This window comes from Petromyzon marinus, chromosome 32, assembly GCF_048934315.1.
Source record: "Petromyzon marinus isolate PM22_M1 ecotype Great Lakes invasive population chromosome 32, UKy_Petmar_22M1.pri1.0, whole genome shotgun sequence".
In the NCBI taxonomy this organism is placed as follows: Eukaryota; Metazoa; Chordata; class Hyperoartia; order Petromyzontiformes; family Petromyzontidae; genus Petromyzon; species Petromyzon marinus.
The window spans coordinates 5,192,122-5,264,210 of record NC_133698.1 but is presented as its reverse complement, the minus strand read 5'-3'; the positions used below and the strand labels follow the sequence as shown (position 1 = coordinate 5,264,210).

General features: G+C 43.2%; 1 long non-coding RNA gene across 1 annotated transcript; it reads left to right on the top strand.

The window, feature by feature from the left end:
- The first annotated feature begins 27,623 nt into the window (after positions 1-27,623).
- Positions 27,624-33,949, top strand: LOC142929620 (uncharacterized). Its single transcript, XR_012945807.1, has 2 exons — positions 27,624-27,752; positions 29,714-33,949. It is a non-coding gene; the product is annotated as an uncharacterized LOC142929620 (long non-coding RNA).
- The last annotated feature ends 38,140 nt before the right edge of the window (positions 33,950-72,089 follow it).

Genomic DNA, 72,089 nt, shown 5'->3' with positions numbered 1-72,089 from the left:
CAGTCATTATGTTGGCAACAATTAAATTTAATTAGCCTCCATCCGAGATGCGCATGACATGATCTCAGCCATAAATCAATCGACTTAGTTCTGTTCCTTTTGTTCAGTTTCTGTTTTCCATGTAGCTTTCACTCATTCAGATAGTGGAAATTACACGCGTGTTTGTGTGTGTGTGTGTTTTTTTTTTCCCTCCTAACTACAGTATTTGTATCGCATAATCGCGCTTGATCTGGCATGCATTCGCAAGCGTTCCATAATACGAATTTTTTTTTTTTGTGGCGTGACAATGAATGTGAAGCGTTTTTTTTTTTTTAGGGTTGATCATGAAGTGATTTCTTCATCAGCAAAACAAAATCTCGCCACTACTGCTGCGGAGGCCTTCCCATCGCCATTTCTCACGGTCTCGCGATGCGACAGTTAATCTCGCGCCTCCACACGAGCAGATTTTATCGCTCCATGGTGCACGTCCTCGCAGACCTGTTCCCTTTTTTGGATGCCACTTTGTCATTAGTCTCAACCACTGGTCATAATCCCTTCTAATTTCACGGATTCCTCTTTCAGTCTCTCATTGGCATTCCAATTGTCCACCTTCTTTGTGCAAATTTCAGATTTTGTTCCTTTTTCGTCGTTAGTGTGATCTCTTATCTATCCACATATCAATGCAGCAGCTAGGTACCTAGAAATATCACTACAACTAATTGTTCCCTTTTATTTTATTATTTAGTTTATTAGGCTTTATTTGATTATTTCCCTTCTACGTGACTTTACCGAAAGAACCAAGAAGATAATTGGTTCCTATCTGCATCTGTGCGGAATGATAATTGTTATCCCCTTGGATGTTCAAGTTTTGTATGGGCACTAATGTACCCTAAAACACTCAGAAAATGGCCAAATATCTGAAGTAGCCTTTCTGACTCAGTTGCGACGTTCTACAGTTAAGCGAAGATTATTAATCGATTGCAATGATAATACTTGCACCAACAATATTGCATGTCTAAGTTATTTACCTTTTTAAAAGAGGTATACAACTTTGATTTAAAGCTTTGGTGACTGCAGTGATTCATATTCTTGGTTCTTTCGGTAAAGTCACGTTGAAGGGAAACAATAAGATAATAAAATATATATAAAACAATAAAATTCTCACGATGTATCGACTGCAACACAAGCAGTCATCATCAGGTGTGAAAACCAACGGCAATAAGCACTTTAAAAAAGTGGCGGTTCGAATTTATTTATTTATTTTTAAACGTTAGCGCCACAGATAGCGATTTGACAGTTTGTTTAGATGGACGAGTCCATCTATGTTCGGAAAAGAGGAGGGGGGAGACGAAAAATTAATGTATGCTGTCTGAAAGCCACCGTAAGCGTGAACAATCAATTAAGACCCGAAATGGTTTATCAAATCCTTCCAATGATTGCTAAGCCAGAATCCATCTTCTCGGTTGAAATTGTCTCTGTGTTTGTATATGTGGATAGCCTCATGAACGAATCTCTCATGGTAGCCAGATGGCTTACAAAGAACCTCTGTCTTGGAGAAGTCAATGTCATTTGAGCCTACTGAATTATAACAATGATCTGCCACGGCTGAGGTGTTGGTCCTACCGTGTTTAAGGTCTGCTTTGTGTTCACGAATGCGGTCCGAGGCATGTCGTTTGGTTTCTCCATTGTAACTACTACCACAGAGGCAACTTAGTTTGTAGACACCAGGGTACTGTATGTCCGGAATCACATCTTTTACAGACGGAACCAGATCACGGATTTTATGTAATGTGTTGAAACGGACCTGGATCTTGTGTTGGTTTTCACACCTAATGATGACTGCTTCTGTTGCAGTCGAAACATCGTGAGAATTTTATTGTTTTATATATTTTATTATTTTATTGTTTCCCTTCAACGTGACTTTACCGAAAGAACCAAGAATATGGTATACAACTATCAATCGTTTATTTCAGAATCAGAGATGTCAAAATATTGTTATTGTATTTTAATTTAATTTTACTAATTTTATTTTGTAAACAAATTTTTCCTACAATATTGTAAAAAAAAAAAACCTAGTTTTTACAATCATCGAACTGAATGTAACCATTAGTTAAAAAAGCAAGCCCATCTTTTTTACTAACAGTTTAATTTCGTCTCCAAACTAATTCCAATGCTGTCAGAAGTTCTCGCCAATTGATTCCATGCCTTTGATATTTTCAACACAAGAGACTTGGGCCTCCAGGGGGCAGCCAAGCTATCAGGGTGGGAATGTATGCTCAAAATGAGGTCGCAAAGAAGGCACATTTTCTGCATGACTGCGAATAGCAAATGTGTACCCTTTGCACTTTTTTTGTACAAAATGACGTGAAATAAAATGACTCAATGATAGTTGTGCTTTTCATGTTTTATTATTGTAGATCTGTCAAGGCATATGGTCTCCATCTCGTGTAGCAGTCATTGTGCTGTGCTGTGATCCTGGCGATCCGAGTTCGATTCCCGCTCACGGGCAACACCAGTGATGACTATCTGAACCAGTCCTGCGCCTCGCCTAGGTCGACTCAGCTTCAAATGAGTACCTGATGCGCTGTGTAAAAGCATCGCCGCTGGGGATACAAAGGCAGTCTAGAGTGGCACTGGCCACCCACCCACTCGTGTATCGTGCCGGCCTTCATAGGCACTCACTAACAGCACTTGCCCCAACAGTATGTTAAGGCTATACGGAGGACCTTTGTCTTTGGTCTTTATCTACACCTATTCTGCATGACGACATGAGAGTGCATACGATTTGTCGCAGATGTCACTGCTACTTAACATCGTTTTGGAACAAGTGTATTTTGAACACACTGGGGTGTGATGCAAGTCACTTATCGCACATGAAGCTCTCTGAGACTGTGACGATCGCCTGAGATAATGATGAACACCTGGGACTCTCACATCTGGATGCGGTGTGTGTCGGCAACACCAAAGTTTTTGAGGAATACGGCTCGTATGATAACATCTTATACTAGTTCAACCTGCTGTCTGGTTATTATTCTTTAAAAAAAATGGCACCGTTACAGACACCCTGTACAATAATTACACGAGCCTTCCTGGCAGTAGATAATCATTAGAATCATCTTCCATTTCATTGTGAGATGCAATTTGCGTGAACGGTGCTATTTAAAGCTAACATTTGTACCGATCCACCATCATTAACATCACAACTATGATCAAGTACAGCTGTAATTCTGACGTGTAGTCTTTTCTACGTACAGATGTAATATTTTCAAAGTACGCAAATTAGGAGTTAAAATTATTGAGTTCTTTTGGAGTTTTTTTTTTTCCGGTGAAGTCACGTAGGTAAAAAAAATATATAAAATAAAAATTAAATGAAAAAAACAACAACTAAATTAAATCACGACGTTTCGGGCGCAACATAAGCATCCTACATCAGGTGGGGACAATGTAGCGAAAGCACAACCGCTTAAGTGTGTCTCAGAGGTGGCTGTGACGAGGATAGTTGCGGGGGATGGAGGGAGTTCACCATTGTTATAATTTTCTCATTAATTTTAATATTGACAAAAAATGCCACGCTTATGGATATTATTTTGTGACACAGAACTCTCTGATTTGTCAAACTGCTTTCCTGCTCAGCTGAGCGTTTAGGGCAATACTCATTTCCCGTTTACAGCCCTGAGCCAGCGGTGGATATTCTACAAATATAAATTCCAAAACACAAAACAGAGCAAACAATTGTACGAATGTATATCAGAAGAGTAAAAATTACGGCGTAATTCGATTTTGAAGAGAAATGGCAAGTCAGTTGGAATTTTTTTTTCATGAAACTGCATTTATAATTTTAAGGAAAAATATGAAACGGGTCACATGTTGCTGTCAATCGATTTAAAGCATATTGCATGCTTTCATAAACAGAACTGCAGTCTAATGAAAAAGTATTGAGGAAATTAAAGTAAAATAAATTACAATATTTTCCAGCAAAACTGCGAAAAGTTAGTCACAGTTTAGCTATTTTAACTTCACAGACCCAGATTCATTAATACCGTATTCAGCGTGAAAATGTTTAATTAAAAAAACACAAGACATTTCCAAAAATTGTTTGGGGAATTGTTTTGGCACGCCACATCCATCTCGCCATATTTTGTCCCTATTTTACTCTATATTCCTATAAACTTGTTTCTAGGATTATAGGAATATAGGGTAAAAGTATTTATAATTATTATGGATAGGCATTTCCTCATACTCTAGCGGTAGTACGTTATGCCGATAATCCGTACTCCAACGGCGTTCCAAAAAATATTGAATGACAGATTTAGCTGTGGGTATATCAGAAAATTGTTGGCATTTAAAGTTTTTATTTTATTTGTATTTGCAGTATAGTTTCTGTTGACCTGGTCCTATGATTCTAAAGACCATTTTGTGAGATGCCAACAGCGGTTGTTCTATGAGTAGAATATCTCCCACCGTGAGATTATGGAATTTCCACCACTGTCTCAGAGCCACGAGTGGCAATGAGCACCATCCTGCACTCAGCTGAGCAGAAAATTTTTGCTTGACTTCTTTGTTTATTTAATGTATCTATTGGAGCAAGTTACAGACCATCCCAGTAGTCTGCGATAGTTTGATTGGTGCGAGTGGAGTGAGAATAAAAAGCCTTTGGGAACTGAAGATGCAATTGAGAGATTGAGAATTGTGGCCATATCTAAAACTGTTGATATTTGTTACGGCGTATTATTTAAAATAAAACACCAAATATCTCGTTTGGGAGGTAGGAGGATATATATATTCTAAGCAACAGACTCGCATGCTCAAACAAGCAATGTGATTAAATTTATATTACCACTTTACCAATGTAGTAATTCATATTCTAATAGTGCACTGATAGCAGGGGATAACATAAAGCAACGAGACCACGGGGTCGACTTCCTTCGTACGCACTTTCAGATGTGCTTCTGTGGCCGTCTAGAACGCTCTTACTTATGATTTTAGGATGCCACTACCCCAACCCCTATCACTACCCAACCCCTACCACTGACCCCAACCCCTATTACCAACCCAACCCAACCCCTACCACTACCCCAACCCCTATTACCAACCCAACCCAACCCCTACCACTACCCCAACCCCTATCACTACCCAACCCCTACCACTGACCCCAACCCCTATTACCAACCCAACCCCTACCACTACCCCAACCCCTATCACTACCCTTAGGCTGGAGGAATCCAATGTCCAGTGAGAGAGAAGATAGTAGTTATCATAGATTAAGAATAAGAAAAAAACTATTCAACTCGCCAACGTCATGAAGTACGGTAAAAACCCAACAACAATTGACACGGCATGCAGAGGCATTCTTCCATGTAGCAGATTGACAAAGAGCTGTAACGTCACATGATGGTGTTATGACATCATGGAATGATGTTGTTCCTAAAGGGATTAGGTGATTCCTCCGGCCACGAAAGGCGATTATATTCGTCATGCCCAATTTAATATCAGCATCCGTGTGAGTTACACTTGGTGCTCCAATCATCACAGCCTACAACATAAAATTTCTGGTCATGAAAAAAATATATATAATTATTTGTTCGTTACCGTTTTCTGAGCCTCTGAGGCTGAAATGAACACAAAGAAAACAATAGCATCCAGGCACGCGGTGTGCTGCTCACATCTTCCCTTCGTGTGACGTGTCGACCTTAATAGGTGCTTGCTAACAGCACTTGTCTCAACAGTCTCCATGGTTAGAATTTTTTTTTATATTTGCTTCCACGTATGCAATAATAATTATATCTGTGTGTGTGTGTGTGTTATAAATGGGGAGTGGTGGGGCAGTGGTTGGTGCGCTGCACTACGAACCAAGCGACTCGAGTTTAATTCCCGCTCATGGCCAACACCAGTGACGATTGTCCGTACCGGTCCTGGGCCTCCCCTAAGCCGATTCAGCCTCAAATGAGTACCTGCTCTGATGTGTAAACATCGCCACTAGGGAGACAAAGGCGGCCAGGCATGGTCCTGGTCACCCACCGCCTCGTGTGCCATGACGGCCTTCATTGGTGCTCTCTCATTGCGCTTGCCCCAAAAGTCTAAAGGCTACATGGGGGATCTTTGTCTTTGTGTTATACTTCACATTTTATGGCATGGTCATCAAATACAATTGAGTTACTGTGGCATCATTATCATGGGGTACTTTTTATTTATTGTTTAGACATTCTGAATAAAATGTTCATGGTTGGTTTTAGCGATTGCAAACCACAACATATATTGATTATACCGGGAACCAATACGATAAATAAAAAATCCCTGCCGCTGAATTCAAGAACCTTTTTGTTCTTGCCAACCACGCATTACATCATTGAAGCAAGACGTTGCTCACACAGAAGGGTAATGTTGCAGTAATGCAACTGTGCGCAGCCTCTTAATGGCCAGACTTAAGCTCGCCCACTGCTTTTTGCTGTGCCAAGGCACTCAAACTGCCCAAACTGCTTCCCACTGCTTCCAAGCTGTGTCCATGTACTGTTGATTCTCGGTAACTTGCTGCACGTGCAACAGAAGGCCACTTTCATTGCCAGCCTCAAGCTGAGCAATTTATTGTTTAAGTAAATGAGCCTGATTTTTTTTTAATGGTCGTGCGTGTGCATGCAATGCGTTGCAATAAATCCCAAGTGTCTCCTTCCTCAAACGAGCTTTAGGCCATTGACCGTCCTGAGCCAGTGGCGAAAATGCTCCGCTAGTATTGCTATGTGGCAACCGCTGCTGACTTCCACAATCATACTCATAAAGCATAAGAGAATGAGAGGTTGAGAGTTATGCACCGATCAGCCTTTGAGCTCACAAAAAACCAATAGCCACTCTTTGGTTTTTTCGGTCAAGTCACGTAGAAATAAGAAATAATTAAAAAAAATACATAATAGCATACGACGTTTCGATTGCAACGCAAGCAATCATCAAGCACAGAAGCGCTAAATTTAAGAGAGAGAGGAAACACAGAAACGCAGATATATATACAGACACCTAAGTAGAGGGAGTTAACACAGAGACACAAAGAGAGACACACGTGTGGGACACAGAGAGACAGGGTCTCTGTGCCGAGGCCTTAGCATGTAGGGGAGACAAAGAGAGATGGAGAAGCACACTAAATCGAACAAGATTTAGCAAAATTTGGAAACAATATAATGCAACACAGAGGGTCGGTCAAAACACAATTAACGCATGGTCTGGTTGATTGCGTTAATTGCGTTTCTGTGTTTCCTCTCTCTTAAATTTAGCTCTTCTGTGCCTGGTGATGATTGCTTGCGTTGCAATCGAAACGTCGTATGCTATTATGTAATTTTATTATTTTGTCATTATTTCTTATTTCTACGTGACTTTACCGAAAAAAACAAAGGGTAATTCCTGCAGTCACGAAAGCACCAAATCAAATCCGATAGCCAATTTTAAAATTTGGCACACTGATGGATTAGGACTCACATTCTGTAGATATTTGCAGTGCTTGGAACTCCCATACGGGAAAAAAAATCGTTCGAAAAAATGATGACATCCTGTTTGTTATCTTTCATTAAAATCATTCCCAATAATGTGGTTGTAATGAGTACCATAACATACAAAATTGTAGCATTTTTGTTATGTTTTGCTTTGGGCCATTCGAGATTGAATACATCATTATAAGTGAATGACTGTTTCTCAATTAGCTTCATTGGACTTGCATATATCGAAATGCAGTTCGTGTGCAGTTTGCATAATTTGGTCAGTTTGCACGAATTTTTCATGTATTTGCGTGGTCATTTTACTAATAAGCGCAGGTTTCTTGAAAACTAAGTTTGACGTCTCCGTATGTAATTGTGTTGTGTGGCTAGTACCTGTTTTTTTCGGTTGCATTTTCAGACAGGTGGGTACAGCCTCACCATATACAGTAGGGCCCATTTAATTTACCTTTGAGGGATGATGATGACGATGATGATGATGCTGCTGATAATAATGATGGTGATTTTAACACGTAGGCTTTCGCGACCAATATCATCCATAATAGATTTTTTTGTGGTTAGATCGCGTAAATATATACGTGTCGTTAAAAACCGACACCACCCGACACAGCCAACCAGTAAGGGAATTGAATGCCAAAACCAAATCAAATAACACGAGCTTTGAAACTGCCCAAGTAATTAAAACGATCAAAATACCGTAAATTGCGGGAGTAACTGATAAACTAGCCAGATGTTTGCAAAAACAAAACATCTGAGTCAGATTTGTCACAGTACATAAAATACAGAAATGTATATCTGCTACAAAAGATGCATTACCGAAACTATCAAGAGAAGTTGTGTACATGATTAACTGCAAGTGTGGTAAATGTTATGTTGGACAAACAGGACTAATGACCAGCACGAGATTAAAAGAACATCAGATAAATATTAAATTATCCCAAATACAACTGTTAGCAGTAGCAGAACACGCGTGCCAACAAGGACACTCAATTGATGTTGATAATGTTAAAGTTCCGTGCAAAACTAGCTACTACTGGCCAAGACTAATTAGATAATCTATCAAAATTGAAATAAATAAAAAATAACTTTAACCGTTCGGATAGTGATGCGTGGAAGCGAATAATAAAATACTTTATTATTTAAATGCATGCCTACAAAGGGCAGCGTACTTCAATAGGGATTACCGTCGGTGTTGACTGTGTGTCTCCGTGTCTGTGTTTTGTCTCGCTCTCAAATTTAGCAATCTTTGGAAGAACGTTCATCAACCAGGTGGGGTGTTGACTGTTGTGTTAGCCGACCCTCCGTGTTGTATTGCGTTATATTTCTAAGTTCGCTAGGTTTGTTTTTTCATTCATTCGTACCTGATAATGGTTTCTTGTGTTGCAATCGAAACGTCGTATTATTTTATTATTTATTTAATTTCTTCCTACGTTACTTTAACGACACATTTATATATTTACGCGATCTAACAAAAAAACAACCCTCTATTAATGATGGTCATGATGACAACAATAATTATGTTTTCATAATGATCTGGATTATGCTTATTTGAAAATAAAATTTGCATCACATAACAGCATGTAAGAAAAACAACCTGCCGTGCTTTAAACCGGTGGCTTCCATCCAGCACTCACCGACAGCAAAACATCATGACACTGATCTCCATGCCGTGCAAAAGATACTGGTTTTAAAGTGCGTGCGTTTAACACACGTGAACTGCTCAATGCTAATCGGAATCTGATTGCGGTTCATGTTGACTCGTACATATTTTCCAACACATAATTTGATTAAATTGTCCTGAGCCGCCGGTATTGTGCAGTTTAGCTATTAATTAGTCATTGCGGATATTGGGCTGACATTGACAACGATTAAGCCGTGTGTTATGCTAATTTCCACTTGCAGTGATATTATAAAACACTTGTTTGTCCACATCACGTAGAAATTTGAACCAATTATGTAGCGTATAGCAGCTGGTCATGAATTTTATGGCAGAATTAAAAAAAAATCTAGCTCAGAATTAAAATGTAAAATATTTTAATTGGCGTGCTTTGTTCGACCAGGTGTTTGAACTTTGTGTCTGAAGGTACTGCTTGCCAATGTGCACAAATATCATGTCCCTTTCTATCGATAACAGTCCTGTAATGAATAACATCCCAAATTTGGTCACGATTCAGAATGAATTGCATGGTGTTCCATGTAAGCAAAAGCTTCATGGAGATTTATAAAAGATGAGATGTGTGGCTGGGTACTCGACTCACAAGTGGAGCTTGCAAGTTCAATTCCCGATTGGGGTTGGATGTCGACTCAGCCAATCATCCCCTCGTGGGGCAATAAAGTGAGTACCAACGTGTGGAAGCCAGCAGCGGTTGCATTGCTAGAGGCTAGTTCCCACAATAAGAATGTGGAATTTACACCGCTGGTTCTGGGCCACAAACGAGGATGAACATTCTCTCGCGATGATTTGTGCACGGAGACACGTTCCCTTTCATGAAACGGTAATATATTTCAAGTCATAATAAGCTTGGGCATTGGAATGGTGATTTTTTATGGTTAATGAATCGTTATTTTAAATGAAAATGTAGGTGTCATTCAGAGGCAGTGGTCTTAGCCATGAGCCTATGAGATATGGGGGGTGGTGTGGTCATGATGTACGCACATATCTCTTGGATTCTATCGGAAACAGACATTATTCAGATGCGGGCAGTGTTCATATTTTTTGCGTGAATTAAATAATTATTCATAATAAATGACTGCCTGGAGCATTGGACTCATGCTATTGTGTGGTCCCCTCCCATACTGTACTTTCCACTAATGAAAATATATGCACACAGTGTGTGCAAGCACGTATATACCTATACTACCAAGATAGAAATGCAAAAAAATATAGTATATAGCGATTTAAAATACTCTACTGGTGCCATAATGATTAGATGTGTTGTAATCATTGTCCAGTTTTCAACGATTTCCTTGTGGTAGTTTGGTCCACAGATTTTAAATTAATTCACACAAGGCATGCTTTGCATTCTAAAAATGATACTCTGTAATGGCGCATTATATGCATATACCATGGATTTCGATGGGGATACGGCAGTGCCGCTGTGGTTCGTGCTATTGCGCCATGAAAGCAGCGTTATGAGGATAGAAAAATCCCGCGCCAGGCTAACAACGGTGGCAAGTGACATCGGAAACAGCCAAAGGCAAGTGATATTGGAACCAGCCAAGGGCAAGTGACATTGGAACCAGCCAAGGGCAAGTGATATCGGAACCAGCCAAGGGCAAGTGATATCGGAACCAGCCAAGGGCAAGTGATATTGGAATCAGCCAAGGGCAAGTGATATCGGAACCAGCCAAGGGCAAGTGACATTGGAACCAGCCAAGGGCAAGTGATATCGGAACCAGCCAAGGGCATGTGATATCGGAATCAGCCAAGGGCAAGTGACATTGGAATCAGCCAAGGGCAAGTGATATTGGAACCAGCCAAGGGCAAGTGATATTGGAGCCAAAGGCAAGTGATATTGGAACCAGCCAAGGGCAAGTGATAATGGAACCAGCTAAGGGAAAGTGATATTGGAACCAGCCAAGGGCAAGTGATATCGGAACCAGCCAAGGGCAAGCAATATTGCAACCAGCCAAGGGCAAGTGATATCTGAACCAGCCAAGGGCAAGTGATATTGGAACCAGCCAAGGGCAAGTGGTATCGGAACTAGCCAAGGGCAAGTGATATTGGAACCAGCCAAGGGCAAGTGGTATCGGAACCAGCCAAGGGCAAGTGATAACGGAACCAGCCAAGGGCAAGTGATATCAGAACCAGCCAAAGGCAAGTGATATTGGAACCAGCCAAGGGCAAGTGATATCGGAACTAGCCAAGGGAAAGTGATATTGGAACCAGCGAAGGGCAAGTGACATTGGAACCAGCCAAGGGCAAGTGATATCGGAACCAGCCAAGGGCAAGTGATATCGGAACCAGCCAAGGGCAAGTGATATCGGAACCAGCCAAGGGCAAGTGATTTGGAACCAGCCAAGGGCAAGTGATATTGGAACCAGCCAAGGGCAAGTTATATCGGAACCAGCCAAGGGCAAGTGATATCGGAACCAGCCAAGGGCAAGTGATATCGGAACCAGCCAAGGGCAAGTGATATCGGAACCAGCCAAGGGCAAGTGATATCAGAACCAGCCAAGGGCAAGTGATATTGGAACCAGCCAAGGGCAAGTGATATTGGAACCAGCCAAAGGCAAGTGATATTGGAACCAGCCAAGGGCAAGTGATATTGGAACCAGCTAAGGGAAAGTGATATTGGAACCAGCCAAGGGCAAGTGATATCGAAACCAGCCAAGGGCAAGTGATATCGGAACCAGCCAAGGGAAAGTGATATTGGAACCAGCCAAGGGCAAGTGACATCAGAACCAGCCAAGGGCACGTGATATTGGACCCAGCCAAGGGCAAGTGATATCGGAAACTGCCAAGGGCAAGTGATGTCGGAACCAGCCAAAGGCAAGTGATATCGGAACCAGCCAAAGGCAAGTGATATCCGAACCAGCCAAGGGCAAGTGATATCAGAACCATCCAAGGGAAAGTGATATCAGAACCAGCCAAGGGAAAGTGATATTGGAACCAGCCAAGGGCAAGTGATATCGGAACCAGCCAAGGGAAAGTGATATCAGAACCAGCCAAGGGCATGTGATATTGGAACCAGCCAAGGGCAAGTGATATCGGAACCAGCCAAGGGCACGTGATATTGGACCCAGCCAAGGGCACGTGATATTTTATTTTGAGCCACGAGAGCGTATGGCCTGAAGGTTGACTGGTTTCCCTTATAAGGCAAGGTCAGTCTCAAGTTTTTCCCTTCTTTAGTCACACACCCAAAACACAACAAATCTATCATCACCATCATCATCAGTGAGCCAATTCATTCACCGTCCGCGGAGTGTGACAATGAAGCCCAATGAAAGCGAAGCCCACTGGTGGCTGATCAACGATGTTCGACGATCCTCACGTTGATGCTCAAAAAACAAAATTCGCGCTGTTCACCTCCGCTGGCAAGCCCTGAGCTGTTGGTTAAAATCCCACGTTTCTTTGGCAGCGAGAGCAGCTTCGCCCATTGGATGACTGTTGCTATAAGCTTCATTAAGCGAGATCCCTTGTATTGACCCAAGAGGGTTGATGCTGTGTGCATGTGATGCTTTGATATGCAGGAGGTTGCTCTCATTGATTTTGCAGTGTTTGATTAGCGTTGCTCAGAAAAAAAATATCATAAACATTCCGATCGTGTTTCTTGTGTACGGAGCCTTATAGGATTGCAAATAACACGAGTCTCTTCAGGCTGCGGTTTGAAGGGGTCACGTTGCATGGCCCTGTGGTTGTAATCAGATTCCATCAACCCATTGTTGGGGAATGTCACATCATACCCATGATCGAGTGACTTTCTTGTCCTGCTGGCTCTCACCAAAATAACAATGATGAAGCTAAAGAGCAGGTTCAGACACATGCATCAATCCGTGGGATGTAATCCAAGTGTGCAGGATCCTCCGAAAGCAATGCCAATTGCAAATTGTTTTAAATCCAGCCAAAGAATGTCTATTCCCCCTAAAGGTGTCCACATACCATATGCTGTGGGTGCAATTTAATATGACACATATTCACATTCTTGAGCGTTAATTTCCAATACATGCATTGTGTCTAACCCATCGCTGGAGGTCTGCATTGAGTGGCAAATAACACATTTCTCTCTCGCTTTATGTTGCATATATATAAGTACATGTTTTTCTTATTAAGAAAAAAAACATCAGCACAAGATTGCTTTTCAGGAAGGCACAACTTCAAATTATCTATCACATGCATTGAGGTTATTACTTGCTTCGGGGAAAATATATACATGCGCAGTATGGGCACACACACATATGCACTTAAACATATACATCTCTATATATAAAAGGGAAATTTGTGATTATGTGTGTCTGTTCAAAATGTGTAGCGTACTTCCCGACATGCAACAAACTTGAAATTTGCCATGTGGGTACTTTCCAGACTGTACACCATGAAAAAATTATATAAATACATTTTTTTAAATTTATTTTGGGGGAGAGGGGGGAGCTCAATAATGCATTTATTTTTTGCACGGCAAGTGAGCTGTGACGTCACATCTGTCATGTGACCCGTGTGCGGAAGCGTCACGGAGTGTGCCTGCTGATCGCGGGTAAAGTGAAATACAAATGTTTTACAGGTCTAAGGCGTTCTTCACGCAGCATTGCTTTATGATTTCAGTCGTTTACTGCCGTACGCACCCTGAAAGTTGTGTGTCTGCAACAAGCGCGTGTTTGTGTACCTATGGTTAGCGCTACGCCGCGCTACGAACTCGGCGACCCGAGTTCGATTCCCGCTCACGGCCACCACCGGTGACGATTATTATCTTAACCGGTCCTGGGCCTCCCCTAGGTCGACTCAGCCTCAAACGAGTAACTGGTGTGGGTGTGTGAACATCGCCACTGGGGAGACAAAGGCGGCCGGGCGTGGTGTATCCAAGTCCCGGGCGAAGCCGGGTAGTAAAGCTATTATAGTATATATTCCAGAAGGGTCTCCACGAGAAAAAGGCCATCTAGAGTGTATTTGGCCTACTTTTCACAGCGACCAGATGCATTCAGAAAGAAGTGGGAGTACCCACACGCGACTCCACCACACACAACCTGACACCCATTTACACAGCTGGCTGGAGAGGGACTGGCGCTTATTGTTTCAACTGCCAAACCGGGAGGTCGAATCGGTGACGTTACGATTTGCAAAGGTCCAGTGTGCTAACCATGACACCACAACCGAATCCTAATACCCTACATAGAGAAACCTAACGATTTGGGATTTTAAATCGAGCTCAGTTTGCTGTTCGTGGGTTTCAGGGAATGTTGTGATTCATGACAATGCGAAGGAAACCGAGTTTGAGCTTGAAAGAGGCTTTCACTAGCAGGGTAAATACGGGGATACTGCCCTCACTTGCCTCTTACAGAACAATATACTGCGCAAAGATCAAACGATGGCTCGTCAAGTCAATATTTTTGGCAAAGTGATACGAAGTTCAATGGCCCTTGATCCAAATTCCCAGATGACAGACAGGTAAACAACCACACGTTGTCATTATCATCATTACCATTGGGTACAATGGTTCAAGTGGATGCCCAACCGACCGAGAAGATGGAGCGATTACATCTGGTTGTGTGCTGCTGCAAGGTTGATTATTACACCACAGGATCGTGAAAGTTAGCAGGAGTTATGGGGGAGGACTTCATCCAGAAGTGGATTGATCATGGCTGATAATTATGAGAATTACTTCAATGTACATAACGTCCATTATTATTATTAAGCCCACCCCCACTGATCATTTCCATTGCGTTTTGTGAATTGCAATTAGCAGTCTGGACCAATTCCATATACCTGTGGCTGGAGCCAGTATATCCATAGGACAACCGTTTGTAACTTCCAATTAGCGCAGTTGGCTCCGTAGGTGCGAAAGGATTTCAGCATACATACATACAAGGCGGTACTAATAATTACTGCACCTGAATGAGTTAAATGATGACGTCACCCTGCTGCTCTATTTAAGACCGGGAGCAAGTGAGGGCTTTACCATTCTGGCGAATTGCCCGATGATGCTGGGGATGTAATTACCAGCGAAACGTCGTACTACTCAAACTGTAAATGTTGTGGATTCACTCTTCAACACACCGGTGGGCTAAAGTAGTGAATTATTTGTCTTTTGTCAACGTGACACTTTTTTGCTGATTGGCCGTGTCGGGTGGTGGAGGGTTACGACACATTTATAAATAACGCGATCTAACCCAAAAACCTTTATTATGAATAATATTGGTCGCGAAAGCCTACGTGTTAAACATACAAGGCGGTACTTGTTATATCACAGCTACAGAGAGATGATGGGCCGCATCAAACTCTGGCCAGAATGTCAACTCTTAACCTTCAGACTTTGAGCTGAGCGCCATTTGAACAGATACTCACACTGGCAGTTGTTATACGTGCATTTTTATTTCAATATAAGATCATCGGCTCTATCGAGAAGAAGTTTGAAGCAGTAATACAAACTTGAAAGAGATTAAAAAAGGAGCCTTGCAAGGGGTTTTATAATCACAGTGGGAAATATTTGAAACGCTTCCTGTTGTTGAGGTTACCCTGATTTATACAATGTGGAGCCAGCATTGTGTTTCGCAAGGAATTTCCACAGAATACCCTTCCAATGTCTCCCAGTGCACACTACCTGGTGATACTTTCCGATGGGGTTGTGAACAATAGCTTTTGTTTTCTTTCACTGAATGTTAAATCAATAACTTTGAAAGTCAAAATTATTTGGCTGCTCAAATGAGCATTGAAGTGGTGCTCATCTCCTGTTTACAACCCTGAGCCAAAACTGTAGATTCCTCATTCCTATGATGGGGGAAAGTCTATTCATAAGACTGCAATTATTGACTTCCTCACAAAGTGGTATTCATTTTGTAGAGCCCGAAAAGATGATGGGCAGAGGAAAACCCCAACCAGGATTTGACCTCTTAACCTTTCCGATTGTCAGCTTTGGACGTCACTTAAAAAATGTCTGGGGCAGAATGAGTTCAGATTTTTCTCAACACTCCTGTTAGCCATTGTCTGAAATCGAACTCAGTTCACCATATACTGGAAACATTTAATCTTATGGTGTCGCCAATGAGCACGATTGGAATGTTAGTAAAATAGAAAACAACATGAAGAATAAACAGGTAATCACTCATACATCTCTATATACGAGAGGCTAAGCAAGAATATAACACTGCCCAATGTTTGTCAGAATATGGGAAGCTGATTTTTGCAAGCAAACATTCAGTGACCGTGCCGACATCAGATGGACCAAAATACGCGGACCTTATTTAGGTGGCGTAACCCAGAGTTTGAACTCAGAATCTAAACGTTACTGACCCTGGACTGTCATGACGTGGGCCATCGTTCCACTGCTGTGTTTTACCATCTTGAGGATTTTATAGTGCAAAGCCATTACGATCTCATGGCAAGGCCGAATTACCACTTTCAATGGGCAGTACATCACATGCTGCATGAATGTGTGCTTCTGACTTATGTTCTTGTAATAATTAAACTACCGTGCCACCACACAGCAGCGTTTGAACTCGAATAAATAAATCCTAATTCTTAATTAAATTATTATATAAATTAACTAGCTGATATGCAGTGAATATGAAATTAATTATTGCCACTGCTGTAATTGGACAGTTGAGTGTTTCTGCATCAGTATTTGATGTCAAATAATTGATTACACAGGACTAATATGTATTCAGTTATGCACATTCATTAAAATAAATATGCCAGTTAAGCAGTCAATAAATATATGTAGTCAAATCAAGTAATAGTTTTGTTGAGGGATCGTAGGAATATTATTTATTTAACAAGTTACTGATATTAAATATGTATAGAGATTGGTAAAACATTCACTTATGCCTATGCAGTATATCTGAAATATCCACATTTTTAATGTTTTTTTTTTAAATCATGATCTATGCTGGATGAATACTCCCCTAAGTCATCACCATAACCTCATGGTATCACAATGCAATGATCCGTCAGTCTGATCATTATGCTCCATGTCTGCTACTGTCGTCTTTTAAGCATATTTGTTCCTTTGGCTGTCCTTTCCAGGCATCTCTTAATAGCACGGATGACTATGTATGGTTCGAAGGAAGATCAACAAACATACAGGGTGGTCCGTATGTTTGCTTAAGCTTAATATTTTTGAAGTTAGGTTTATTCAATACAGAAATTAATATGAAAATGGAAAACAAATGTTAGGAGTCAATTAATTGGGGGTCACACGACATCTGGACCCCCCTGTACATTCAACATCGCCCATCAGCTGTCATACATTTGAGCCTTGATGTGTCCTGCCGATGCTCTCTTGCATAGTTTTAGTTTTTTTGTAAAATTTACCACGATATGTTGTATTATGTGGCACAGCAGTACTAAACACAGCACGACATAGTCATCCACGTCGGGTTTTTTGTACATGGCGAGGCAGATGTATGGAGGAGACATTGCCATATCTATCATGGTTCAAATGCTTGACTCACATTTTTACATTTGTACATTAAAATCCCTGTGAGGGGTTGCCTATCATTCTCCTTGAGTATGTAAAATTAGTACCACTTTTTGGTTATTTATGGGCGGTCGTCCAATGGAGAGACTGGCCCCTACCATAGGAATGTATAATTTCCACCACTGGTTAACGGACACCAATGGCTGGTGAACGCCGTGCCTGTGAGATTTAGTTGAGTTTTACAGCCAAATAACTACAGAAAATAGATGCAAAACAGAAGGTGAGTTGGCAGGTGCAAATTAGGATGAATTCAACAGATAAAGAAGAAATAACTGGAGACAATTTCATCATGATGCCATGAATGCAATCACACGGCATGAAGTCCGTGTCTCCCATCTGTCAGTTAAGGACTTATTAATCCTTAGGAAATGGCTGGGGAGGCGCAGTGGTAAATGGGAGATCGGCGACGGAGAGTGTGTGGAGTCAACGAGAGGCAGGGGGTGGATGGTGGCTCTGGTAATTTACTCCACTCACGTTTCCGTCCCAAATGAGTTACTGCCCCCAACCAGTTTTTTTTCGTACAATAGACGGAAGCATCAGGATATTGTTTCAGGACTCCTGACAACATTATGTCAGGTTAACGGCGTTCCATTCCAAAAATGGATTTAATATTTCATAGAAGAGAATTCGCAGCTGTAAAAAAATGCACAAGGGAAGCCTTTACCTCCTGCATTAACCTTTGACTCCTTAGAGAGTGGAGTGAACAATAATTAAATATGTATAAGCACACACGTACACATCGTGCGACACTTATATGCCTAAGAGTAAATCGTTTTACCCAATAAACGAATCTATACACATCGGATTATTAGTTTCACATTCAACGTTTTGTTTATTAAAACATCAATTGCATTACAGCATAACCGTCTCTTGTAATATTTACCCGCGCACTCACACACGCTGTCAGCCGTGAAAATCAAAGCAGCAACGAGTAACTGGCGTCCCTGAGCCAGCGGTGGAAGTTCCACATTCCCACGACGGGTCCACTCTCCTGAGCCCATGCCATGGGCAATGAGAGAGCGAGTCCACTTGCTGAGCGATCACGTGATCAGGGGAGCGCTCGCGCCACCTCGTCAAGCATCAGCAGCAGGGAGGCGGACGTGGAGGCCGAAGCCTGCGACGAAGATCGACGACCCCGAGTAAGGTGGGGCGGGGCGGGGCGGGGGGGGGGGCTCACTGCCGGGCATCATTGCTTCACGGCAGCACAACCACCGCCACCTCTCAACCCCCTTCTGGCCGTCTGGAACGCGGCCACCACTGCTCCTGCTGCACACTGACAGCAGCACGCGGCAGAAGCAGCGTTCATTCTACGCCGGCTTTCAAAAAAGACATTTGAAGGCGCGCCACGAGCTCTGTCGCCCTGATGCTTGGCCCCGCGCCTCCGAGTCGTGGTGCTTAACCTCTGTGAAATACGGTGTGCGTTATATTTTTTATTGGTCAACATTATTATTGAAGAATGAGTGTTGAAATCCCACAAAGTGGTACCAATTGTGTCGAACGCTGGAGGGCTTTTTTGATCATGCGTAAACGTTAAAATGTTGAACGCATGTTATGGAAATGGAAATAAAATTGTGTTTGTTAAAATATTTCACCTGCCAAAATACCTTGAAGACCTGATTTGCAAGGGTGCCCATGGTGTTGACTGACGCACTGTGGTGCCGCCGCAGCGGAGCCGCTCCGTCGGGGCCGTGCCCACCGCCGTGAGGCCGCCACCGGAGAGTGACGACGCCGACGCGGCGCGCCCCTCCCCGCCCCCCACATGAACGCACGCACGCCCCACGTAGAGCCGGGAGGGAAGGTCACCTGGCCGACGGGTTTTCATCCAGAAGCCCCTCATGGAATCAAGCTTCACGGTTTCCTGCGGCCGGGAAATTGTGCGACCTACCCCCGAGGCTGACGTGCACCGCGGCGCCGTGACCTGATATTAAAGTTGCGTGGTCGCGGCGGGGGCCGTTGAGCCACCGCGAGTGGAACCACACACACACACACGAGTCAGTGGGCGGATAGCGGGAAGAACGGAGAGCGGACGTCGAGGAGACCACAGCGGTGACGTCACCAGAGCTGGGATCCGGGTATCAAAATGGCGGGAAAATCCAGGCCTCTGATTGGACAGGAGGCCAAAGAGGGTGCCGCAGCAGAATGCCTTTGTTATAGGTAGGATAAAAGGAGGGTGATTCAGGCAGTAAGGATTAGAGTTCTTCAAGACATCGAGAGCAGTGGGTTGTTGGAGTCAGCCGTTCGAGTCGTCCGTGTGACGAGCTTCAACGCAGCCAGGCACAACCCTCCACGGAGACGACCTACAGCATCGCCCTTCCACAGCTTCCGGCGCATCTGAGTGGAAGTAAGCGTAAGAGAGAGGTGAGTTTGAGCTAATTAATCAGAGGGTAGAAAGTGGAGCGCCAGGCAGGATAAATTGAGCCCAGAATCCCCGAAGGATAGGCTAGGTAGTGTCTGCTGACTCACACAAACACGTAGTTTAGCGGGTTATTCGCGGGGAATAAAACCGCCAGTAGAGGATAAAACTGTGTCGTGTGGTCGCTGTGAGTGCGAAGAGGGGGGTGGAGTGCTTTGTGTTCGCGTGCATACGCGGCTGTTCACGGCGAATAGGAGAGTGTAGCGTCTGGTGTTCGCGCACACGCGTGGCTGTTTAGACGGTCTTTAAATCGGGGCGGAGTGACTCCCTCCAATCAGTGGCACGCACACACGGTGGGTAACCCCTGCCCTCTAACCCCTGACCCCAAGTCCCTCGCGTGTGATTGGTGTACGGAGTCGGGCAGGTAGCGGAGTCGGGTTCGTTAGCGCCTGGGCACGAGGGGCGTGTACGCGAACGGATCCCGGGGGGCCAAGCGCCGGCCGCAGAGTCACGCGTCGGCGCGCGGTACCCTTTCGTTTCGCGCACGAGTCGGGGTTTTACTTCGCGAGCGCGCTCGCCGCAGCGCGCCCGCTACTGAGCCCGCGTGGCGCGTCGTTAGCGTACAGCCGTCGACCCTACCGATCGAGGCATGCCTACGCGGGCAGCAGCACAGGCGGGGGCACAGGGGGGCGAGGAGTTGGAGGTCGGTAGCCCGAACCCGACAGAGCAGTCGGGGGGGGGGCAGCAGTACGACTGCGACGGAGGAGACGCGGGATGGCGGGGTTAGGACGGAGGAGCCCGGGGGGCAGCGGCCCCCGCAACACACATGCAGCAAAGCTCGCAGTGACACGTAAACAAGCATTTGTAGTAAACAACTTACCCAGTGTGAATTTATACAATGACTCAAATCTACTCGAATACATATTAAATAAATACTAAAATAATTAAGTGATGCAGATCACCGATTCCTGTAAAATGCACTTTAATTGCAACGGCTACAAATGTTGTGGCGCCAGTGTGTGTGTGTGTGTTTTTTAAAAATTATTAATAAAGATGACAAAGATTGAGAGTGGCGGAATATAGTTTCCATACTTTGCAAAATTTCTGTGCCGGGTATTGCCGCTCAACTGCAGTTTGCTTCTGCCTAGAACCGCTCACCTTAGACTCGTCGGCGACGGTGGCGGTTTTTTTTTGGGGTTTGTTTTGAACCTCCGGCGAACGCTCGGGAGAAAGGGCAATTTATTATTTGCGCGGCAAAACGTTCCACACACGTGCTCTTGACAGCGGCGCGCGCGCTTAATCCTGCTCGCGATAATGTCATGGGATCTTTTTATGTCCATACAAATTAGTGGCCACTGTGCTTATTTGATAATGCTGTTTGCTGTTTGCTGCTGCTGCTGCTGCTGCAGAATATTGTCAGCGAGCCCGGTGCTTGGGGCGGAGGGTTGAATCCCTAAAAACCTTGGGAGGCGGGTGTGCTCACCCGTTCACCCGTTCACCGCACGGACGGTAATGCGTGCTTGTGAGCGGTAAAAGGTCAACGCTGCACTTAGCGCTCCCGCCACCGCAAGCTACGATTGGCCTCGCTGCACACTCGGGGACTGTGCTCCTGATCTTTCACGTCGGCTGTGTAGGTTGTAAAAAAAAAAAGTGGGGGGGGGGGTGGGGTGGTGGGACATAATCTTAAAAAAGTTTTCCCATCGTCCAAACCCACAGCCACATATGTGTACTCATTTTAAACAGCATTTCAATGTCGCGTGAGGGGCACGTGCAGTACTAGATAATGAGTTGCCCAAGGAGACAACCACCTTGGCTGGGAAATGAATTCAAGACCTCTTCGGTTCCTTAGAGAATAATGTTAACCTATACGCCACTCTGAATGGACGAATATATACACACTGCATCTATACAAAAGCCCAGCGGGGGGTGGGTGGGTGGCACTATACGGTTATGCTGTTGGTGCATTGGGGACTTCAAATTGTAAACAGGGGATGTGACTCGGCCCTTCATTCGGAGTTCGATATAAAAAAAATAAGCAGCACATCGTAGGCAGTCGACAACGATCAACCTATGCTGAGACCGGGCCCCAAAGCAATAGACAACGTTAACATATACAGCACGGGAATCGCATTTTAATATATCTGCGCATGCAATGTCACCGCTTGCTGGGGAAATCGAACGCAGGCATCGCAGTTAGCAGCCGAGTGTGATTTCAGTGGAAGTAATTGGAAAGGTGTGTGAACGTGACCCGGGCCACCCCCTCGCTCGACCCATTCCAAAATGATTGCCCCCCTCCCATCCCCCACCATTCTCATTTTGAAATCATTCAACTCCAGCGTTGGGAAGGTAAAGGCGACTGGGCCGTGCGTGATTCCGACCACATCGTCCCACCAACCCCCCCCCCCCCCCCCCCCGTGTGCAGTGCGAGCGTTAATGGGTGCTCGCGAGCAGCACTTCCCCAGTCAATTAGCTTAGGGAACCTCTGTGCGAGTGTGAATGCGTGTTAACGCATGTGGGTGTGTGTGTGTGCGCGCGTTGGAATTCCAACAAGACCTACATATCTGCTTTATTGACCTGGTCAAGGTCTATGATACCATCAGTAGGCCTGGGCTCTTGGTTGTTCTTCGTGCTTTTAGAGCCCCTGACCCTCTGCTCACGACCATTAAGGACCTTCATGATGGTGAGCGGGCCCGGGTAAAACTACGTCGCCGGGAGTCAGAGCCATTCCCTGTACACCTTGGGATGCGAGAGGGATGTCCTCTGGCTCCCACATTATTTAACATATATTTTAACCACGTAGTTCGTGAAGCCTTCAATAGCTGTACCAGAGGAATCTAGAATTTGGTACAGATATAATAGGAGGCTGATCGATGCCCGGGTACGGTCAAGAGATGGCTCCCTATTGCTCAACCACGTTATGTATGCCGATGATTTGGTAATAGCTGCTCATTCAGAGGAGGAGTTGGAGACGCTGCTGCTGAGACTGGAGCGTGCCACTAAGAGATGGGGCCTTACCATCAGCCCCACCAAAACTTAGCACCTGCCTGGGTATTTTGTACCACCGGGCACTCCACTCCCACAACTGTTGTGGAGAGAGTGGAGAGTTTCCCATACCTGGACAGTGTGCTTATGACCGGTTCCAGTTTAACAGCAAAGGTCTCACTCCGAATCAGTCGAGCAGCAATATCTTTTCATCGGTTGCGTAACGCTGTGTGGAAGCTACCTGGTCTGTCGCTCCGCACTAAGCTTCAGGTCTTCTCGGCCACGGTCATTCCCTCCCTTCTCTACGCTTGCGAAACGTGGACCCCCCTAATGGAACATCTTCGCCGGTTAGAAACATTTAGGCTAGCCTGCCTACGATCCATCCTGGGTTTAACCAGGAAGGATTGTGTGAGGAGCTCACAAATCTTGGAAAGATCTGGGCAAGGTCCCATCGGTGAGCTCCTCCGGCAGGCAAGGCTGCGTTGGCTGGGTCATGTAGCCCGCATGCCCAGCCACCGCATGCCGAAACAGCTTTTGTTCGGCCGGATCGAGGGGGCTAAACGGGCACGGCACGGGCTAGAGAAGAGATGGAGTGATGTGGTACAGGAGGACGTGGAGCTGAGTGGACTTGCCGATGACTGGTACCAGCGGTGTCAAGATCGACCTCTGTGGAGGAGGCTCGTGAAGGACGCTACTGGGCAGTTGGAGGCAGTCGCCCTCCAACAACAACGGAGGGCGGAGGAGCGATGCTCACAACAACGAGCGGAGCGCCGGGTTGTTAAAGCACAGCAGGTTGGCACAGTAGAGGGCACAGGTGGTGCATCAGCCAGTCATCTCAGTCAGTCGACCCATGGCACCTGGGTCTGCCCCGTGACCTCCTGCCAGCGAGCGTTCGTCACTTCACGTGGCCTCAAGGTGCACATGGCCTGGCACAAGCATCATGGTGACGTCACCACCACTTAGTGGCGAATGGCGGTTGTTGTTGTTGTGTGCGCACGTGTGTCCGGAGTGTAGCGGTTAGCGCGACGCTGCGTTATGAACCTGGCGACCCGGGTTCGATCCCCACTCACGGCCAACATCAGTGGCGATTATTCGAACCGGTCCTGGGCCTCCCCTAGGTCGACTCAGCCTCAAATGAGTACCTGGTGCGGTGTTTACACATCGCCACTGGGGAGACAAAGGCGTTCGGGCGTGGTGCTGGCCACCCACCCCCTCGTGTACCGTTCCGGTCTTCATAGGTGCTCGCTAACCGCACTTTCCCCAACAGTCTGTTCAGGCTACACGGGGGATCTTTGTCTTTGTGTCCCAGCCGAGTTCGATTACCGCTCATGGCTAACGTCAGTGGTGAATAATTATCTGAAGCGGTTGTGGGCCTCCCCTAAGTCGTCTCAGCCTTAATGAGAACCGAGTGCAAAATGTGTGAACATCAGCACTCAGGAAAACAGAGGTGGCCTGGACATGGTGCTGGGACACACCACCCTCACGTGCGCTATGCAAGCCTTTAAAGGTGCTCGCTAACAGCATTTACCCCCACACCTTGTGATGGTTATGCGTGGGGCCTTCGTCTTTGTTTCTGCGTGCGTGTCTGTGCACTCTGCATGGGGAGCGGTAGTGTAGCGGCGAGCGCGCTGCGCTCCAAATCGGGCGACCCGAGTTTGATACCCGCTCGCGGCCAACACCAGTGACGATTATTTGAACTGGTCCCGGGCCCTCCCCTAGGTCGACTCAGCCTCAAATAAAGCACCTGGTGCGGTGGGTAAACATCGTCACTCGGGAGTGGTGTTGGCCACCCACGCCCTTCGTGTGCCATAGCCGCCCTTCAGAGGTGCTCGCCAACAGCACGTGCCACAGCAGTCTGTCGAGGCTATACGGTGGTGGATCTTTGTCCACATGCATGCTAGACGAACGCAGTAGCAGCTCTTCGTTACACGTAATGAAAAGCAAGTGGTGCCGCTAGACCTCATTTGTTCACACCTTACCGCTCTGCGGCAGCGGCGGCATAGGAATGAGATCACTCGGTGCTCTCACGGCCCTCACGTGCCCCCAGTGAATAGCCTGTCGGCTGATGGCTGTGTCCGTGTCCGAGTGCTAAGGGGGCTCCTTGGGCTCGTGTGATCGATGGGCCGAGGATGAAGAGGCCCTCGTCCCACAGCTGCCACTCTGCGGCGGGCCTGCCAGGATTTAGAGACCCCGTACAAACGCTACGTGTCAAGTGGACACTCTCCCTCATTTAATCCCGCCACGATTACAGTATCTCTGAGCACATTGTCCGCGCTGTTTTGTTTGATGGTCGTTAAACTTAGCGCAATAAATTTATGTTTTCTTATCAAAAATGCCAAAGCATACCTCTGGTAACTGAGTTATGGGGAGGCATTAAGTTGGTGGGCATTAGCACGTGGTTGCAATCCCACTGTGGCATTCCGACAGGGTGGTATTCATTAATGCATCAGAATAATGTTCTTTACCCCACAGATACAAAGATATTTTTTTCAGAAGGTCGTTCATTCCAATGTTTGATCAATATTTAATGAGTGTTTTACATATGCAGAGAAACTGGAGTATCTGGAGAAAACCCACACATACAAATCACGATATTCACTTGGCTCCTTAACCCCAACTCCAAAGTTATCATCATCAGACATTTTATATTCACTGCTGGACAAAGGTGTTTTTACAACATCGGTGGCGAGATGTTAAATACCTCGCCTGGTATACATGAGGACGTGGGTTCCGACCCTGATGCCTGTATATTTGGAGTTTGCATGTTCTCTCCTTGGTTGCGAGAATGTTTCTCGAGGTCCTCCGGTTTTTCCCTCCACATTTAGAAACGTGCGTTTAGAGTATTTGGCTGCTATACATTTCCACGTGATTAGCCACCTCATGGAGCTATCATTTGTGGCCAGGTCGCTTCTGAATAATAGCTATATAGCTCAGTGGGCCTTAGCTGATAAAATAGAATTTGTAAAAAATATATAGTAATTGTTTTGCTCGTCAATACGATAAACTTATACACCGCTTTCATATTGCTCATATTCATCGTTATCCCCACTTTGTCGTTTTCTTCGTGAAACTCGTAAAATATTTATTGGCATCTATTTTCACTGCTTGTTAAAATAACGGTGTCACCGACAATTCTGAGATATCTACGTCTTCAAATTGATTACATTTCCTTTATTTCTCCATTCTTCAAACGACTGGATTACAAGCAGTGTCCGAATATGCATTGGCATCTTCCAGGTTGGCTGTTTAAATTCGTATTCTTGGGCCTTTCGGAAAAGTCACGTAGATAGGTTCAAAGAAAATAAAAATTACGAAAAAACGACGACGTTTCGATCGCAACACAAGCGCTTGTGTTGCGATCGAAACGTCGTCGTTTTTTTGTTTGTTCTTTTTGTTCTTTTCTTTGAACCTTTCTACGTGAATTTACCGGAAGGGAAAAGAATACGAATTCCTGCGGTCACGAAAGCTTTAAGTCAATGTTTAAATGAGTGTCTATGTTTTTTTTTGTCGTGTGTAAACATCAGCGTTGTTGATACCAAGGTGGCCACGTGTGATGCCGGTCCCAACATCTGTTCGGTGACCTTAATAGGTGCCCATTAAGATCCCGTGCCTCTACTGTCTGTAAGGCTACGCAATGGACCCGTGTTCATGTGCGGGAGCATGCATATGCATATTGCACTTTCTATCTGAGGTCTGCAGATTTGAAACGTGGTCCAAACTCAGTGGAACACTGTGTCCTTCAGGAAGGACTTTTCACAGAGTCTCTTTTTTGCTTGGATACGCAATATATCATGAATATTGTCTTTGGGAACAGACGTGGAAAAATTAACCACCCACTGATGCTAATCACGTCCTCTACATTTCAGCAATGAGCGTGTCCTTGCGAAACTGTTGTTTGGCATTGTTCATCGAGGCTCGGTGCGATATTTATTTATTTATTATAAATTACACTCTAATGTTTTGTGCAAGCAATATGTGTATGTATCATGGGATATATAAACGTGGCATCCAGGGCCATGCTTACATTGTAAACTTGTTCTGAGCAGATGTCTGTGTACTCGTAAATATAGACATTCACCATGAGTTGTGTAATTTCAGCCCAATCAATCTTAATATATGCACACACACGACCTTTTATGACGTTGGCTGGGAGGACGCTGCGCTTAGAGCACTTGACTCACAACTGGAAGGTTGCGAGTTCAAATCCTGGTCACTTGTCTTCTCGGTTCATGATACTTTATCTCCTGGTTGCTACGATGAGTGGGATAACCTATAGTGGTCTCCCCTATGGATAGACATGATAAGGTCGCGCTAATTCAACACAGATGCTTGCCACAAATGGACCACAATACCTTGCTGACGTCGTAACGGAGCATGAAGTATCACGCAAAACTGCGGTCATCCTCGTGGCTGCTTTTTGGCTAACGATTGAACAATAATGGTCACTGCGTCGAGCGCGTTCAGATGCGCTTCTGCGGCCATCTCGAACGCTCTTCATTCCGACATCAGGAAGCCACTGGAGCTATGCACTTTTAACTATGAGTTGAAAACTCATTCAACATGCATTCTCGACCTGCTATGGAAACGTGGAATTTCCACCAACAGTGATGATCCGTTGCTGTTATTGTTGTCAGTTTGCAACTTCTCACTGCTTGAGCAAAGGCCTCCCCCTTCGTGTTCCATTCCCTCCTTTCCCAAAGTAGCTCCTGTCCAGCAACAGTGACCTCCGGACTCTTTGATGTCGTCTCACTGCTGGCATCTCTTCCACCGTCTTCATCGGCTTCTCTTGCCTCCTCTCGGTCTCAACTCTGGAGTCAATTGTGCCCGTCTCTCGTGAGTTGTTCTCATGAAATGTCCTTCTTATTCACACCGTCGCAGCACAACTTAATAATTATTAAAAGCTGGTGCCTTCACGCTAATGTGAGTGTCGGGTAATTATCACCGACATTGGGAGTCCTGAGCCAGCGGTAAACGTTTCATAGTTGTGTACCCTATAGGACAACCACTGTTACCATCCCACATAATCACAGTATTTATATCCCCTTGTCACTCCACTGCGGGCTAAAGGTAACTTGCATGCCTTGTTGGGTTGGGGGTTGTTTCACCATACTTCATCATGCTGGTCAGCGCACGTTGGCAAAGGGGGTGTGGCAGAACCAGTTCAGATACCGTTCGAGACTGAGGTTAGACGTGGCTGAGAATCAAACTCAGGTCATCGGATTCATAGTGCAGTCACTGGCGCAGCTAGTGGGGGGGGGGGGGGGGAGGGGTGGTACATGTCCCCCCCAATGATCTGATCGAAATCCATAATTTCGATCGGATCATTGGGGTTTATTAGATATAAATCGGCATTTACCACCTCCACTGCCACTGTGTAGCATATTATTACATGCCAGGGACTCTATGAGATGAATGGACAATAGTCCATAATTGGCAATAAGTAACGGCAAATGAGTTATAAGTGACTCACATAATTGTGCGCAGTTGCGTAAACAGTCCACGACTTCCCTGAAGGCATTCACCTTCAGCGAGCGCGACGCCGATCACACAACGCGGTTCGAAGTCGACCCTCGATCGATGGCTGCGCCATCACCGCACACGCGTCGAATAAAAAGCAAGGGACAAGTCCTCACTTACTAACAACTTCTTACTTACTGACAACTTCTTACTTACTAACAACTCCTCTATCATTTCTCATTGCTGGAGGGGTTGCCCCCCCCCCTCTACCTGAAAATCCTGGCTCCGTCATTGAGTGCAGTGCACTAATTACTCTGCCCACTGCTCAACACTCGCCCTACACGGTGACTCTTGTATCATAGATCCCAGAATAATGATGGGTAAAACCATGTACGTGCTTTTCCACAAGCCCTATTGGCTGGCGACATTTTATATATTATGATGAGTATCAGTTGTTTCGATTTGAATCATTGAATTCTCCTGCTCCAGGTCCCATCAGGGGAGAAATCCACTTTAATAGCCACAGTCGGATGCGTTTCAGATTCATCGTTTTGGGTTTTTTGGACTTTTATGGACAAATCGCATTTTTTTACACATTTTTAGACCATTTCCATTTTGTGCCAATGCAAACAAATAGTGATGTCGTCCCATGCCACGTGGCATCAGTTTTGGTGGGGAAAGTGCAGAAGTGACTGCATGAGTGACATTAGTGTCTATTTTCAGATAAATGAAATACGTTTTTTCCGATTCTCTTAAATGTCCTATGCAGATCTTTATATATATTAATCTGAATATAGAGAACACACGTAAATCCCACACATTATTTCAATTATTTGTTATTTTCTGTCTATAATTCATTCATTAATATTCCCCCCTCTAGGCTGTGATGATATCATTTAGCTTTTTTTTTACACATTTTCCACTTCATTACAGCAAATTGTACTGTTCTGGGTGACTTAGCAAAAAAAATATCTGCTCATAATAATGGTGTCCGTGATGGCTTGCATACTTATTGTTCCGTCATTGATCTGTTTCTCCTCTTCCCTGATCAAGCAGTTCATCTGAACACGCATTCATTTATAATTATTGTTTTAGACGTGTAACTGTCTGCCTTGTCTCTGAGTTTGTTGGTGTTCAATCGATGGTGAATGTTTCCCGTAGCTGCAGTTTAGGGAAGTGATTCCGACTCTCGGATTAATCTAAAAAAACGAATCTCAAAATCAGATATATGAAATTTCGTGTGATCTGACTTTTGTTATTTTGTCAGATTGATAAAAAAAACCCCACCAACGATGTCACCAATTTTCCATCACTTCCGTGCTTTTCCTGCCCAACAGTGGTGCCACGTGCTCTTGGGTGAAGTCACGACTGTTAGTCATAAACGCATCAGAGCATCAACAGGCCGATCTACACATCTCCTTCACAGATGTAAAGTTAAGGACAAGCCACGGTGCGACTGTGGCCATGCAAGCCAAACAATGGAACCACATTAAAATAAACCACTGTGGCATATGCTCCTTCAATGGAACAGGAACAGCAAAAACTACACAAACTCGCTCCTGGTGCCTTCTCTTGGCTAGCAGACCCTACGCATCGGCAGTTAGCTGCTAAACATATTGACCATAGGCAAGGGCAGAAGAGAACTACTGTCAACACAAAGATAGTTTACTTTTGTACTTAGTGTAAATATTAAGCACATCCGGAAAAAATGATGAAGATCCGAAGTTGTCCTGGAAATCCAAAATTCCAATATTGCACATTCATTCCAAATACATTCGCAGATTTAATCATATCTTTCATTTTTTTTCTATTTAATTTGCCAAAATAGTTTTGCCCAACACCATGTAAAGAAAGTGCTGTACGCAAATTACAATAGCCCAATTATTTTGTGCATCCAACCAAGACATTGCAATAGTTCACAGCAAAATGATAAAGTAAAAATGTATATATATACACACAAATAAACACTTATTTTCCCATCATCGTTTTAGTCTCGTTAGAAGGCAGGGTTGCATGCGGTGGGATAACGTTTGGATACTTCCCCCTCTTCTAAGACATCTGGCCAGTGTGGAAGACTAGGCCAAACACCCTCTTAAAGTGGGTCACGAGAGCTCCCTGTAGTGACGGCCTTTCTGTCACTAAAAAGATTGCAAGGCTGCACCTTTACCCATTTGCTGTGCAAGAGGGACTTCATTGTCACGTTTACATTGCTCGTCGAAAACATATTCCTGCAAGTTCTGTGTGACACTCTTTACAAAGAGAGCACACAAGCCCTTTTTCTTTTGCACAAGGCAGGATTAATTTGTGGCGATGTTGAATGACGTTTGCACAGCAGCCAGATTGACTGCATTCACAAAAGTATGTTCGCCAATCATGGTATGAAAAAAATACATCTCTTGACTTAAAGCTTTCGTGACTGCAGGAATTCATGTTGTTGGGTCTTTCGGTAAAGTCACGTAGATAGGTTCAAAGAAAATAACAAAAACTACGACGTTTCGATTGCAACACAAGCGGTCGTCATCAGGAAAATAAAAAAACGCTTGTGTTTCGATCGAAACGTCTTAGATTTTGTTATTTTCTTTGAACCTATCTATGTGACTTTACCGAAATAATTTTTCGATTCAAAGCTTTCGTGACTGCAAGGATTCATATTCTTGGTTCTTTCGGTAAAGTCACCTAGAAGGGAAATAATAAAATAATAAAAATAAAACATAATAAAATAAAATTCCCACGACGTTTCGGCCACAACGCAAGCAGCCGTCCTCAGGTGAAGAAACAGAGCTGTCGGAAAGACAGCGTCCTAATGAACACTGCTAAGCTTGGCAGCGTATTTTAAGCTGGGTGGGAGGAGGAGAGCGCCTTGACAAAGGAGTTTACATATCAACAGAGGAATTTAGCATGTTCATGACAAATGCAGATATGGGGTTAGTCACTCCTTGTTGAATGTGTAGGCGGTTGGGGGTCTTAAAGTCATATTATGTTAGTGTATTATGTAGGATTATTAGTAATAAAGGGAGGGAAATTGTAAATATAAAGAACTGCATATCAAGCTAGTGCATTATGTGGAAAACAAAAAAGGAGTTTCTAAAGAACTGCAAACACCCTGCTGCCATACAATAAACCGATGTGAAAAAACTAAATATAAACTACATCAATATAATCAATGTACTCAATATACTCTCCAATAAGCTGAGCTATTAACATTAAGTAACTGGGTATACACTACACTATATAATGACTACCATATAGTACACTGATAAAAAACTAAAATATTAACTACATCAATATAATCAATAAACTCAATATACTCTCCAAGAAGCTGAGCTACTAACAATAAGTCATTATACATTACACTTCTATGTCGAAAAAAGTGGAGTTTTTTTTATGAAAATATATGTATTTTTAAACCACCCATGGTTCAATACGCATGCGTCTGTATGTCCAGAGTGTAACAATGGTCCTGTATCTGAGACAGATTGCATCCTGAAGAATTAATTTCGCCGGAGATTCCAGCTACGTTCTGCGATTGCAAGCGCGTTGTTTGCCGTGCGCGGCCTACGAGAAACAAAATGCATATCTCTGTTTTCCTCCAAGAGCACCATTTTTGTTGTGTAAATACATGTTAATGTGCGTTGAGGTCACTTTGATGATCTCAGTTGCCGCCTTGGCTTTGCACTTGGCGCTCCCAGAGTGCATTACCATGACGCCCCACCCTGAATATATTATTCGTCCCATGGCAATTTCTCTGCATAAATATGCAATGCTTGATCGTCATCCTAAACATGCGGCATCTGTAATGCGAACATACCCGTACTAAACGTGGTTAAAAAAAATTTATGAAGCGTTTCACTCATCTCTTGATTGATCAACATGAGAGAATCCACTGTATTTAAGTGTGTGTGTGTATGTGTGCGTATGTGGGGAGCGGTAGTGAAGCAGTTAGCGCGCTTTGCTTTGAACCCGGGTACCTGGGTTCGATCCCCGCTCACGACCAACACCAGTGACGATTATCTGAATCGGTCCTGGTCCTCCCCTAGTTCGACTCAGCCTCAAATGAGTGCCTGGTGCGGTGCGTAAACATCGCCACTGGGGAGACTAAGGCGGTCGGGCGTGGTGTTGGCCACCCACCCCCTCGTGTACCGTTCCGGCCTTCATAGGTGCACGCTAACAGCACTTGCCCCTACAGTCCGTTAAGGCTATACGGGGGATCTTTGTATATACATGTACAGTGTATACAGCTATATATAGTATACACGTACATACCCTGGAACACCTATCTCGATCTCCTGACTTTTTCAATATCCTTGGGATATTAAGTCAATTCCGTATTGAGCGTGGTTGAATTCAGGAGGAACAACAGGGAGAAAACCCACACTCTCAAACGAAAACAACACGCACTTGATTCGGCAACTTGTTTTCTGGCCTGCCTCCTGGAGGCACCTAATAATACACAGAGTCTGGTGAAATATGGTCAATACCCCCACGTCCCCTGCCCCTCAAGGTGTGGCACACCTACGCCACAGTCCCCTCGTACCCCAGCAGCCCTGGATCCAGTAGCCTGTGTGTTGATTGGCATTGTGAAGGAGCGGTGGGTGCTAATAATCACTGGGTACGGACAGAACGCCTTCTAGACATGACCATTGATATAACGTGATCGTGAGAGGTGGCAGCAGCTTGCAGAGGCCTCCATCCAGCAGTGGATTGACCGTGGCTGGTGATGAATAAATGCAGACGATGAACCATCCCTGCACAATATACTTACCTAACCTCCAAACAACTGGATTACAGGCGTCCATTGCCACCGCATTTAGCTGTGGCATATTGACGAGTGGAATCAGATTGATTCGTAGGGATGAGCGAAATCCTTTTGAGCAAGTGGATTCCTGGAAAGGAATAACATTTCTTTTGCATTGAAAGCGGGATATATTGTGATGTAAATATGTATATAATTGTGAAAGTGTTTCACTGATGATATGTTAGTGTTCCTGAACCGGTGAACGACTATGATTGGCGTTCTACAAGGTGGTACTTGTGTTTTTGATCCTCAGAGGATGATGGGCTAAGTCAGCCTACAAATGAGATTAGAACTCATGGTATGATGCTACCTACCCTAAGCGTACTTAAACAAGCGACGCACAGCATGTTATTTTTGGAATGATCATACCATACTCTGCAAACTAAGCCTGGATTGTACTTGGATTGGCAACCCCCGTGCAGACAAACAAGTGTTTTCGGCACTTTGGACAGTAGAGGGCAGTGACGCAAAATCTACCTTCAACACGTACTATCGAGCACGGTGAAATATGGTCAAATAACCCTTAAGACCCTCACGGCGTGGCGAGAGCCTGATCCGGTAGTGGTTTGACAAACAGGCTGTACGTGTAGATATGATTGAATTAAATAGAGTGCAGTTTTATATAAGGAATACATGAATTCATTAACATTTCAATTGAACAAACAAAATTACTTCTATTGTCCAAACTAACGAAAGGAAATAATTGGCACTCGGACATTGGATTATTGAATTATGTGTTGCAGCTGTGACCTTTTTTTGCATTAAATTTTGACTTCTCTCTGTGTGTACCGCATGGCTAATTAGAATTGTTGCATCTGCTTTTTTGAACTGGTGTTTCCCCACTTGAATGCTCACTATTTTTATATGAGCATTTAATCACTGTTGCACGGTTTATTTTAACACTTGGCCCTGTTTCAGATATAGTTCAGGATATTGGGAAATTGGATTTAGTGACTGCTCTGTGAAAGCACCCACACAAATGTCCAATAATCCCCCAAGCCGGCAATGGAGATGGCAGGACAGGTGTGTAGACATTTGCGTAAGATTACAATCTTGTGGAATCCGTTCGTGAGATCGTGGAACCTAATCTTAGCCATTAAGCTGACTGCAGAGCAAAGACACATTGATTGGTTGGCTATGGCACTGTTGTATGAGTCGGCCTTTGTGCGGAAAATAAGTTTTGGCCGCACACAGTGACATCAAATGTGGGTACAGCAAAGGGTTTTCTGATTGGAAGGAATCAGGCGGTAAAATGCCATAGTCAGCAAATTACTCAAAGAGAAATAATTCAGTGAGCAGCCGACTAGAAAGAAATCAGTCGTGCCTCCAATCGCCTAATAATGCGTGGCAGAAACGTGACATCTTTAGAGGGTTTACAACGTGGAATTGTTTTCCAGCGTTGCGTCAAACAGGAGCTTATGGTGTTAGCTTTATCATAACAAAAAGGCGGACTTTATTTCAACAAACATGCCTGGCCATGGATGAAAGCAGTGGCCAGTGGTTACTGAACCTGTCCTGGGTCTCCCCTAGGTTGACTCTGCCTTAGATAATAGCTTTGTTCAGCATGTAAATACGAGCATTTGGGAGATATTAAGTCAGCCCCTTATTATTTTTGCCAAAATCATGGCCAGCAAGAACGCCAAAACAGGAACGAAACCCATGACGGGGGAATCACATAATGCTCTGCTTGTGTGTATGTGCACACAAGCCTGATGCTCAGTCGCTAGATTTATGCTCAGTCACTCGGCTCAAAGCTTGGTATATCACGAGTAAGACGTTGTATTATAATGTCTAGCGATTAAATGCTCTCTTTGGTTATTACCAGTTACTTTTTTTAATCCCGTTCTTTTATTGTAGCTTTATAATTTTCATATACTGGTGTACATTTGAAAAAATTCCGTTCTCTCTTGCGAGTGGCTATTTCCCTACTAAATATTCATTTGCACAATTGGCTGTTCAACAATATCCGTTTGGAAAAAAAATAAAACACGAAACATTTCTTTTTGCTGACTTCTTGCCAGGTCCCCCCTGCGCAAAAGAGGTTTTAAACCTCAATGTGTTTTTGTTTTGTTTTGTTACCCGGTTAAACGAACAAGGTGAAGTTGAAAATGAAAAAAAAAAATGTTCCGGCATTTTATTCCGAACGTAAAATGCAGCCGGAGTTCACAGCGAGCGCATTCAGTTGAATCGTCACGGCGAGGTGCGCCGTGACCACGCGCGCTTGGCGCACGGCCGTAAACCATCAAGTCGGTCGACTTGACGGACACGCGCGGGCCGAGTTCGAACGGCGCAGCCGCGCGTGCGCCCGCGGTGTGCACAGGCACGGCGGTGTGGACGGGTTTCAGCGTGGTGTTCAGCGTGGCTGCGACTCGGGGCGGAGCGACGCGAAGTTCAAGTCTGTCCTCTCGGGGCCAAATTAACAATCCTTTCAAATGTCGATAGCCGGTGAGGGCCTCCCTCTGCTGGGCTCATCTTAAATTGAGCATCTGGTGCAGCCGAGGACGAAGCTACCCACCCCCCCCCCCCCCCCCCAACGCTCTCTGCGCTTCATTGCCAACAGAATGTTCACTGGGGTTCTTAGAATGCATTGACATTTCTAGAAGCTCTGAATAAAAAAAAAAGGCGAAACATAATCAGATGAGGTGAAAATGAAATGCCAGACTGTTGAATATTTAACATGTTTTTTTTTTTAAGTGTATAAGGAAGCGGTTGCCGCAAATGTACGTTGGTTAGCAGATTGGACTTGCAATTCAGGTGTGTGGTTCAATCTCCCAGTCGAGGCATTTGAGGCAATGGTGCAAGTTACTTAAATTTCCAGCAGGACAAATGTGTACGGCTGCAGTGAGCCGAGCGGCAAGGTTGCGCGTGGTGGGGTAAAGTGTCGGTACCGCCATCTCTTCCAAAACAGCGTGGAAGAATAGGCCAAACAACACCCTTGAGAAGGGGCTCTCGAGCGCACACCCATCTCGGGGACTGCCCTTCTTCCAGAAATATTGTGAGCAAACAATTTCAGAAAGTGATCGTCGGTGTTAAATTCATAGATGTCCCGAGTACCTGAGTCTGGCCCAAAGAGTTCGCCTTGGTTTTCGGAGACACACTGTGTAAAGTTTGATTCCAAGGTCTATGCTGTGCCAAAAACATCACTTAAGAGAACCTATTCAATACAGCCTATTGTGTATTCATTGAGTAAAGAAGAAGTACATTGATGCATACAAATACACAAATGTTTTCATCGTAATAAAAAAAAGAACAATGGCGGGAGGGGGCGGGTAGAGCATTTATATCCTGCATTGTCCATACAAGTGGCAGTGGTAGGGCACTCAGCTCACAAGCGCAAAGTTGGGAAATCACAATGAGAATATGTATTTATTCATACTGGAGTAATCCGATGAGCTACAAAGCTCTTTTTCACAGATGTCCAGTTACAATAACAAACATTAGAAAACAACGATAGGAGTGCACAGTATAAGAAAGGTAAAGAAATCACGTAAATATATGTACAAATTAAATTTAACAAAAATTGTTTTATTTTGTATCTTACCAGGTGAAGCTCACTGAGCTATGAGCTTATTTTTCAGAAGCGACCTGGCCACAAATCCGTCTCAGCCCATCATATCTCCAGGATTAACAAAGATGTTTATATAACTTTGTGTAATTACAATTTTTTTCGGATTATAACTGAGAACCTTAGCAGTGCTGGTGGATGGCCCATTGCAGTTGCCACCTTGAAACACCAAACCTATAGCTGGTTTAACACGTATGCTTTCACGACCAATATTATCCAAAATACATGTTTTTCTGGGGTTAGATCGCGCAAAATATGAATGTCAATTAGTAAGGTTTGTTATGTAAATAAAACATGACAATCAGTTACGATATTCTTAGTTTTTTCGGTAAAGTCACGTTGAAGAGAAACAACAAAATAACAAAATATATATAAAACAATAAAAAATTCTCACGACGTTTCGACCATAACTCAAACGGTCATCATCAGGTGTGTCGGTTTGCATAAATTTATTTTGAAAACGTCATATTTATTTATTTATATATATAAAAATAACGTTTGCGTCACGCGCAACGATTGGCTGTTTGCCAGGACTAGTCCATCTATTTTTTTGAAAAGAGGAGGGGGGAGACGAAATTTGTTTTTATGTATGCTGTCTGAAAGCCACTGTAAGCGTGAACAATCAATCAAGAACTGAAATGATTTATCAAATCTTTCCAATGATTGCTAAGATAGAATCCATCTTCTCGGTTGAAATTGTCTCTGTGTTTGTATATGTGGATAGCCTCATGAACGAATCTCTCATGGAAGCCAGATGGCTTACAAAGAACCTCCGTCTTGGAAAAGTCAATGGCATGTGAGCCTACTGAATTAGAACAATGATCTGCTACGGCCGAGGTGTTGGTCCTACCGTGTTTAAGGTCTGCTTTATGTTCACGAATGCGGTCCGAGATATGGCGTTTGGTTTCTCCAATGTAACTACTACCACAGAGGCAACTTAGTTTGTAGACACCAGGGTATTGTATGTCCGTAATCACATCTTTTACAGACGGAACCAGATCACGGATTTTATGTAATGTGTTGAAACGGACCTGGATCTTGTGTTTATTCAAGATTTTGGAGATCTTTTTTGTGATCCCAGCAATGTAGGGTAAAGTGATGGTTTTGAAAGGCTCCTCAAGAGGGTTCTTCTTCATGGTTTGAGTGATAGATTTGCAGATTGTATAGTCGGAGTAACCATTAGCCCTAAGAGCTTGGTGTACGTGCTTGAGTTCACTGCTTATGTGTTCCTGGTCGGATATGCATTGGGCTCTATGATACAGTCTTGATGAGAGAATTCTTCTGTGATGGATGGTGGTGGGAATCCGGTTTCAGATAAGCATCCGTATGGGTAGCTTTCCTGTAGACAGAGTGGCTCATTGAACCATCAGGTCTCTTTTTAATTAGGACATCCAAAAAAGGTATCTTGCCATCTATTTCGACTTCCATGGTAAATCTGATGGCTGGGTGTATGGAATTGATGTGGTCGAAGAATTGGTCTAGAGCAGGCCGGCCATGTGGCCAGATGACAAAAGTGTCATCCACGTACCTCTTCCATAAGGTTGGGCGCAGAGTGGCAGTCTGGATGGCGTCAGTCTCAAATTTCTCCATGAAAATGTTAGCTATAACTGGAGAAAGGGGGGAGCCCATTGGGGTGCCCTCAGTTTGTTTGTAGAAAGTTCCATTCCAAGTGAAGTATGTATTGGTTAAACAGTGTCTCACCAGGGGGGGTACCTCAGTGTTTAGTCCTTGATGAACCAAGTCTTCAATGATTGCAATGGTGTCAGGTACAGGAACCTTGGTGAATAAGGAAACTACATCAAAACTGACAAGCAGGTCGTCTGGGGACAGGGAAATACCCTTGATTGTTGATACCAGGTGAGTAGAATTTTGTACCGCAGAGGTGGTCTTTCCAGTGAAAGGACGCAGGATTTCAGACAAAAAACGAGCTAGTTTGTAGGTGGGGGAGCTGATAGTAGAGACTATGGGACGAAGAGGTGTATCAACTTTATGTATTTTTGGTAAGCCGTATAATCTTGGTGGCCTGGCAGCAGAAGGTTTCAACGAAAACTGTTTAGATTGATCAATTAATGCGGTTGAATCAGAAATTATTTTGTTGGTTTGTGTGACGAGGCTGTTGGTGGGATCTCTTTTTATTTTTGTATAACTACCATCGTCGAGTAATTCTTTAATTTTGTTGTTGTATTCTATTTTATCCATGATAACAGTAGCATTGCCTTTGTCAGCTGAGAGAACTACAATATCATTCCGCGACTCTGGGGTAATACCAATCGCATTTACACTCACCTCTGCTACTGTAACTTCTTCTAATGCGAAACGAATTCTTTTCAAAACTAGCTTAGCTCTTATCTCAGAAAAAATCAGACTTATACGCACAGAACTAGATCAGTTAGACAAGACACTCTACAAATCACACTTATCATTGACGGCAATAATGTCCACATCGGATTGGGAACATGTAGACAATATGACTGCCTCTTCAGCTGCTACTATGTCGACCAAATGTAAGGAAAACCTGATTTCCAAATTTAACCTCCTCTTCAACAAAAGACCGGACCCACACACCAAAAAGTTAGACGTTAATAAAGTCGTAATTAATCGCAGTAACAGTTCTATTTCCGATGGTCTGAAATCCGTTTTAGCTAAAGGTCTAAACTTTGCAGTCACACCTAAACACATACCAGTTAATGATATAATTGCCCAAGTAGACGTTGCTCTCAGGGGCCTGGGTCACATCGCTGCAGACGTAGCAAGATCTGAAATCGCTGCAACCCTCAAAAACGCTAAGATGCCAGCTAGCAACCTCAGCAAAGATGAGCGTTTTGAATTATATAAATTAAAAAAGAGGAATGATATTGTAGTTCTCTCAGCTGACAAAGGCAATGCTACTGTTATCATGGATAAAATAGAATACAACAACAAAATTAAAGAATTACTCGACGATGGTATTTATACAAAAATAAAAAGAGATCCCACCAACAGCCTCGTCACACAAACCAACAAAATAATTTCTGATTCAACCGCATTAATTGATCAATCTAAACAGTTTTCGTTGAAACCTTCTGCTGCCAGGCCACCAAGATTATACGGCTTACCAAAAATACATAAAGTTGATACACCTCTTCGTCCCATAGTCTCTACTATCAGCTCCCCCACCTACAAACTAGCTCGTTTTTTGTCTGAAATCCTGCGTCCTTTCACTGGAAAGACCACCTCTGCGGTACAAAATTCTACTCACCTGGTATCAACAATCAAGGGTATTTCCCTGTCCCCAGACGACCTGCTTGTCAGTTTTGATGTAGTTTCCTTATTCACCAAGGTTCCTGTACCTGACACCATTGCAATAATTGAAGACTTGGTTCATCAAGGACTAAACACTGAGGTACCCCCCCTGGTGAGACACTGTTTAACCAATACATACTTCACTTGGAATGGAACTTTCTACAAACAAACTGAGGGCACCCCAATGGGCTCCCCCCTTTCTCCAGTTATAGCTAACATTTTCATGGAGAAATTTGAGACTGACGCCATCCAGACTGCCACTCTGCGCCCAACCTTATGGAAGAGGTACGTGGATGACACTTTTGTCATCTGGCCACATGGCCGGCCTGCTCTAGACCAATTCTTCGACCACATCAATTCCATACACCCAGCCATCAGATTTACCATGGAAGTCGAAATAGATGGCAAGATACCTTTTTTGGATGTCCTAATTAAAAAGAGACCTGATGGTTCAATGAGCCACTCTGTCTACAGGAAAGCTACCCATACGGATGCTTATCTGAAACCGGATTCCCACCACCATCCATCACAGAAGAATTCTCTCATCAAGACTGTATCATAGAGCCCAATGCATATCCGACCAGGAACACATAAGCAGTGAACTCAAGCACGTACACCAAGCTCTTAGGGCTAATGGTTACTCCGACTATACAATCCGCAAAGCTATCACTCAAACCATGAAGAAAAACCCTCTTGAGGAGCCTTTCAAAACCATCACTTTACCCTACATTGCTGGGATCACAAAAAAGATCTCCAAAATCTTGAATAAACACAAGATCCAGGTCCGTTTCAACACATTACATAAAATCCGTGATCTGGTTCCGTCTGTAAAAGATGTGATTCCGGACATACAATACCCTGGTGTCTACAAACTAAGTTGCCTCTGTGGTAGTAGTTACATTGGAGAAACCAAACGCCATATCTCGGACCGCATTCGTGAACATAAAGCAGACCTTAAACACGGTAGGACCAACACCTCGGCCGTAGCAGATCATTGTTCTAATTCAGTAGGCTCACATGCCATTGACTTTTCCAAGACGGAGGTTCTTTGTAAGCCATCTGGCTTCCATGAGAGATTCGTTCATGAGGCTATCCACATATACAAACACAGAGACAATTTCAACCGAGAAGATGGATTCTATCTTAGCAATCATTGGAAAGATTTGATAAATCATTTCAGTTCTTGATTGATTGTTCACGCTTACAGTGGCTTTCAGACAGCATACATAAAAACAAATTTCGTCTCCCCCCTCCTCTTTTCAAAAAATAGATGGACTAGTCCTGGCAAACAGCCAATCGTTGCGCGTGACGCAAACGTTATTTTAATATATATAAATAAATAAATATGACGTTTTCAAAATAAATTTATGCAAACCGACACACCTGATGATGACCGTTTGAGTTATGGTCGAAACGTCGTGAGAATTTTTTATTGTTTTATATATATTTTGTTATTTTGTTGTTTCTCTTCAACGTGACTTTACCGAAAAAACTAAGAATATGAATTACTGCAGTCACGAAAGCTTTAAATCAAAATTTAATCAGTTACGAGTTCAGCACACCGCTGTGTTGGAGAGGTAAACCATCAACACTATTGGTGAAACATAATACGAAAATTGTATCTGTTGTAGGTTTACTAGAGAAACATTGTATTCAAATTGTAAATGTTTTGGGTTTACTCTCCAACATACCGGCATGTTGAACTAGTAACTAATTGGCACGTTTTGCTTATTTGAAAAACTTTACCTATTGGCTGTCGGGTGGTGGCGGGTTTAACGACACATTTAAATTTACGGGCTATAACTCAAATTCCTCTTTTGTACAAACCTATAGCTCAAAATCAATCTATAACTTTTTTTTCCTGTTGCTATGGTCCCACGGAGACCGAGTCGACTGACTGGAATGGAATTCAAATGGGTTTCTTTATTATCCATGATTAAATTCGGTCACAACCGGGTTTGGTTCAAGGTAAGCATGAGCCCAGAGTATTTGTCAAAGGCCGATGTGCATTGTGTGTGAGCGTGGAGGCACGTTCGAGGCGTCCCTGTCACCGTGAACCAGAGCGCTCTGATGGGAAAATAGCCTTGCAATGGGTGGAAGTTGACTTTGCTCTCGTCGGCAATGGAGTGACGTCCGGATTTGTGTATGTACGTTGAACCTCTTTGGCAAACGTATGTAGCCAACGGTCCTTGACACACGAAACGAGACGTGGAAGAGCCTGTGCCGAGGACGAGGCAGGGTCATGCAAGGAATTCTGGGAGCCCTGACCGTAAACATAACCTCGCGAAACATCACTGCAGAATAGACAAACGCACGCGTACACACACGCACAGCACGCACAGCACACGCGCGCGCACCCACACACCCAGCATAGCACATGGAGGTGCAAACACGTTCAAACAAAACAAATCACCGCTTTCCATTTACAAAAATGTTGTTGGCATGAGCACCAGTTTGAGGTTGGCCATGACACACGATTGGATTTTGTGCTCAGCGCCATGCCACCACCTTCGTGCCACGAGTGCTAATGTTTGTACACTGCATCAGATATTTATTTTAAGACTGCGTTCGCCTTGGGGATGGCCGGTCCAGGTTTAGATTCTCACAGCAGTGACCCCATGAGATGTGGTTGCATTTGGACACTTTATACATCAACACTGTGTTATTACATTGCAGGTACAGGATCAGCAATGAGACACTGGTTTATACTTCACCACCACCATTATTTCTGATATGTAAAGACAAATGTTCCCCTACATAGCCGTAGAGAATACTTTCAGTGAGCACCTTGTAAGAACCGGCTGACAAGGGGGCAGAGTGCCCAGCATCACACCTGACCACCTTTGTCTCCCCAGTGCTGGCATTTACACACCGAATGCATGCCGATCCACACATGTGAGACTTATTTTTTGCTTTTCAAAGATTATAGGGAATGTCCATTGTCCGCATTTGGAAGGCTGTGAGTTTCAATCCTGCTGGAAGGTTCGCAGCCTATCGTCCTTCTGGGGTCGAGAGAAAAAGTAGCGTTCAACTTTGTGACGAAGTGAACAGTAGTTGTTCTATGAACGCACTCGAAAGTGAACACTAGTTGTTCTATTAATACACCCGAAAGTGAACAGTGGTTGTTCTATGAATACACTCAAAAGTGAACAGTAGTTGTTCTATGAATAAACTCGAAAGTGAACACTAGTTGTTCTATGAATACACTTGAAAGTGAACAGTAGTTGTTCTATGAACGCACTCGAAAGTGAACGCGAGTTGTTCTATGAATACACTTGAAAGTGAACAGTAGTTGTTCTATGAATAAACTTGAAAGTGAACAGTATTTGTTCTATTAATACACTTGAAAGTGAATAGTAGTTGTTCTATTAATACACTTGAAAGTGAACAGTAGTTGTTCTATGAATACACTTGAAAGTGAACAGTAGTTGTTCTATGAATAAACTTGAAAGTGAACAGTAGTTGTTCTATTAATACACTTGAAAGTGAATAGTAGTTGTTCTATGAATACACTTGAAAGTGAACACTAGTTGTTCTATGAATACAGTTGAAAGTGAACAGTAGTTGTTCTATGAACGCACTCGAAAGTGAACAGTAGTTGTTCTATGAATACACTGGAAAGTGAACACTAGTTGTTCTATTAATACAACCGAAAGTGAACAGTAGTTGTTCTGTTAATACACTCAAAAGTGAACAGTAGTTGTTCTATGAATACACTCGAAAGTGAACACTAGTTGTTCTATTAATACACTCGAAAGTGAACAGTGGTTGTTCTATTAATACACTTGAAAGTGAACAGTAGTTGTTCTATGAATACACTTGAAAGTGAACAGTAGTTGTTCTATGAATACACTTGAAAGTGAACACTAGTTGTTCTATGAATACAGTTGAAAGTGAACAGTAGTTGTTCTATGAACGCACTCGAAAGTGAACAGTAGTTGTTCTATGAATACACTGGAAAGTGAACACTAGTTGTTCTATGAACGCACTTGAAAGTGAACAGTAGTTGTTCTATGAATACACTTGAAAGTGAACACTAGTTGTTCTATGAACGCACTCGAAAGTGAACAGTAGTTGTTCTATGAATAAACTCGAAAGTGAACAGTGGTTGTTGTATGAATGCACTCGAAAGTGAACAGTAGTTGTTGTATGAATGCACTCGAAAGTGAACAGTAGTTGTTCTATGAATACACTCGAAAGTGAACAGTAGTTGTTCTATGAATAAACTCGAAAGTGAACAGTAGTTGTTCTATGAATAAACTCGAAAGTGAACAGTGGTTGTTGTATGAATGCACTCGAAAGTGAACAGTGGTTGTTCTATGAACGCACTCGAAAGTGAACAGTAGTTGTTCTATGAATACACTTGAAAGTGAACACTAGTTGTTCTATGAATACACTCGAAAGTGAACAGTGGTTGTTCTATGAATACACTTGAAAGTGAACACTAGTTGTTCTATGAACGCACTCGAAAGTGAACAGTAGTTGTTCTATGAATAAACTCGAAAGTGAACAGTGGTTGTTGTATGAATGCACTCGAAAGTGAACAGTAGTTGTTGTATGAATGCACTCGAAAGTGAACAGTAGTTGTTCTATGAATACACTCGAAAGTGAACAGTAGTTGTTCTATGAATAAACTCGAAAGTGAACAGTAGTTGTTCTATGAATAAACTCGAAAGTGAACAGTGGTTGTTGTATGAATGCACTCGAAAGTGAACAGTAGTTGTTGTATGAATGCACTCGAAAGTGAACAGTAGTTGTTCTATGAATACACTCGAAAGTGAACAGTAGTTGTTCTATGAATAAACTCGAAAGTGAACAGTGGTTGTTGTATGAATAAACTCGAAAGTGAACAGTGGTTGTTCTATCAATGCACTCGAAAGTGAACAGTGGTTGTTGTATGAATGCACTCGAAAGTGAACAGTAGTTGTTCTATCAATGCACTCGAAAGTGAACAGTGGTTGTTGTATGAATGCACTCGAAAGTGAACAGTAGTTGTTCTATCAATGCACTCGAAAGTGAACAGTGGTTGTTGTATGAATGCACTCGAAAGTGAACAGTAGTTGTTCTATGAATACACTCGAAAGTCAACAGTGGTTGTTGTATGAATGCACTCGAAAGTGAACAGTAGTTGTTGTATGAATGCACTCGAAAGTCAACAGTGGTTGTTCTATGAATACATTGGAAAGCCAACAGTAGTTGTTCTATAATAGTGTTTTTTTGGGTTAGATCGCATAAATATATAAATGTGCCGTTAAAACCTGCCACCACCCGACACAGCCGACTAGTAAGGGTTGTCACGTAAACAGAACGTGCCAATTCTTCACTAGTACAAAAAAACCGGTGTGTTGGAGAGCCAAGCCACAACATTTACAATTGTGAGTACGACGTTTCGCCAGTAATTACAACTAGCTTCATCAGACGACAGCCAGATTTGTGGGGAGGTCCACCTGATTCGTTCCTTATATAGAGGCGTAGATGTGGTAACCAAATTAAACATGTTAACGAAGCTCTGCAAATGAACGGTTACAATGATGCACAAATCAACAGGTCATTGAATGCCAAAACTAAATCTAACAACACGAGCATTGAAACTGCCCAAGTAATTACAACGATCAAAATACCGTACATTGCGGGAGTAACAGATTAAACTAGCCAGATGTTTGGAAAAACAAAACATCCGAGTCAGATTTGGCACGGTACATAAAATGCAGAAATTCATATCTGGTACACGTTCGTGTTCATCCTGCTCAGATTAAAATGTTTTCATGTTCATTAAAAGTAAAGATACATTTGGTATTTCATACTTTCCGATGTGACGGGAAGGCGAGTGTCAGCAGGTGCGTCTTGCACAGACCACGGAATTGCGTTCTGGATGTCCGGTGGCATGCAATGTCGAGTTCCAGATTTTTTGGGGGGCTGTGCTTGAGAGGGTTTCGTCCCCCCCAGAGTCGGGTGAACATTCCTGATGCTGCCTGACGGTTTTTTTTTTATTGGTCACCAAGTTTATAACACAAAAAATATAATTTATTTTATCTTAACGCAGAAGCAGTAAAGTGATTTACTGCATAATTTGCATTGAGATTGTGCTAATTTTCCCTCTACGAGCCCCTAACCAGTGATGGAAATAGCGTATTCCTACAGGAGGGAAAATTTGTATCCAAAGAACAACCTTTTGACGTCCCCACTAAGTGTTACGTACTTTTATCAACCCCGGCAAGGTGATGAACTGAGTTAATTCCCAAACAGGATTTGAACTCATAACCTTCCGATTGCAAGCTGGTCGCTCGACCGTTAAGCCACGTAGTTGGATGTAGTGTATACTCGGTCTGTATATCCCATCTCCTGATACAAAAAAACACGTATCGACGATTGTCCTGCAATTAACACTTGGGGGTGCGTGCGTAAGAGAGCTATTGAAGTACTTCCAGGAGTAAGTGCAAATTATGACAATGTATTAGGCAAATGGGCTGCGTGTATGAAAGAACGATTGAAGTACTTGCAGGAGGAGGTGCAAATCGTGACATCTTTCGGGAACCATTCTCTGGCATGTTTTTGTTGCCGTTGAAGAGGTCACCCAAGATGGCCTCCCTTTAACCAATATGGTAGGGGGGGGGGTGAACTACTCATGTAATGATCACTATCTAGGTGCTCGCCGTGCAGAATTCTATAAAGCCAGGGCTAACTTTAATTACGCTCGTATCAATCAGGGCTATTGTTGTCGCGGGCGGACATTGCAATGGCTTAATCGCGTGACATTCGCGTGACCAGTGCACGCACGTCTGAGCGCTTGTTAAATTTCGCAAGAAAAACGAAAACCTGGCTTTTTATACCCTAACCTCCCCCGACCCTGCAATTGTTTCATTTAATTTACCCTTCATAACTTGGCCGAAAACAGTTACATGTCAAAATATATAATCAGTATTCTACGCAAACGTCTAAAGAGAATATGTTCTACAAAGGGGAGAGAACAAAATTATATTTTCATTTTCATTCTCATCGATCTCTTAAGTGACGTGCACTATAATACTTATGAGAAATATGACTCCCTGCAGGGCAATATGGTGCCTGTAGTTTGCAAGTACAGCACAAAGACAATGTTGGTGACGTTCCAGCACGGTTGAACGCTTTCATCTGCAGTCGTGAAATTGCGTAGACATATCTTTCTTGGGTGGCGCTGTGGCAGATAACTGAGCACACTCGTGTAAAGTCAACTGGACTCCACTGTAGGATTGTGGCATTAACTCTGATAGCTCAAGACACCAATACATATGCGCATTTCCCCATGCTCATTTGTAAATGAAGCCGCATGGATTGTGTCCATCCGACACAAAATGCTGGTGCGATGGCCAGCACACTGAACTTGCAATGCAGAGGTCGCCGGTTTAATTCCATCTCGCGGAAAGTTTATTACACCCTCCACCGCTTCTGTCCACCCAGCAGTATAAATGAGTGCACCGCAGTTAGTTGATGGGCAGGTGTGGTGGAGTAAGGTGTGGGTCCTCCCACCTCTGACAGGTGTCGACCAACTGCCCTCTAGAGCTCCCTCTAGTAGAGCCCTGTCCGCCAGCAGTGCCACGAGTGGGCAATTGCAGTGCTCCACCTTTATCTTTTACACAAAATCCTACCGCTGTCACCATTTCGGTGGTTCCCCTTCTCTTTTTTTTGGAATCCCTGCCTAACGTCAAATGGGTGTCTTAGAGATCTTCCTCGAACCTGTTTGTTGACACCTCCAGTTTCCCTTTGTCTGCTGTCATGGACCGGCGCCAGACGGAATGCTATCTGATTCGGCAGAAGAGGAGGCAGGTGTCTAAGACATGGGCCATCAACAAACCCCAGGCATGCGATCTGACTGGAAAAGCCAGCCTTCTTGCATACACATACAAGAGACAAAGATAGCCCGTATAGCCTAACCCGACTGTTATGGCAAAGTGTTGTTCGAGAGCTCCCACAAAGGCTCGGGGTGGGAGCCAACCACACGCCAGACCGCCTTTGTCTCTCCAGTGGCGATGTTTGCACACCGCACCAGGTACTTATTTGAGGCTGAGTCGACCCAGGGGAGGCCCAGGAGCAGTTCAGATAATCGTCGCTGGTGTCGACTGTGAGCGGGAATTGAACTCGGGTCGCCGGGTTCGTAGTGCAGCGCGCTAACCGCTTACGCCACCACTCTCACATACGTACAAGCAAACATTGAAAAACACTGGGCCCAACATCGCTGCACAGTTTAATACTTTTGCATCCGCTATCCGGTGGCGATGTGGTAGTTATCACTCGTGCCTCATAGGAAGAAGTTCCTGGCTTAGATTCCCAACTCGTGGGCCTTGCTGCGTGGCGTTTGTACATTCTCCCCCCACTCGGCATGGGTTATCTCCAGGTTCTCTGGTTTGAGTCCCATAACTAGAACACGCACACGGTGTAACTTGTAATCACCAAATGTCCCAAAGCCGAGAGAGAAAAACATCTTCAAAAATCCCTGAGTTGGGATTGCACGCAGAAAAATTGTCCCCGACTGAGTAAGTGTGCCAAGTCCCTCCTGAAGAGTATTGAGACTCCGTGACCTATCCCTGGGGAAACAAGGGTGATGATAATAATACATACATACTTTAGTTAATTCTAGATTTGAAGTTTTCGTGACTGCAATGATCCATACTCTTTGGTTCTTTCGGTAAAGTCACGTAAAATAAAGTTAATCAAATCACGACGTTTCGGGGGCAACACAAGCTTCCGTCATCAGGTGTAACTTGCACAGAAAAATTACTGTAAAAAAAACCGTCGTGATTTGATTAACTTAATTTTTTTACTTACGTGACTTTACCGAAAGAACCAAAGAGTATACTTTCGTTACTTGGTTGTGTGTTCCTTCAGTTATCCTGAACTATAATTCACGTGGTCCTTTTGTTACTTGAAAAATTGTCAATGTCAGCATATAAATATGGATTTACAGATTTACCTAATGACACATTATGCAAATATGTGAAAGTAAAAATGTTGTCCAATGACAACAATTACCGTAATTAATAATAAAGGTTTTTGGGGTTAGATCGCGGAAGTATAAATGTGTCGTAACCTTCCACCACCCGACACAGCCAATTAGTAAGGCATTTAATTAACAGCGAAACGTCGTACTCAAATTGTAAATGTTGTGGATTTACTCTCCAACACACCGGTGGGCTGAAGTAGTAATCTAATTGGCGTTTTGTTTAGTGACAAATTCCTTACTAATTGGCTGTGTCGGGTGGTGGAGGGTTACGACACATTCATACTTAAGCGATCTAACCCCAAAAAAATATTTTGAATAATGTTGGTCGTGAAAGCCTGCTGCTACGTGTTAAATCACCATCATTGGCTGTACAGTCTAATAATATAATGGCCAAATCATTATGAGGTATGGAAATAGAATGCGTGTAAAGGTACACTGTGCTCAAATTCAAGGAAGGCACAAAGTATGCATGTTTGATCTTCTTTGGTTCTTTCGGTAAAGTCACGTAGAATGAGAATAAAATAATACATTGATAAAATAAAATAACACAATAATATTCTCACGACGTTTCGGCCACAACACAAGCGGCCTTCATCAGGTGAAGGGACGAGACTGTCTGGTAGGACAGCGCTGGAGTGAAAGAGCCACGTTCAGATCACGGCCTTTAAGCTGTGTGAGAGGAACAAAGCGCCCTCAACTTTAGCACTTTGTTCCTCTCACACAGCTTAAAGGCCGTGATCTGAACGTGGCTCTTTCACTCCAGCGCTGTCCTACCAGACAGTCTCGTCCCTTCACCTGATGAAGGCCGCTTGTGTTGTGGCCGAAACGTCGTGAGAATATTATTGTGTTATTTTATTTTATCAATGTATTATTTTATTCTCATTCTACGTGGTGACTTTACCGAAAGAACCAAAGAAGATGAATCATTGCAGTCACGAAAGCTTTAAATCGAAATATGCATGCTTGATTTATGCCTTTATTATGAATTACATGACTTTGTTATTTTGCCTTAGTATAGGACATTTCATTATGTAGATTTTCCCAAACATGAAATTTGGTAACATAAACCAATACTACATATTCTGGTTTTATAATGACATCCGTTGCAGTGTCAATGTGTATGTCTGCACAGCCTGTGTGTGTATGTGTGGAAATGCCACGACAGCCCATATGCATGCGGTGTCGTCTGTTGTTTTCGTATTAATATGTGGTCAGTAATGTAATCACTCTTTGGAGTGTTCTTGCCATTGATATTCGAATTGTTATGTTTCCATCTGGGAGAATGAACATTCGCCTCCGAGGGCCTTTGACCTACATGTTGAAATGTAACAGCACACATCTGTGCATGTCTTCATCCGTCTGCTTTCTCCACGAAAGCCACAAATGCACCAAGATACCAGCGCTGATCTCGTCAAGGAGCTTAAACCTCCACGCAAACTCCGGTCATCCACACAGCGGCTTTTGGCTAAACATCGAACAAAGACGGTCACTTCGTCGGGCGCTTTCAGATGCGCTTCTGTGGCCATCTGTAACGCACTTCCTTCCCACACGTCCGTTTGGTGCGTAAGGAATCCAACATACATACGTGAACTTTTTAATCTATATTGAAAACTATATATTTTTTTGGGGAAGTTTCTTTTTGTATTTGGTTTGTTGTCCTTCCCCCGTTACCTGCGACGATCAGCACGATTGGCTATGCACGTTGCGAAAGAAGTACAACATACAGCAACACGTGTCTGCGCCCATGTTGAGACCTTGCTCTACCAGACAAACTGGCTCTTCGCCTTCTGGCGTCCTCTGGACTGCTTGAGACGAGGCTCTAAAGAAAGCTGTCTCTGGTGTGGACCAATCAGTTTCAAATACAATGCATTACCAGTCAGAGCATGTCTTTTTTTTTGTTTGCATGTTCACCACAAGTATCTGTGGTTAATGCAGTGACATGATTCCTTGCGAAAGGTTTCAGTTTGGTGTTTTCACATCTTAACACAACTGTTTTATTGCCAAAAAGGGTAAACACTATGATTATAAACAGTCTGTGTTTCACCCAAACCGTGTCCAACCACCACGCTGCAAATCACAACTCTCTTTCTCTTTCCGTGCACTAATCAACTTTGGAGTTCTCTACCATCGTCTCTCGATTTCTCCCCCCCCCCCGAACCCCAAGTTCTCACACTCTTGCTCGGTTCAAGCAACGTACTACCTCTTACCTCAGGATCAGAAGCGTAATCTTTATTTATCCTGGAGCAATCCGATGAGCTATGAAGCTCTTTTTATCTCTCAGTTGTCCAGATAGGGGCAGCTCACAAAGTCACTACAACAAAGAACACAACAAAAACCACAGCAAAACAACAAGGAAAAAACCAGTGCCAGACCACGCCAAGACAACGACACACAGGCAATGCAACCGCACATTAAAATTGAACTATCGACACACGAATCGATTCTTATTACCCATGACATTTCTGATCGTACATTTTATTGCTAGCCACTTGGTGTTTCTGTACTTTTGGATCTGTGCACGGCAGCATTGCTGTGGATTGAGCGAGTGGACATCTCACTGCGATTGCCCATAGATTCTATGTAAAATGCCCTATCATCAGTGTGCAAGTAGCAATCATACGTACCATGCAGCCGATTGTTTTTTTTACCTCGTTCTAAAATCGTTGCCTTTTATTTGTAAGTATCATACGTAGGGTGGAGACGAGCCCTTTCTCGCTTCCAGACACAATGGGAAAGAGCACCAAGTAATTTCCCTTTGAGTTGGTCAACTCTGCAGGGCTGGACTCGCGTGTCATTACTCAGCGTATCCCTGCCATTACCGCTACGGCTGTTTATTGTTACTTTCATTTTAAGGCTCATGCTCAACTTGGCAAAGTGGTCCTCGGAGTGGAATGGATAAAAAGCACATTGTCGTGAGAATTTACCGTGTAAACAGAGCACTAATCCATAGATATATAGATAAGCAGAACATAGTCTCCCCTCGTATATCTGTCTCTCAGCATAAATATCAAAGTGTTGTTTATACATCCCATTGGACCAAGGGCCTTCTGGGAGCGTACAACTTGCAGCAGCAATTGATTCAGTGCAAGTAAAACACTAGACCTGTTTTTTTTTTAAATGTCTCGCCTCTAGCCAGGCTCGCTTGAATCAAGTCTGTTGAACTGCCAGATGTTATAGGCAAGGACCTTCCCTTTGAGAAGTATACAGAACATACATTCTTTATTCGCCGTATAACACAGTAGATAAGCGGAACAAAGTCTCTGTCGTATATAGAGACATATATAACTGCTCATGGGAAAACCTTGTGTCAGCCAGTTGGTATTTATAGTGTCACACACACACATGCATGAGACAACCAGAACTGTAAAGACAATATTAAAAAGGTGAATGCCACTTGGGAAATAATGTGGGGCCATGTTAATGGCACATGAGCAGCGCAGCCTATGTACTCTCTCACAAAGTTCATTAATAAATCAATCTAATATGTATAATGCACCATATTCATGGCAGTGGGGATGCCACACGTAAAATTGTAATTTAACAGAAGGGAAAATAAAATGTTAATCCGGTCAAAAAAGCAACGATTGTCACGGCTGAGCAGACTAAAGTTGGCTGACTGTTCCAGACCACAGGAGCTGTAAATGCAAAACTCGATTCTGATGCCCTAAGACGCGCAGATTTCACACTCACACAGTAGGTCCGGACAGATGCGAGTGCGTTTCGTGATGGTACAAATGGTTGAATGGCATTGCTCATGAAGGTTGGTCGACCGGGTGTCTTTGCTATACAAGTGAGCATTGAGGCCTTGAAATGGACTGCGTTATGGACTGGCGACCAGCAAAACGTTTTGTCAGTCCTGTGTGTTACACGTGTGTAATGTCAACTGAGCAATACATGACAAGTAATGTTAGCATTGGGATGTTTGTCCAATAGCAGTTCCATTATATATATACATGAGCTGTGAGAGTAAACTGGGGTACCTGAATAAAACCGATTTAAAACATGGCAGACGAGACAAACTCCACACACAAAGGTGCTCGAGCCAGGAATCGAACCCGGGCCCTTCTTGCTGTGAGGCGCAAGTGTCAATACTGCGCCACCCTTCGGCAGGGTGGCGCACACGCGAGGTTGAGAAGTTTTACTGGCAAGAGGTCATGGGATTGACCAAGGTGACTGACTGGCAGACGCACCACCAGCACTTGCTGCTGTACCACCTGGCTAGGGTTGTTTCTCTGTCTCTCTGTCTCTCTCACACACACAGAAACGTTGGCACAGGTTCATGTTCTACTTGTTGGCCTCTCCGAGTGACTCAATACCGCTCCGCTGACTTAATTTACACATCTTTATACTAAGAGGATAATCTGTGTCTTTGTATATGTGTATCTTTGTCTGAATAACTCCTGTTAGAGTGTTTCCGCAAATTTCAACAATTGAGGAGTCATTTGATAGCCCGAGCAATTCGTTTGGTATTCATGACCGGACATGGGCCAGAAGAGCCGTTGGCTGATGTAATAAAAAAAAGGAAAATGCAGAGATGCCGACCTGTTGTCTGTTTTTCCGAATAAAACTGCACTTGAAAGTCACAGTGCATGCTTGCTCAGGTGCACAAACGGGGGATGCTCACAGTATAGGATTGCCAATTTTGACTTCCCTCAAAGCGTCCGCCATTAAATTGAATTACAAAGCTCCATTGCTTTGGCAAATGTATTTACCATATACGGTATAATGTGATGTTCAGTGGGTAGGATCAGTGTAAATGTAGTTAGTGCACTGCGCTATGAAGGCGGTGACCTGAGTTTGATACCTCGCCATTTCTAGGGGCGCCATGGTGGCCGAGTGGTTCACTACTTTACCTGGTAGGCAGAAGTTCGTGCGTATGATCCTGACCCTGACCGCCTGTGTGTTTGGAGTTTGCATGGTCTCCTCGTGATCGCGAGGATTTTTCTCCAGTTCCTCCGGTTTTTCCCTCCACATTTAGAAATATGCGTTGAGAGTATTTGTCTGTTATACATTTCCACATGATTAACCACTTCGTTGAGCTATCATTTGTGGCCAGGTTGCTTCAGAAAAATAGCTGTATTGCTCAATGGGCCTGACCTAGTAAAATAAAAACATAGTTTAGTTTAATATTCATGGTGAGTAATATCTGAATCAATATTGGGGTTGTCCCACTTTTAACAAACCACAATTAACACCACCATCTTACTATGATATCACTTGAAGGAGGGGGGTTTTTCTGCAATGGATTGACAAATGGCTGTAAACTATTAATTATTATTTTTTTCAGTTAATCATGAATATAATTCGGTATATGTATTATTAAAGCAGTGTGTCAATGTTTTTACTGGGTTACCTTAGCAGGCATATAACATTTCTCCGTAAAATACGTGGAACATATTACTTTAATAGAGTGTTTTAATTAGTTAGTTTAACCTTCCACTGAGTAATTTTACCTAATGGCATCATTTTGACAAATGACTGCACATTGTTAGAGTAATGAGTAATCAGTTGGTCGGAAAATTAATAAATGCACCTTTAAAGTTTCTAATGCTCATTTAAAACTTAAAACCAGGAAGGCTTTAACTTTATTTTAATAACTTTACTTAAACTTTTTTTAAAGGAATGGAAGCTCTTAAATTACATTTTTGTACATGCACTATTTAATTAATTAACAATTGCTTAGTCAGGAGGAGAAATTGTTTCATATTACATGCTCCAAATGGAACACTTGAACTAAATCTTGTTAACGAGCATTCCCCTGCACAAATTAATACAATGAGAAGTGCACTGGGTCACACGTACACTGCATGTGCATTGTGTGGGATAATACAAACCAAGTGTACACGCAGCAGCATTATTCTGTATGCAAATTGGAAAACGTGCTTCCAAATTGCGAGCCCAATTTCTGTTTGTTTGTTGCGGGTCAACTCATCAAGGTGGTGAATGAGGCACGCGGCAGGGACTGTTGCTATCACACCATCATCATCAGCAGCAGCAATGCTCAATCCACTGCTGGATAGAGGGCTCTATCAAGCCGTTCCCAGCCCTCGCGATTCTGTGATGCAATAATCAACTTAGCACCTGCCCATGTATTATCGGTGGACATTCTCTCGTGTCCATACAGTAGGTAAGATGAAAATTCTGTCAAAGTGCCCCCCTGCTCTATTAAACCATGAGGCAGTGGTAGGAACATTACGTGCACATGTTGTGTTAATCTCGGTGAGCTATATAGCTCAGTGGGCCCTACCTGGTAAAAACTTAAAATGTGTTTAGTTTTTTTATTGTTTGGTTGCGTTCACATGTCGGCCCTGGCCTTTCGAGGACAATAACTGCTGACATCCCACAAAGTGGTACTCATTTTATCCCTCTTCCACCCCCAGAGGGACGAGGGACTTGGGTCAATTCTCACACGCGATTTCAATGTATGACCTTCTAAATGTGAGTGCAATGTTCTATCAATTACCCCTCCCACCCACCTCTGCCTAGTAAAGGACACTCTTCTCTCTAAAGGGGCTCTCTTAATATCTCTCCTTATTGAGGCCCTTCTGCCAGCAGTCATGCTATTTCAGGGATTTGCCTTTTCTTATTATTCGACCGGCAGCACAAAAACGAGCAGATAATAAACTGTTAAAAGAGTTATGGATTATTACATGAATCCTCAAAGTTCTTAGAGCGAGTATAAATGTGCAAATGTGCTAAAACCTTCTAAATTGTCAAACGAAAAAAAATGAAAGGGACAACATCCATTCAAGATTTTGCGTGGCCTGTCTACGGAACAAAAAAAATTGGTACTAAGCCGGCAATGTTGCCATGCAATCAAGGGGCTTAGAGCTGCATCACCGTACGTAGCCACTAATATCTGACATCCTCCGTTCAAGCCAACGGACTGACAAGATTTCCAATCGTGCTCGCTGCGATCCTTTGTGCTTTGCTTTAGATTTCCTCAGGTGAGCGACTGATGAGCACAAGGTAAATCTGCTGGGGAATTGATGTTTATGCTCGAGTCCGTAGTGCACAGATATAGGGAGTCAGCATAATTGAAATTATGCCTCGGTTATATCTGCTTTAGTGACCTCGAAGGCAAAACGCCTTATGGTATAGCTGGGTCCCTGAATACAGCACACGTGATGTCTATCTTATCAAATGTGTCTCAACGCTCAAAATGAACATGGGTTCATCTCCATTGGCTTAATATGAACCGTGAAGGGGAATGTTTCACCTTCCTATGACAGGTACCATATGATCGATGAGACAACCACGGTTGACATGCTGCAGAAGTGGTACTCATTTTATAGACATCATAGACTCTCGACTCCCGACTGGGTCTTGAACTCACAACCTTTGTGACTGTTAGACCAGTGGTTTCCTCCCACTTAATTGACGCTGCTGTTGAGTACAGCTTCACATGCAGCAGCAGCAGATTCCCGATCTGGCCATAACAGACGTTTAGACCAAGTGCTGTTAGCGAGCAGCTATGGAAGGTTCAGGACCAGTTCAGACAATGGTCACTGGTGTTGGCCATGAGCAGGAATCGAACTCGGGTCGCCGGGTTCACAGCGGAGCACCCTAACCCTGCCCCCCCCCCCCCCCCCGACGCCAACATTACCGCGGATCAAAGGTATTTCACGATGTGGTGTTCCACATGATTACCTGTGACTTTATTACTAAAATCTCTCACTTTTATTACCTTTCCAGTCCCAGGGATGTGTCTCCAAGGTCCAATGTAGTTGCTCGACTAAAGCCAAAGTTATGCCATCGTGGAAGTGTGGAACATGTTACACAACTAAGCTTACTTATTTACAGCTTACTGGCAAGTGGGTTTGGTGATGGGGGAGTACAAAACAACTCTTAGATTACACCACTGTGTTGTGAAGGCAGTTAAGTAAGACTAGTTGAGTGGGTTCTTAAAGGCAGCGGGAGTCTTCACCAACAAATGCATATACATTGCACCGCTGGCGCTGCAACACTTGCGCGGGATCCACTCGCTGATGGCGAATTGTGAGCAATCGAATCCAACAGCAACGCAGCATAATGGGCCAATCAGTATTGCCGTCGTTCAGGCGCCCACTCCACCCCACCGCAGCCTTCATCTCCATCGTCACGGTGTGCCCGACCCGAGCACGGAGCACAGGGCAGAGAGGTGTTTTAGTCTGACAGCACTCCATGCAGGGGCGGAGCCAGGGGGGTGACAGGGTAGACAATTGTCACCCCCGAAATTGTTTTTTTAAAAATCGAAAATCTGAAACATTCTGCGTATAAGTGTACGACACTCGGTCTGGCGGACTCCGTGCAACTGCATTGTCAGAGTGTGTCGCCAACCGATGGCGTCTAGTTCAACAGCCTGACTCTCTAATCATTCTTGAAATAAAAATTAGTTGAATGTCACCCCGGGTTGAAAATCCTGGCTCCGCCCCTGGCTCCATGCCATGGTTGAATTGGTAACTGCTTCCATTTGCACCGCCAAAGTGCTTTAATCCCCCTCTCGGTAGCCACACTGAAACAGTTTCTTCTTGGCAGGAAGATATGCCAGTACGCTAGCTACCCCGCCTGTTATACGGCGGGCAAAGTGGGCGAGTGGCTCGCAATCGAAAGCTTGGGAGTTCAAATTCTGGTTGGGTGGGGGGGGGTTGACCCAGCACATGTTATCAACCTTACAATGACGATCAAATCACCTTCCATTAAACCTTGAACAATCCGTTGACATTTCTCTGGGACGCCAGACATCGTGTCACCACGGGGTCGTTCCTTAGAAATTGCATCCATTGCCTGCCCCACCGTCAGTCTCGCGAAGTCATCTGAAAATTATCTGAAAATTATCTGAAAATCATCTGCAAAATAATCTAAAAAATCATCTCAAAATCGCCATGGACTCGACGTTCCCACACCTGGTCGACGTCCTTCAAAAACAACAACAACAACAACAAAGACATGACACGCACTCATCATCTCTGGGCCTTGTCGATCGTCCACCCAATGTTGACGGCAGCCACAGCAATCACTCTGGCTCCGAGCATGTGTCGGCACTCCAGATGATTACTGTAACGCCATCCTTAGTGGGACTTTATATCAAATACACCTCGACAATCTGCAGCGGCTCCAAACTAAATAAATAAATAACTGCCATGCGCTGTCCTTTGCTTTAGACGTGGCCACGCGGCTTCCGCTAAAAAAACCCTTGCACTAGCTCCACATCAGATCAAGTATACAGGACAAAACCGCTCTCTTGTGCCATCGACCTCAAGGTCTTCTGCCACACCTCTCCATCCTTTTTAACTCGACTGACCACCGCAAACTGCCGCATTCCACAAAGTGCGTGCAATCAACTGTTCAATGTGCCCGGCACCAGGATGAGTCTGGCTGAGCGGCGTTTCTCCGTTGCTGCACAAGCCACCTGAAACTGTCTCCCACTGCACACACGCAGCATCCAAGCACCATCCACCTGCAAGCAACACCTCAAGGCTCACACCTGTTCAGTCTATCACCTGTTCAGGCTCTTTACACATTCAGGCTCTCCGCTGTTCACGCTGGCATACGAGGGAAGTTGTGCTCTGACTCCGCGCCTCGGAATTCTTGATTGAACAATGCATCCAATTCGGGTAAATATGTACGTATTATAAAAAGGTATTATTATTGCCTACAGCCTACTTTATACTAGAGACATCTGGAACACAGGAATGAATGGACCTCACAAGTCAATACTTTAACTTGATAGGTGTGAAAACTTTATTTGAATCTTTCGTGACTGCAGGAATTACTCTTTGGTTCTTTCGGTAAAGTCACGTAGAAAGAAAATAAATTAAATAATATAGTACGACGTTTCGATTGCAACACAAGCAGTCGTCATCAAGTAGAACTAAATTTGAGAGAGAGAGACAAAACACAGACACGGAGACACACAGACAGACACACAAGCAGAGAGAGACAACACAGACACAGAGAGAGAGACACACAACATAGACACACATCGACCCAATGCCTCTGTGTCGAGGCCTTAAATAGACGATGGTCACTTCGGGGTGGATTAATTGACATGCTAATTTCTCTGCTCCAGCAGCTGCCCCAGCAGACCCACCTCTCTCTCTCTCCCCCCCCCCCCCTCTCTATTTAAGGCCTGGACACAGAGGCATTGGGTCTCTGTGTGTCTATGTTGTGTGTCTCTCTCTCTCTGTGTCTCTGTATTGTCTCTCTCTGCTTGTGTGTCTGTCTGTGTGTCTCCTTGTCTGTGTTTTGTCTCTCTCTCAAATTTAGTTCTACCTCATGACGACTGCTTGTGTTGCCGTTGATAGGTGTGCTTTGAAAAACACACTAGTGAACGCACTTTGTGCAGGATATTTTAAATCCAATGTCCTTGATCCCGCTCCACTTTACCACTGAGCGACCCGCCAGGTTGCTAGGTGGTAGGACAAGTGGTTCGCAATCAGAAGGTTGTGAGTTCGAATTCTGGTTGGGGATTGAATCAGCCCATCATCCCTAGCATCGCTATTTGGGGAAGTCACCAGCAGTTTTCCTGTGGGGAGACTCGTCCTCGCCATATGAATGCGGAATGCATGTCACTTGTTCAGGGCTATGAACGGTAAATGAACCTCACCTCAATGCCCATTTGAGCAGAAATAACTCTCTTTTAATAATATACATGCCCACATGAGTGCACGCTATCATCATCATCATTCGAAGTTGGCTTTCCACTTTTGGATGAAGGCCTCACCATGCTGACACGATCCATTGCTGCTACCACTCCTGCACATGAACTGATCTCATCAATATAGTACGACGTTGGCTTTCCACTTTTGGATGAAGGCCTCACCATGCTGCCACGATCCATTGCTGCTACCACTCCTGCACATGAACTGATCTCATCATTCTATCTCCAGGGTTGTTGAATTCTTGAACGTGTTTTCTCATTTTGCTTTCATTCCATCACCGGTATCGTCCATCTGTGACTATTTGCATTTTATCCTCCGCGGATACATGAAGTGAAATCACGGAAACCCCCACTGATGATAGAATCATGGCATTTGTCCCCTACATGACCAAGCAGTGAAGCACCACTGATCTACATTGATGGCCTGAGTCAGCAGTGCACATTCCACATTCCCATCGTGGATATACCGCTGCATGTTTGCCCGAGTCACCCAGAATGCACCTGGTCTCGTGAGATGTAGCTAAGCAGGCCTGTGCCTGGACAGTGCTTGTAAAGGTGACTGCCATGTATAATAGGTGTTATAGGCTGCCGGCGTACTTGTTGGACAGTAGAGGGCAGTGCAGAATCATTCCATAGTTGTGCTGTACTTGTGTGCTCCGATGCCTGTGCTGCCCTTGCTGTCAGCAACCCCCGCATTGACCGGTGTGGGGAAGTATGATAAAACAGCCCCCGCAGCCCGAACGGCTCTCATCCAGCAGTGAATTGAAAAAAAAAGGCCGTATATGTGTATGACGCATTTACGTGCATTATTATAAAGTGTGGAGAAAATTAATATCACTTCATCATGAAAATTTTGCAGGATCGTATTGTTTATACATATTTATTGCCTGCTGATAGGTTTGAAAATACGTGATCTTTCTGTGACCAAAAAAATGTTAAAAGAACGATTTTATTTAATAGAGTGTGCATACCCAAACATATAAATCAAATATAAATTGCATCCACTCCAAATCCCTTTAACAATAACAATAAAAAAATATGTCATTTGCGCAAATGCAATGCAGTGGTGTGAATGATTATTGAGGGCTTCCCACTCACTCAACCCTTTAATACTAACATGAGATCACACACACACTGCTATATGCTTGGGGCACATTCGCCACACAAATACCCATTGTGCTGAGAGACTATGCTCTTCTTCCGCACACAAGCTGAGAACGATAACCACCAACGTCTCGCCCAGACAGCACATACAGCACGCACGCTGGGGTCAAACGGAATGGCAGATTGCTGTGCTTCGAGCACGAATAGGGAATACCGTTTTGCCACACAATTTACGTAAAATGAAACCGCATAATGGGGGCTGTGCGCTTGGGGGGGGGGGGGGGGTTTGCGCCAAAGGGAGGCAAACACCCATGCATCATCACGTCATGTGCCGGTTACGCGACTTACAATCGTGAAGCGTGCACGCTCACCTGCAAGCACTGAACGCTTGCGTTGATAGCACGCGCATTAGCCTCCTGATTATTTTTTTTAGAATGCATCTCAAACAACAAGGATTTAAGTTATTTGCTATAATTAGTCACCATCATCAGCCTTGGTCAATCCACCACTGAATGAAAGCCTCCCGAAGCCTGCCGCCAGCTCTCACGATCCTGCAATTCAACAATCTTTGCCGAACATGAAGTGATGCCATGGCTTCATCTCCTCTGTGGACGTCTTCTCTTCGTGTGCTTTAAGTTATCTTGTTACGGTGCAGCCGGATGGATGTGTACAAAACGCTCGATACGATTGAAAGGTTGCGAGTTCAAATTCCGGTTGGGGCTTGACTCCGCTCATCATCTGCCATACTGTTTTAGAAGAAAGTAAAGTTTTGCTGGCTGGAGGGAGGGAGGGAGGAATGGACGGATGGTCACATCCAAAGACGTACGGGTTGCTAGTTTAGCGTTGCAAAAAAAATGGTCCACATTTTGTGGCACGTCGAGAGTGTTTGTTCTGTGGAGACACTACCCCTGCCTTAGAGGAATTTTCATCATTCGCTCTGGGCCACCTGAAAATCTTTTGAGCAGGAAGGCACATGAAGAATGGAAGCACACACGTGTGATACAGAGCTACAGCTTCGTGAATCTCCAATCCTGCAGGGCTGTGAGGTCACCATGAGATGTCAGAAAATCTAAATTTGTTTTTACTCCTTTAACCAGGAAAGTCACACTGAGTAGTATGACTGACGGTGATTAGTCCACGTTTTGTTCTGCCTTCTCCCGGCGAACCAGAGTATAGGACCTCGTCGCCCACGGGAAGGGAGTTTCACAACATTTGTGCGTTCCACCAATTCTCGCCTCCACAGCGCTGGATCACAGACATGCACCAACGCACATATCTCTGTGCTGCTTTACATGCGGTCTCCTTGTATGTGTGGATTTACTTGTTGTCCCAATTCGCTAAGAAACCTATTGCAGGGTCATCCTGAAATACAATTTTGAGACTCAATTATTTTCCTCGGAAAAAATAATGGCATAATATTTTTTAATGTAACTTTTTTCTCCAATTTAAGAGGGCAGAATGTAGTGGGGAAGGGGACTAGGGGATTAACTGAAGCATTTGCCAATGAGTTTGAGGATGCTTCCTTTCATCACATTTCCTCACATTAGCACATTTTTGCCCTTTGATGACCTGGGCAGAAAATTTAAATTTGGCAATGATGTTTGGATTGGATCGTTAATAGCCAGGATGAATAATTCACCATCATCAATGAGACCTTAATGCGCGGGACTGCGCTTGCTTTCCCATTAGCGGATGCACCCTGCGATGCTAATTAAATCAACAGAGAGCCAATAGCTGAGCACACATCGTCGGCGGCGTTACTTCACGGGGTTCCAGTGAGTTCAAGTCAAAAATCAAAGGGGTCGATCTGCTCAAAAAAGCATTGGGGCAGTGCCAATCTGTTTCGGACGCCTCGAGTCAGTTATGGGTATTTAAAACTCCGACGGTAGGGGTCAGTGTCTCGAAAGGTCAACCGCTGTTGGCCCCGGTAAACATGAGCCAACGTCGGTCCATTGGTTCCCAGCCACGTGCCAAACGTTGACCCAGCGATGTGTGTTTACTGGGTGTTGTAACTTTAGCCACTTCGGGATGTAATATTTGACTAACTGAGTAAGGACGATGGGCCATCGTCCTGGATTTCAACTCACAACCTTTGTGATTTTAGTCCTTTCATCACGTGGCCACCCAGCCAGACAGTAATTTCAACGTCACTCATTATCATCAGTTCAATGGGACACGTAACTATAAAGCAAACAATGGGGATTACGTGTCCGCTTTGAGCCCCTGTATTAGTTCATATACATTTCGATGGGTGACAATAAATAAAATGTCACTAGAAAATAAGACTTGAAGCTTTCGTGACTGCAGTAATTAATATTATTTAGGTCTTTTGGTAAAGTCACGTAGATAGGTTAAAATAACAAAAAAGTAACAAAAAAACGATTTTCTTTGAACCTATATCTGTGACTTTACCGAAAAATCCAGAGAATATAAAATAAGAGCCTTGTACAGGACTAGGCCTTCACAACCTCCAATTCCACAGAAGAACCACAACTGCCTGACAATGACCCGAGGCTGGATGGGAATGAGTGACCATATTTCCCAATTTCCCTAACAGAATGATGTCCCAAGTAATAAAGCCTTGATATGTACGTGTCCTCCTTGACAGCCCTCTGGTGGCTTAGGGACCAAGGATTCAGAGCGTTCAATTTCAACTGCGCCATTTCCATTCTGATTGCACGTTCATTCGTCTAATTTAGCAATAAAGAGGACAGCATTTCACAACGTTGTTGGGTTTTTTTTTTATCGAGGGTGCCATTGCATTGCCCGGCTATAAAAGACGAACTGTTTCCTGCTTGGAAAGCAACATACATTATTTAGTTGTGTAGGGATCACCGCTTTGGGCAATTTTTGAAGATCTGCCACCAAATTAAAGGCAAACAGACGCATCAATTCTAAAAATTCTCAGCTATTTGTCTGAATCTCAAAATAATTTAGTACGAAGTTAATTCATTAATGAACAAAAAAGTGCTGCCTTTTGAGACAATGAATGAAAATGATTTACCATGGCCTCCATTTCGCCTACATCAATTGCATCGCCCTTTCTCTACTCTATGGTTTACACGTTTCCTTACGTACATATTTGATTAGCACTCAATTCAAGAGGTGTGTTGCTTTGTTCCTCTCACATAAGTTATAGCCCTTTGCCAAGCTAGCCACTGCATTAAGGCCTCCCCATGCTTCGTTGGCCATGGGAGATTTTGACCACACTTTGCCATGCCGGTCATTTGCAGATTGGTGAAGGGGTGACCGAGAACCGGATCATTTTAATAATCTTAATTATTACATGTTCACCCAGAAAAGAATAGACACTTCTTCGGGAGGGTCCTAATTCTGGATGTCTGGCCAAATATCAGTCACTTTGTAATGTAACAATATGAGTCACTTTGTAATGTAACAATATGAGTCACTTTGTAATGTAACAATATGAGTCACTTTGTAATGTAATAATATGAGTCACTTTGTAATGTAACAATATGAGTCACTTTGTAATATAACAATATGAGTCACTTTGTAATGTAACAATATGAGTCACTTTGTAATGTAACAATATCAGTCACTTTGTAATGTAACAATATCAGTCACTTTGTAATGTAACAATATCAGTCACTTTGTAATGTAACAATATCAGTCACTTGTAATGTAACAATATGAGTCACTTTGTAATGTAACAATATGAGTCACTTTGTAATGTAACAATATGAGTCACTTTGTAATGTAACAGTATCAATCACTTTGTAATGTAACAATATGAGTCACTTTGTAATGTAACAATATCAGTTACTTTGTAATGTAACAATATGAGTCACTTTGCAATGTAATAATATAAGTCACTTTGTAACGTAACAACATCAGTCACTTTGTGATATTGTTACTGATATTGTGACTATTATCAATATTATTGATATTATCAATATATTATTAATATAACATTATCAACATTGTGACTGTTATAATATTGTGACTGATATCAGTCACTTTGTGACAATATTGTCACTTTGTAATGTGACTGTAATGTCCAATATTAGTCATTTTGTAATGTACATCGTAGTCCCTCGTTATTTACGAACCTGTGATCCACGATTTTGGCTATCTGCAAATCGCATCTGGAACTCTACACGGCTGCATCGAGAGATAGCAGGCGAGAGAAAGTGATGAGGTAAAGTGATGCAAGAAAGTGATGAGATAAAGAGTTGTGTTACTCTGATCATTTTCACGTATGCAATAGCTTATTTACGTATTTATTTAAGGTAATTATTTCGTAGGCCAGTATAATTATCCGTGAACTGTGCTATTCGTGAGTATCCCCTGAACTCATATTCTTGTTTCTTTCGGTAAAGTCACGTAGATAGAAAATAAAAATTAATAAATAAATTTTAAAAATCAAATAAAAAAACCCACGACGTTTAGATCAGGCCTGATTAGTTTTTTTTAAATATTTCTTTATTTATTTATTTAAATGTATTCATTAACTTTATTTTCTATCCACGTGACTTTACCGAAAGAACCAAGAATGTTAATTCCTGCAGTCAGGAAAACGTTTTGGGAGGAATTTGCAGATTCCGTAGGGAATGTATGTATGACAGGGGAAGAACATACACACTCTAGACAGAAATTAGTCAGAAATTGAACCCAGGTCCTTCTTTCTGGGAGGTACAAGTCTTACACTGTGCCACCTTACGCACCACCAGATATATATATTTTATTAAAAAAAAATGTTAATCGTTTTTGTTGGCCATGGACAGGAATAGAACTCAGATCCTAAGAATTATAGTGCCGCGTGCTAAAATACTTGATAATTAATGCTTAATTAATCGATGTGCAGGTGCTAGGTTCAAGGCAAGCCTTGAGACCCAATTGTTTTCATGTGCATAGAAATAAGAATCTGTTATTTTTCGCCACTGTGAAGTGTCTAGAGATCCCGTCGCATTTAGACGCTATATAAATGTAAATTGTATTGTTACAGAGGGAAATTACTAGAGGTGGTGGCAGCCTGGGGAGGCCTTCATCAAGCAGTGGATTGAACATGGCTGATGGTGGTGATAATAATGCACCCATGTGACCATGTATACACATAACAGCAGGTATATATTTATTATGCTCATTTTTCTTTATAATGATGATGCCACCTTGTAAACAAAGCACATTTCTCTCGTGTCCCCAGGTCTCCATATGTTAATAACAGCTGGAATGCCACATTACACCCACCAATTAAAGCAGAGGTTACTAAGACACTTACTGATTAGACAATTAATGATTCACCTCCCATCACCCTATGTTTTGATGAATTGTAATAATTCTGAATTGCAATTTGCGATTCGGGTCAAGTTTAATTTATGCCTCTCTTTTTTGCGTCTCATTTCTATTGTGTGGACTTACTCTGCCTATTTTGTAGAGGCCTAAATGTGTGATTTAAATTTCACCTCCGCCGTTTACAAATCACTGAGCTTAAAAATGTATTTTGACAGGTGAAACTATTCATCATTACATGCATCAGCTCGGTGTCACCGGGATTGCGGCTTCGTTTGGAAGAGAACGCTCTTCACACCCGCGCTCCTCCGCTCAAGAGAATAGCCGGCCACACCGTCCCACTTGTAGCACACTGGACAGCTGTTGAATGTCAAAGTTAAAGCAAGGTAATTCTGTCAATAGATTCCTCACAGGGGAGTAAGCCTGTGCGATTGTGTTGCGTCAGAGTGAAAAAAAAAGGTCAAAGTGAATTCTTCGCTCAAATGGGCATTGAGGTTGGTGGACTTCTCGATTTTACAGCTCTGAACCGGTGGAGCAAATTCCACATTCATACAGAGGTGAAGCGAGTCTGCCCAGAGCACAATGACTGTTGTCTCCCCCACAAAATGATGATGGTCTGAGTCAGCCCCGCAAACAAGGATTTGAACTCACAACCTCCTGACTCTGAGCTGTTGGCTCTGCTGATCGGGATCAAAGGATGTTGAATTAAAAAAAAAACTGCACAAAAGTACCTTTATATTTTAAAGCAAACCTATCAATTTCGTTCGTTTGTTTCTCAATCCGCTTGTCCTGGTGAGGGTCACGGCGGCAGCGTGTTGAGTAGTGGCGGTCCACACCTCCCTTTCCCTGGCGACAGACTCCAGCACTGCATTACTATACACTACTACACTATACATTACAATACACTACTACACTATACATTACTATACATTACTATACACTACTACACTAGACTATACATTACTATACACTACTACACTATACACTACTATACTATACACTACTACACTATACACTATACATTACTATACACTACTACACTATACACTACACTATGCATTACTATACACTACTACACTATACACTATACATTACTATACACTACTACACTATACACTACACTATACATTACTATACACTACTACACTATACACTACACTATACACTACATTACACACTACTATACACTACTACACTACACACTATACATTACTATACACTACTACACTACACACTATACACTACTACACTATACACTACACTAAACATTACTATACACTACTACACTATACACTACACTATACACTACAATACACTATACACTACACTATACACTACACTACACACTACTATACACTACTACACTACACACTACTACACTATACACTACACTATACACTACACTATACACTACACACTAATATACACTACTACACTACACACTATACATTACTATACACTACTACACTATACATTAATATACACTACTACACTACACTATACATTACTATAAACTACTACACTATACACTACACTATACACTACAATACACACTACTATACACTACTACACTACACACGACGACACTGTAAACTACTATACACTACTATACTATACACTGGACACTACTATACACTAATACACGACACTACTATACATACAATCAAGCTCTGCCTGGGGAATTCCCAGGCCAGCCGAGCGACACAGTACCGCTAGCAGCGTGTTCTGGGGCCAGCCACGGGGTCTTCACCCAATGGGACGTGCTGCTCGGTCGAGTTCCATGGGTGGTGTGGGTGGCATCAATACGAGGTGAATTGTCAGATCAATTCATTCCTGTGTTCCAGATCATGCTGGTGTTTATAGTAGGCTGTAGGTACATCATTGAGCGACATTATTTTTTACTCAACTTTAATAATAGCTTTTCTGTTGGGTCATTAAATAAAGTAATAGTGAAACCTTCCATGCATTTTATATTCCACATAAATGCTCGCATCATGTTTACCTCCTGCCTTGCGTGTGTACATAAACAAAGACTCCCCGTACAGCCCATAAAGGCGTCACCAAATAATCGCCTTCAAAGGCTGCTGTGCAAAGTGCTCTTAGCGAGCGCCTATTAAGACCAGCACGACGCACAAAGGGGGCGTTGTGGTAAACACCAACTTGATTTAGCACCGTGCCCCTAACTACACGACAGGTTACATTTCAGTATTTTCTTCGTGCTAAAACCTAAGAAAGCAAAATAATTAACCAGCTCGTCTGCAATGTAATTACATAGTCGTCTGTCATCGTCAGTGAGGTTATGTCATAGTAAATTGAGACAGTTTGATACTCAATTTTAAATATGTTGAAAGTTAAATTGTGAAAGTTTGCAACTTCTAAAGATAAGGGAATAGTTGCTTAAATTAGTGGTTCTCTGGTGCCCCCTGTTGTTGATTTATTCTCACAGAATGTTCGTGATTAATGGAGTAAAAGGCAAAAAAATCTACGAGTTTATAACTCCACGTGTGTCTCAGAGCGCCAATTCCAGTGACCCAGTTTTTTTATTTGCATAGCGTGAGTGATAAACAGTAGAGAATTACTCATCTTATACGCAACCCCTATTACTCGCGACTCTCAATATCATTATAAGCAGGAGAGTCCATATTATAACTACAATAACCCACAGCCATATTCTTCCAGATATCCGGTGTCACCTTTTATTTTTCCTTTAAGTCTATGCGGAAGGATTTCCAACTATCCACAGATTATTTTCACAGATAAGTGGAGCTCGGTCGCGGATAACCCTGCGGATAATAGGATCCACTATATTGGTACCCCATATTTCCACGGATAAGAAGAATGTCCTCTATGCCAACTTGGCCTGGACGTTTCATAGACTATAATGAGTAACCTTTGTGGTATGTCCGTGTCAGAACTGAGGATACAATTAGCAGATGTGATGATGGACCCACCACTCAATAATTAGTTTTCGCTTCGCAGCCCTTGCCCTGACAGAGTGAAGGTTAAATTAAGTGACCTTGGTCCGTGTGTTCAGGGTGGGGCAATTGTGCAATGGTTATTGCACCGAGTTAGATTCACGACCACGGCTAACATCGGTGGCTAATGATATCAGAACCGATCCTTGGTCACCCCTAGGTTGACTCAGCCTTAAATGAGGACCTTGTGCAGTGTCTAAACATAAGCAATGTGGAGACAAATCTGGCCGTGGCACGATGCTGTCCACCCACACCCTCGTGTGCCACGTCGGCCTTCATAGTTGCTCACTAACAGCACTTGCCCCAACATAGTAATAGGTTTTACCCTTTTAACTGGCACAAAAACTGACACCTTTATTCAAGGCATCATGTTTGCAATAACCACAACACAAGCAGTCAAAATGCAAACAAAAGAGACAACTCTGATAATAATATGCACTGTCCTTGAATTTGATTGGTCCACACCCGAGACGGCTTTTCTTAGAGCCTAGTCTCCACTGGTGTTGGACCAGATGACACCAAAAGGCCTTTTCGTCTTTTTGACACCAAAAGGCCTTTTGGTCTTGTGGACCAATCAAATTCAAGGACAGTGCATATTATTATTATCAGAGTTGTCTCTTTTTTTTGCATTTTTGACTGCTTGTGTTGTGGTTATTGCAAACATGATGCCTTGAATAAAGGTGTCAGTGTTTGTGCCAGTTAAAAGGGTAAAACCTATTACTATATCCTGTTATCGGAAAAGGAGGTCTCATAATGTAAAAAAACTTGCCCCAACAGTCTGTTGAAAGCTATGCGAGGGGGCTTTGCTTTGTTCTATTGCTTTTGGAAGGAAAGGAGTAAGGAGTTGTTCCAGTCTTCGTGGATGGCCCATTTGCCAAACTCCTGGATTAGAATAATTGACAAAGATGAACAATCGCACGTTTAATTTTTGATGTTGCAATTTTATATTTATCACTTCAGTATTCTTTCCCTTCACTTATGATACAAATTGTGTCCACTGCATATGTAATCAGAGCCATACAAGCATCTGGTGGAAGTATCTATTTACAAGCCTATTCACTTTTGTCCTGTTTTGTAATTAAATATCAATCAGCTGTGCTCAATTGTGTAAATTAATCCAAAATGTGCACTGCAAGTGAATGGATTAATCAATCAAGCAAATTAAAATCTGTTACTCAAGCTGCAAAATTTTGCCGTTCCATGTAATCAAAACGGCATGTCAAAAGAGGCTCGCCATTGGATGGGTTACTTCATCTTGCTTTCTATTTTTAGTTTCATCTATTTAATGTGTTCACATCCAAGCACGGTGTACATAAATACTCGGCAAGTGCACATAGCACACTGAATCAAAGCGCATTGTTTAGAGTAGTTTGCAATATATTATGTATTGTACGTGGGCATAATTTACCGAAGTCAGACAGTGCTGAAGTCTTTGGAGCAAGAATGGTTATATACATCATTAGACCTCCTTTGCCTTTTGGCGTCATCTGGTCGAGCACCAATTTGGTCGAAGCTAAAAAGAAAGCCGTTCCTTGGTGTGGAACAATCAGTTTCAAGGACAATGCACATAGTATCATAGTATGTTTTTTGTTTGCATTTTGACTGCAGGTATTGTGGTTAATGCAGACATGAATCCTCGTAAAAAGGTTTCAGTTTTGTTGCCAGAAAAAAAGTGGAAAAGCCCTATTATTAAGAATGGTTATGTTGGACCCTTTCCTAGATTTCTGGTGCTCAGGAGCGTGACTTCAAAGGTAAATAAAACAACCTAGCCAGGAAAGCCACCCCATCCAGTGACCCAGTGAATTCCAAAGTAAATCTTACAAGATGCACTGAGATTGCTATTAAATTGTTTCTGGATCTCTACAATAATGAGCCGGTTGTTGTTGTGGTATTAAAGGATTACACTTGGCATAGCGCCTTTGCTCAGAGTAAACACATCTTACCAGTTGCCGCCTCAATAGTATTACAATAACACTTGCATAAAAAAATGTTATGTCGCAGAGCACAGCGTGTTTAGCCTCATGGCAGCTTGTCCATCTGCTGGAGAGCCCTCCATTTATTAAAATGTTTATAAATGGCGATGTGGTTTGAGCACTTGACTCATAATTAGAAGCATGTGAATTTAAATCCTGCTTTTCCTTTCTAGTCTATAAAGTAAACAGTATTAAATGAGAAGTAAGCAGCGGGCTATTTTTGCCAAGAGGGACCGTCCACTGCCACGAAAACGTGGAATTTCCAGCACTCACTCCATGCCGTCAATGGGTTAAACTCTTCCACATTCATCACGTGAACGCACTGACGATTCAAAGAAAAGGACAAACGATATATCCTCCAAAACAAACAGGGCCTTAAAAAAGAAACTACTTCGAATTAGATGGAGTAGCAAACGAGTATTGTGTTCAATAAAATCAACAATGCTGCTTTGTAAGCCAGTTCTAATCAGCTTGATGGTATTAATTGTCAAAGGTATCCAATTAAGACGAAGTCCCCTGTAGAATGGATGCAAGTGGAATAATGGTGTAACGATTTTCAATAGGGCCAAAGGGGGCTTGTTGTGTGTCAGATGTATGCTGCTTGATGTATTAATGCATTGAGTAAATAAACATGTTTTTTTAATGGCATTACTTTAACCTCCAGCAAACGAAATTATGTTGAGCAAGATATGACTTTGAAATGTAATAAGCATTATAATGATGATTATAAATCAACATGTCGATTCATGAGAAGCAGTCCAACATGTTTGAGAGTAGAATACTTGTATTTCAAAAAGGAAAAAGACAAGTATTTTTTTAGGACACATTTGTTCGGAGCTACAGGACAAACCAAACTATTTATCCCCATCGTCAATTTCCACTGAAATCCACCTGTGCCCAGTTCCCTGATTAATACCAGAAGGATAGCAATTTTTGGTTGGTGCGTCAAGTTATGACTTCAACACCGATTTCAAATCCTTGTCACTCACATTATTAAATACATCCGAAGATGGGCTTGCTTGGCAGGGCTTGATTTATCACTCGATTTTTTTTCCCAGAACGCTACTAAGACCGCACGACGTCACGTACGCCAAGTAATTTTATGTCTCGGACGTTTGCGCGTCCTTATTTAAATAAAAAAAACGGTTAT